At 36.0% G+C, this 72,089-nt stretch overlaps 1 protein-coding gene, 1 long non-coding RNA gene and 1 pseudogene across 5 annotated transcripts; 1 reads left to right on the forward strand and 2 right to left on the reverse strand.

The window, feature by feature from the left end:
* Positions 1 to 15,257: 15,257 nt before the first annotated feature.
* LOC142607172 (uncharacterized) lies at positions 15,258 to 23,095 on the reverse strand. Of its 4 annotated transcripts, XR_012839250.1 has the most exons (12): positions 22,739 to 23,095; positions 22,230 to 22,352; positions 21,595 to 21,738; positions 20,704 to 20,965; positions 20,471 to 20,605; positions 20,084 to 20,136; positions 19,869 to 19,982; positions 18,592 to 18,647; positions 17,832 to 17,872; positions 17,088 to 17,141; positions 15,785 to 15,934; positions 15,258 to 15,463 (listed from the first exon to the last, which is right to left on the reverse strand). It is a non-coding gene; the product is annotated as an uncharacterized LOC142607172 (long non-coding RNA). The 4 variants fall into 4 exon arrangements; XR_012839252.1 differs by having other exon boundaries at positions 15,876 to 15,934; positions 17,832 to 18,647; XR_012839249.1 differs by having other exon boundaries at positions 17,832 to 18,647.
* Positions 23,096 to 55,879: 32,784 nt separating this feature from the next.
* On the forward strand, positions 55,880 to 63,976 carry LOC142605985 (putative receptor-like protein kinase At3g47110; annotated as a pseudogene).
* Positions 63,977 to 65,016: 1,040 nt separating this feature from the next.
* Positions 65,017 to 67,545, reverse strand: LOC142607048 (pentatricopeptide repeat-containing protein At2g29760, chloroplastic). The gene has a single exon (XM_075778457.1). The coding sequence runs from the start codon at positions 67,543 to 67,545 to the stop codon at positions 65,305 to 65,307; it is 2,241 nt and encodes a 746-aa protein (XP_075634572.1). The 3' UTR covers positions 65,017 to 65,304.
* Positions 67,546 to 72,089: the final 4,544 nt, after the last annotated feature.

The following is a 72,089-nucleotide window of genomic DNA, read 5'->3' on the forward strand; positions in this document are numbered from 1 at the left end:
AGCAACTTTAGTTTTAGGAGGCTGTCTATTTATGATCGCTTATCGAAAATGGCCACTTAAGTTCCAGATTGTGGAAATGTTATAGATGGAAAAAAAAAAGGCTTATCAATATTTCCAACATCCTCCTATATATTTTGGGTTTTTCTATTTCATTTTGAATTGAAAATTTTCACCAAGATTGAAGCATGGAATTGTATATTGTATTGTTCATTTGTTCCCATGTAGCTTTCCCAACCGCTAAACTTTGTAAGAAAGCAAAACTAACTGTTTCTATCTAACAGTCGTTTTAAAGGCAGTTAGCATGCAGTAGTTTTAACAATTCAATGGTGACGGATAATAGATGATTAGTTAAGAAACCTCAACTTATGCTTTTCTTTCTCAAGCATAATGCAAACTGATGCAGAAGCTTATTTACGAAGAACAACAAAAACCGGATAAATTTGATATAAAAATAAAATTACATATGGGATTTGATTCTTGACTCAACCTGCAGGTTTATGGCACCACCTAACTCCTTATAAAGTACTCTCTCTCTCTCTCTCTCTCTCTCTCTCATAACACACATTAGCTGGTGATCCGGTAAGCTTATAACCTTTAATTTACTTGATTTATTTATAATTATCGAATAATTTGGGAAAATACTTCTCAATATTATTAGAAAGATCAGATTTACAGCTTATATACAATACAACGTAAGGAAAAACTAAGTAACTAACTGAACTATGCACGTGTGAACAATAAAATAACCAACCAGCTCACGTGTGGTAACTAATAGCATTAAGTAACTAATAGAATTAAATACAATGCTACATGTAGTTTCATTCCTAAAGCTATTAGCCGTTTACTCTGTTTTGTAATTTTGCAGCTTCACTTGGTCTTGCTTCTGTCAAGGCTTGACTTGATCCTTGCTTCTCATGCTTCTCACACTTCTGTTCCATATTTTGATACTCCCCCTCAAGGGAAACTGCAGAATGTATATTTACCATTCCCATTTTTCAAACCAAATTATAGAATTGATTAAATCTTGATGCCTTAGTGAGTAAATCAGCTAGCTGACAATGTGTTCTCACATGAATTAACTTGATAACTCTCTCAAGCATCTTGTCCCTCACTACATGGTAATCTATCTCAATATGCTTTGTCATTTTATGAAAAACTGGATTCGAGCCAATATGCAATGCAGCCTGACTGCCATAGAATAGTAAAGCCTCCCTTTCGTGTTCAATCCCAATATCTCTAAGAAAATACAACACCCAAACAATCTCACAAGTAGCTACAGCCATAGCTCGATATTCTGCTTTTGTAGAAGATCTGGACACTGTGCATTGTTTCTTAGACTTCCATGATAATAGTGAATCCCCAATAAACATACTAAAACCAATCACAAATCTCCTTGTATCAGGGCATGAAGGCCAATCTGAATCAGCAAAAGCTTTAACATGAAGCTCTGATTTTGATGAGAATAATATCCATTTTCCTGGTTCATTCTTCAAGTATTGCAAAACTCTATACACAGCATCTAGGTGAGGTTTCCTTGACTTGGCCATGTATTGACTTAACCTATGAACTTGGTTAGTTATCAGATAATTTGGGAAAATACTTCTCAATACTATTAGAAAGATCATATTTATAGCTTATATACAATACAGAGTAAGGAAAAACTAAGTAACTAATTGAACTATACTAACTGAACTATGCATGTGTGAATAGTAAAATAACTAACCAGCTCATGTGTGGTAACTAACAGCATTAAGTAACTAACAGTATTAAATACAATGCTACATGTAGTTTCAGTCCTAGAGTTACTAGCCGTTTACTCTGTTTTGTAATTATGCAGCTTCACTTGGTCTTGCTTCTGTCACGACTTGACTTGATCCTTGCTTCTCATGCTTTTCACAATTCTGTTCCATATTCTGATAATAATCATGAGCCTTTTTCTAATGAGTTAAATTAACTTATTAGTAAAATTTCTTTTAATCGAATAAGAGATTTGGAATAAAATCCTATTCACTAAAAACAATATCTATTAATATTTTGAACTAATTATATAGATCAATAATTATGAAGTGGATGCAAATCCTATGATAACTATCAAATAAATTTTTAATTCTTTACATTAGTGATTACGTTGTTAATCAACAGTCTTATAATTTTAACTGTATGATAATATCTTTCAAATAGTTTGATCGAATTGTATTATTAATTTCTTACTTAGTTGACACATAAACCCTTGCCATCTTTCCAAACAATGATTATTGAAATGGAAGTACAAAACTTTGACAAACTGTGCACAATGACAAACTCCATTAATGGAGGTTTATCATGTTGTGCGACATACGATGCACCTTTTTTTTTGGCACTTCTTTCTTTTGGCAACCGTTTTGACATGACCATAGTTAAAACTTACAATGTAGGAATAGGCATATATAGTTGGACTTCAACACTTGCTCAACACCCTCCGCTCCTCTTCTTCCTCCCAAAACTCCTCATCTTTCCTCTCTTATAGCTAACTTTTCATAAATTTTCTATCCTATAAACTCTCTCTTCTTGAAAGGATATTTAGACATTTGGACATTGAAATATGTATTATGTGTAGGGAAATTACCACGAAATTCCCAACTTGTGAGAAACAAAATATAGAAAAAAACACACACCAAAGAAAAATAATCACGCACAAGACAATATTTACGTGGTTCGGCAATTTGCGTACATCCACGAAGTTGCAGGAATTTCACTATTATCAGGGAAAAAATACAAAGTGCGGCTACAACCTTTTTTTCTCTCAAAAAACGACAACAACCAACTCTAATCACAAAAACAATGTTTTCTATATCCTGCGCACATGATTCATAATGGGCTACAAAACGGGCCAAAATTTTTTCCCGGGGCCAAGCCTCCGCTCTATGGATTAAGCCTCAGAAAATCTTCCACCAAAAACCACGCAACATTATTCGGGTCGGGTCGGGTCGTCAACCGAATCAAACACAACTAGGTTCCACAAAACCTAACATTATGTAGTGTGTCTTGAATTTAATAATGAGAAAAGTTAACAAACGTCTTAAGAACATTGATTTAGAAAATATTTTTTGAAACTTTTTATGAGAAAAGGAAAAAGTAACTAATTATTTGATAACATTTTATATTTCTAATAAAAGTATTATCAAAATTTTTCTTAAAATAGTCTATTAAAAAATACTATGAGGGCATCTATTAATCGGACCCTTTAACAATTAAGTCCCAAATAACCAAGTTATTTAATCAATAACATTGTTATTAACTACCACATAATAGAAGCACCATATCATAAAGCAATAAATAGATAAAGCATAAGACAAGCGATATGGTGAAAGTGGAAACTGATGGAGAACATTCCAAAGGAAATTTAAACCACTATGAGGAAAACCTTCTCATACAAGACAATCTAATATTGAGAGAAACTTTTTAATATATTATAAAATCTTTATACCTTGACTTTACCCTGTAGATAAATTTACAATAAAAACCTCTATTGCCCCAGAACATCTAAACTCTTCAAATATTTGGACGTCTTCATGGATGACATACTCGTGTTTCACAACAAAAAACACTCCAAAGGAAAATCTATTACAAGGGAAACCTTCCCATAGAAAATTTACTATATTAAGAGCTCTTGAATATTTTAACTTCGCACCAACACTAGGATGGTGACTCTGTGGCTCCTTCATTTTATCTCGCCAATGATAAACAACTAGAAGGATATTCTTTTGAACTCATGGTACATAGAATGAAGGTTAGGATTTTCTCTTTGAATACCTTAGGGTTTTTGCCTCACTCTCCTCTTCGAAATTTATGCATATAAGAGTCTTTATAGAGTAGGCTTCGCAGGTTTATTGAAATAAGATAACTAACTAAATTAAAACATGTCAAATTTCAAATTCCTTGATTCACAATTGATCATGAGAGGGGTGTAAGGTTTGTTGAGGGGTGTTGAGAGGCGGGTCGAGATCACAGAAAGTCCCCTTTGCTTGAGCTCAACTAGGTCTTCATCTTAGACTAGAATAAAATTAATAGAGCAAATCGAGACTTATAATTTGTCATGATTTGCCAACACTAAACTAAAAATTCCCAGACTTCCACACCCTAAAACTGTTATTCATCATTGTCACCTCACTTCTCGAATTCCCCATGATGTAAAATCGACCGCTGTGACCTTTCTGGACTCTCACGTGTGCCTGAAATCACTTGTAAGGCAAAAAGGCACAAGTAAAAATCATTGGCCTTAGAGTTAGAATCACATGAAATTTGGCAAGTTGAAGTGAAACAGCCTCTTGAGCAATAGTCATCGCTTTGCTAGGAGGTTTCCCTTGAAATTGGCGAATTCCTCCGTTTAGCCCCTAAGAACTGTGATTTTGCCATTTATAGTAATTTTTGTTTCTTTAATAACTTTTTGCTCAAAAGTCAGAATAAAGTTTTGCTTATTTTGGGACGACCCTTAAAATCAATAGTTTATGATTTTGCATTTAACTCAATTTTTTCACTTTTGGTAAATTTCGATATTTTGTCGTATAATTGCGTAATTAGTGTGAATTAGGGTTTCAGATGTTCCTTAATTGTCCTAGGGTTTTACTTTCTCAGCATTTATATGTTTTGTAGCCGTCAGAGGCCAAGCAGACTATTATTAATAAAATACAGACTTTTTGTTGAATTCTTTCTCTAGTGGATTCCGGTTTAACACCTTGTAGATTCAAGGAACTCCTTGTGGATTCAAGGAACCCCTTGTGGATTCGAGCTTTACTAACCAAAAACTATCAGTTTAGTTTTTGTCCATCAAAGAGAGCATTGTGTGTGCTTTTTTTAGACTTCCGCAACATCACCCCACTAGCATTTAATTTTGTTATCTGATTTGAAGATGGAGTGATAGTTGAATGTTGAAATTTCCCTTTGTAGATTTTGAATGATTGAAATTGCACTTTGCAAATTATGCTTTGGAATTGGTGATCTAGAAATAAAAAGATACATTTATTGATGCTGATTTCGTTGGAGATACAGATGACAGAAATTCTACTAGCGGTTATATCTTTTTATTCAGTAGAATAATAGTTTAAGAAACAAAGTTTTGTTAAGAAGTATACAATGGAAGATGAGTACATTGCCTGCAGCAAGATAGTAAGCAATATGGTCTAGATTAGCATTTTTTGTATAGTGATGGTCGAAAAATTAGGTATACTCGACAAATCAATTAATTTTTTTTGTTATAATAACTTTGTTATCTCATGAATACAAAGAGAAATAAATAGCTCCAAGTGCAAAAACATTGGTGATCTAGAGATGAAAGATACATTGGCGTAGATTCTGTTGAAGATATAGAAGATAGAAAAGTAAGAAACAAAATTGTGTTGTGAAGTATACAATGGAAATTGAGTACATATCCTACATCACAATAGTAAGAAACCGTGTCTAGATTGAACGTTGAATCTTGACAACGTTTAAGTGCAAACAATCAATGTGTATACTCGAAAAATCAATCGATGTGTTTTGTAGTAATAAGTTGCTATGTCAGTAATAAAAAGTGGAGCAAATAGCTATAAGTGAAAACACATTGATTATTAAGATATATTTAAGATATAATATTGGAAAGTCTTGGGATTAATAAAGTAGGACTTGTCTTTATTTATTTATTTATTTTAGGAAACAGTAATATTTATTAGAATATACAAACACGAAAATAATATATAAAGTTTTTTAAACAGGCTTATAATACATTACATAACTATAAAAGGGCGTAATTTTTGTAGTAGTAGCCTGAGGTTATATGACTTGTCTTTTATATAGCTGATGTGAGCATTATTTATTAAAGATTTTATTAGTGAAATGTTGACATGACATAATTTAGACCTTTACATTATTAAGATTAAAAAAATTCTATGTGATAGAGTACATTAAGAATTCTTGAAGATCTTAATCTGTGGGGTAGAAGTCCATTTTTTCCTCTCTATCGTTTGAGATGGTGGTCCATCCTATAATTAAGGGCTTGACTTTGAATCAATCCAGGCACATCTAGTAGGAATAGGACCTAGAAACACCGTGGTCATAAGGACCCAAGGATGGCTCGATGAGCAATATTTCGCAACTCTTACCTAGAGAATACAATTGGTCAATTAAAGGAAGAGGGACACTAACAAAGACCATAAGTCACAATCCATATGAATGTAAAGTGCATTGATATGTGCATGTTGAAACTATGTGATATCTAAACTTGGTTGGTGAAAGGGATTGAGATCAGTTGCATTGCACATGAAGCAATTGTAATGAATAGTTAAGATTGAGAGTTGGAAAAAATAACTTTTAATCTTAACTATTAATTAAAAAAATATAAAAAAGGAAAAAGTTAAAGTTAAAAAGTTAAGAATGTAATTTTTTTGTTTGGTGAAGGAAGTGAGTTTAATTACATGGTGCAATTGCATATTGCAATTACACCAGATCTCAATCCCAGTGAAAGAAACAAATAAGAAAATTACTGAGGAAAACCTTCACGAAGTATTCATGATAATTTTGACGCAATTTGACACATGGTCTATGTGCGTGGCTAAAGTTATCAATGGTGGTATTGGTATTTGTATTTGGTATGGACTATATTCGCAGTCATGGAGATTGATGCTGCTCACTAACAAACTTTTTAAGAGAGTAATATGTAATGCATTATCATTTTCCAAAAGTACCATTCATAATTTAAACTTTAGTGTATGTTTGGTTGGAATGATTTTAAGAGAGATGAAAAAAGAGGAGGAAAAAATAGGGGTGTAAATAGTTGGGAGGGGTGTTTAGTTGGAAAGGGAGAAGGGAAGAGAAAATGGGGGGGGGGGGGGGGGCAAGGTTATTTTCTCTTTGGACCCACCAAAACATGATCTTTGCAAATTGGGAAGAAAATGCAAGAGAAAACAAGTAATTTTGCTGCGGGATGCTCTTTTTTGTCTATCTCTTCTTTTATGTTTTTATGCCTATTTCTTCTATTCTCATTTGGTTTTTTTTTTTTGGATCATTTGGCTTGTGTTTTAAAAAAAGAGTGTCCTTGCACAAATTTTTAATAAAAAAAGTTACATTTTGTTTTATGTAATAGGGATATAATTTTAAATTTATATAAACTATATTTTCCATTCTCTCAATTTTTTTTTCCAATCAAATTAGAGTTTTCTATCCATCTACTTTTCTATCCCCCAAATCACACACCATAAGGGAAAATTAATTAATTTTTTTATCTTCCCACTTTTTCATCTCATCTCTATTTTTTATCATCTCACTTTAACATCCTCAAATCAAACGGACCCTTAGTAAAAGAGAGTAGAGAAGTATTGACTTTTTTAAATAAATTAAAGAATATATTAGAAATTTTTTATATTAACTTTTCAAAAATAACTTTCTTTTATATATCTCAAAGTAGAATAGAGATCTAATAATTTGAGATGGAATGAGTAGTATTTGTAATTCTCTTGCCTAAAATAATTGTAGGCAGATTTGTACATGTGATTAACATGGCTAATGAATCACCACCAAAATCAATAGTAAGATTATGGTGTAGAGACTAAAGAGAATCTTGTGATCCACAAGTGAATTTCTTCTTTTATGACTTATTAGCGTATTTTGCTTAAGTCTATTTTGCAGTATTTGTTACTTAGTTCGCAGGTGATTTCGGTGTAAAGAGATCGAAAGGTAACACCGTCCCATACTACAACGTCAAGATAAACAACATCATCAAGACAAAATTAATATAAAGAGAGAAAAAAGTGAGAAAGAGAGAATCTGATAGAACAAAATATTTATTTGATATTATATGATAATCTGCGCTATTTTTATTTTTTTTTTTTTTTTAAAAACACATATGCCCACATTCATAATTATTAACAATCATGGACTATTTTGAGTCTTTCTGACCACTATCACCACCCTTTTCCGGACTACGTCCTGCCAATCAAAGCTTACGTGGTTTCACCTAATTTGTTAGGTTCTATGACTTAAGGAACTAATGTATTAGAACTTTAAATTGTATATGTTGCCAAACCATGATCAAAACATTTAGTCTAGGTTTAGACTTGCTCAAAGTTTAGTTTAATGTAAGTTTGAAATCGAGTAATTGCAGGAAATTACTGTTCTATTTCTGCAAGGCTTGATTGATCGAAGAATAGACTCGATCGATCGAAAATCGTGGATCAGAAATTTTTTACAGAATTTCCAAACCAGCCTAAGCCCATATGACGTGTAGGGTTAAGTGTTTCACTCCAAGTATAAAAGGAAAAACCCTAGCTATGTTTTAGAAGTCTTTGTTGAGTTGTGTGTTGAATTTTTTATGAGATTTGAGAGATGTTTACCTTCATACACACACATGTGCCTCAAGCACAGGATCCTATGGTACTTATTGGTGAATTGGTAAAAGTTTTAAACCTTTATACCAATGTTGGAGTTGCTTATCATTTTAATTTGAATAATAACTCCAAAGCCAAAGTTGCATCTAAGAAGTTTTGGATGAAAAAGGCTTAATCTAATTGAGTCTTTATTCTGACATGGTCATTGTGCTTCATCTCAAAATCTTTTATGACCATTTTTTTTTTGTGTTTTCTTGTTTTCTTTTGTTTCTAGGATTTGCATTGCATTACATTCATGCATTTCATTTTAGGTTTTTTTTAATAAAAAAAAATAAAAAAGGAAAATAAAAAAAGGAAAGTGGAAGGATGTGTTTTGTATTGCATATCATGGATGTGTAGTTAAGGTTGGCCATTTATCTTTGCATAACATGCTCGTGTACCTTGGTTAGCCTGGATGAGCTTATTTTTCTGCACTTTGCTAGTATTAGCTATGTAGTGCATGTTGTGTGTGAGTTGTTTATAGTTTTTGATCACATGATCTTGATTTTGAACTCACATGTCTTTGTTTGTAAGGACTAAAAAATCCTAAGAGAAATGCATAAATAACCATCTCACCACTGTTTACTAGCCAATCATGAACACCTTAATGCATCTAAAAAGTTTTTGTACTCGAGAAAGTGTAGCACTTGCACATAAAAAAAATCATAAGGTGTTGCCTTTAAAAGAAATGAAAAAGTTGAAAAAGAAAATATGCTTAAAAAAAAAAAACAAAATATGATAAGGCAAAAAAAAAAAAAAAAAACAATGCATGGTTGCAGACTTGTTTTCTAGGAGACGTGGAGTTATATGATGTAACTCTTTAGGTGATATTCACTTTCAAATTTATGTGATGAATAATGTAGAAATTGCCATTGATTACTATCTACATATCATCTCATATGTATCTCATACTGTTACTAGTTGCACACATTTCACAAGTTATTCTTTGCTAAACTTAGTACATGAAATTGTGTGTGAATTTGGTTTGGCCATCCAAGATTATATATTCTATGATTTTGATGCAAAATATGTTCAAAGGTTGAAAATTTGGGCTAAAAAGGATTGAAAATCTTGTTTTGAAGTTCTGGTGTGAAAAACTCATGTTTTTGAAAAACTTTTAAATTCATTCTCATGCATTTCGTTCATGAAATAACTTGGTTTGAGTGGTTTCTACAAAATCTTTTTCTGTTTTTCAAAAAATCATGTTTTCCAAAATTTCCATTGATCGAATGTGTTTTTCGATTGATCGAAAATCCTTCGATTTTTAAAGCTTGCTCTTTGCCTGGTTCGATTGGTACTCGATCGATCGAGTTTCGAAAGGAAACAAAAATGAAAGGGTTTTCTTAGCACGTGTTCTTCACTTTTTCAAAAACTCTTTTCTTGTCGTCCTTTTTCTCTCTCGACCTATCCAATCCAAGAGCTTTTTCAAGTTTTCCTCCTCAAATCTTCAGTGGTTTTTGTCCTCAAGTGTAGGTAAGACCTAAATACCCCTTCTTTTTCAATTTATTTACATTTTTCATGCATTTTCTTCATGATTTTCGAACTATAATTTTTGGGGTTTTTTATTTTTTGTTTTTTTTTGTTCAAGTTTGATCAATGGGTTTTTGTTCTTAGAAGATATATACATGATTCCCATGCATTAATTTGATCAATTTTGAGATTTGAGAAGAATTGGAAATTCTAGGGCTTGAAAATTTCCAAAATTTGGGGTTTTTGTTCAATTTAGCTTAAATTGATGAAATTGACTGGTGAAATTGATGGATTAAGTTATTATATGATGGTTTCTAAGTAGTATAATGGTTAATTAATCAATTTGATTTGGTTTTGAAATGTGGGTTTCTCAAAATTTGGGGTTTTTGGTTAAAACTCTTTGTTCAAGTCAATTGTTGGTAAATTTTGAAAAATTGAACAAGTTTTTGTGCAATAGAGCATGCATCATATATGCATTCATTATATGCATCATATAGTTTATCATTTGTTGATGCACTTTGTGCTCTAACCATTTCTGATGCAGTCTGCCCTTGGTTTTTGTGTTTTCTTTTTGTTTTGTTTTCCTCCCTACTCTTAGAGTCATGGTTAGGAAAACTAGGGCTAAGAAAAACACTGCCCCCTCCTCCTCTTTTGACTTTGAAAGGTCTAGATTTTAGTTTAAGTCTAATCAAGAAACCTATGAGAAGGTGAACATTTTTAGGTCTGTTTGGGCTGAAAGGAAAGTTATCCTAAATGAGGTTAATCCTGAGATTCATAGGAACTTTGAGAGTTGAAGTTGGTTTCCTCTTCTGGATGTTGAGTATCCTCCTCCGGCTGCTTTGATTAAAGAGTTTTATTCAAACTTCTCTATTCACCCTGATGATTCCAACATTCACTACGTGAAGACTTGGATAAAGAGTGAAGAGTTTGTCATTACTCGTGAGGTGGTGGCTTCAGCTCTTGATGTACCTTTGGTATAGTAGCTTGTATATCCTTACATAGAGTTTCCTCCCCTTGATGACATTATGTCTTTTCTTACTGGTACTACTATTAGTTGGGGTACTAATCCTATGATTACCACACATGAGCTTATTGAGCTCAATTATTTGTTCTTTAGGATTTCTTGTTATAGCATTTGGCCTTTTTCTCACATACATACCATTCCCATTGAGAGATGTGCATTTTTGTACGCTTTCATCACTGATGCTCTTATATGTTTTCCTACTCTTTTCATTCGTTCTCTTGTAGAGGTTCATAGGAGTTGTGCTAAATCTCATGGTTTGTTTTTCTCGATTTTTATACATAGGATTCTGTTAGATTTAGGTTTAGAGGACTTCCTCGCTTCAGAGCTTGTTCATGTCATTGCTCCTATAGGTGCCACCTTTTTTAGGCAAAGGGCTGCTCAGTTAAAAGCTAGTTCTAAATGCCCTAGAGTCGAGTCGTCTATAGGTGATGCATCTAGAGACTCTCCTATTGGTGATCCTTTAGCTAAGGAGTTTTTTGATCCCATTGCTATCGTGGATCCTCCACCGTCTACATCATCGTATTTTTCTATACGTACTATGCTGGAGATGTGTCTCACCGTTTAGGCGGCACATGGACATCTTTTTTTGGATTTGCTCAACGAGGTTGCGGCCTTACAAGCAGATTTAGTTGATGCTAAAGGTGATTCTTCACCGGCTCCACCCTTGGATTAGTTTTGATTTCCCTTTGGCAATATGTCACAAAAAGGGGGAGTACATAGATAGGGGGAGATGAGATATTTTGATGTAGATTGTATTTAGGGGCATATGATGTGATTGTATATGTTAGGGGGAGACATTGTTTTTTATGTTCTTGTGTTATTTATGTTTATCTTCTTGTTTCACAAACTATGATACATTGGTTATGATTTATATTATGAGGTTATTCATGGTATTTGTCTTCTATTTTATGTTTTGTGAAAATAAGAAATTTATTTTGATTTACTTGTATTTTCCGCACATGCGTTTATGGTTTGTTTAGTGTTTCAGAAACTTACAAGTTAATTTATTCAAAGTTGCTATCTACTTTTGCAACTGATAGATAGGAGTTAGGTTGAATTGTAATTTGGGAAATAATGTGTAATTAGGTTGTTTTTACTTTGAGCTTTTTGTTTCATGTTATGTATTTTGTCACAGATTACCAACCCCTGCACTATCAGGAACTTCAACTAGAAAGTGGAGCATGACCACTCTCCACATACAGTATAATGGTGTCTCTTGGCCTTCCCTTATTAAGCTTACACATGGACATCACATCTTTATCATCTTCTATGAGCCTCAAGTCTTGTTCCAAGTTGCCCTCAGGACCTAAATAATGAACCCTAAACGGTTCATCAATCCTCAATTCTTCACATATATACCTTCTATTTCAAAATAACTAAGCCTATCAGGATCCTTGTACACTATTTCAACTTTCCCATTAAAGTATTCTACACTTGGGTTCCACAGAAAAGTACCCCCCATAATGAGCCTCGAATTTCTCTTCCTCAGCATCCATCTGCAATAACAAATTACCATTTGACATGTACATAATTAACAATAAAAGAATTGTAAACAATAGACACATAAACAGTAAACCCTTGCATGTTTCTATTTTGCTTTTGGGATGCAACACACACATCAGAGGGACCACATTTTCTGCTTTGCTTTTGTTTCTATTTTACTAATAAGCACATGCAAATACTAAAATTTAAATCCAACAGAAACTTGGGTCCACTGTGAGACACAATGACCATGACAGACAAAATGCCTATATCCGAACAACAAGTGGTCACATTTTTCATAAACATCACAAACACAACCAATATTCTCATTCCGTTACATGTAACATTGACCATTGATTGATTACTCAAAAAACTATAAAACAACCATAAGCCCAAACAATGACTGATTTCTTACTAGGATTTTAGTCCCTCGAACAACCCGTTGCTCTTTTAGGTGTATACTTGCAGCACAATTTCAATATCAGATGCAGAATGGGGTTTTCATGTTTCTAGGGCTTGTGAGGAAACGATTCAATGGATCATGTTTTTGATCCGTGTTATGTTCTAATTTTTAATAAAAGGGTGTTTTTCTAATGTTTGAGGGTAAGGTGGGTAACGGAGAGAAAATGGATTGAAGTTCAGGTGGGCAAAGTGTTAAGTTTTAAACCATGGGTAGGTAATGTGAAAACAGGCCAAACCACAGGTGAGTTTACTGCAAGTTTCCCAACTATTTAATAATTAATAATTTAGGACACATGGTGCAAAATTGGAACTCTAATTTAGAATTTTAATTTGAGTTTTTCTCAGCTTCACCTATTATTATATATATAGATTAAAAAAACTTTATGTGATAGAGTACACTAGAAATTCTTGAAGATTTTAATCCTTGGGGTAGAAGTCCACATTTTCCTCTCTATCGTTTGAGATGGTGGTCCATCCTATAATTAAAGGATTGACTTTGAATCAATTTAGGCGCATCCAGTAGGAATAGAACTTAGAAACATTGTGGTGTAACTACATAATTTGGAACATGGTCAAAAGGACCCAAGGATGGCTCGATGGGCGATAATTTGCAGCTCTTACCCAGAGGATATAATTGGTCAATTAAAGGAAGAGGGACACTAATAAATAACATAAGTCGCAATCCATAGTAAAGTACATTAATATGTGCATGTTGAAACTACGTGATATCTAAACTTGGTTAGTGAAAGAGATTGAGGTCAGGTGCAATGCACTTGATGCAATTGTAATGGATGGTTAAGATTGAGAGTTGGAAAAACAAATTTTAATCTCAACTATTAAATAAAAAATATAAAAAATAAGTAAAAAGTTAAAGTTAATAAGTAAAGAATGTCAAAAATTTTGTGAAGGAAGTGAGGTTAATTATATGGTGCAATTGCATATTGCAATTACACCAGATCTCAATCTTAGTGAAGGAAACAAATAAGAAAATTATTGAGGAAAACCTTCACAAAGTATCCATGTTAATTTCGACGCAATTTGACACATGGTCTATGTGTGTGGCTAGAGTTATCAATGGCAGTATGGTATTTGTATTTGGTGTGGACTATATTTCCAGTCATGGAGATTGATGCTGCTCACTAGCAAACTTTTTAAGAGAGTAATATTTAAAGCATTATCATTTTCCAAAAGTACCATTCATAATTTAAACTTTAGAGGTATGATTTTTAAGAGAGATGAAAAAAGAGGAGGAAAAAATAGGGGAGAAAATGGTTGGGAGGGGTGTTTGGTTGAAAAGGGAGAAGGGAAGAGAAAATTGCAGGGCATAGTTATTCTCTCTTTGGATCCACCAAAACATGATCTTCGCAAATTAGGAAGAAAATGCAAGAGAAAGCAAGTAATGTTGCTGTGGAATCCTTTGGACGACATTGTCCTTCCCAAAAAATTTCCCTTTTTTGTCTTACTTTACTTTTGCGTTTCTATGTCTATTTCTTCTATTCTTGTTCAGGTTTTTTTTTTTTTTTTTTTTTTTTTTTTTTTTTTTTTTGTGTTTATTTGTTTTGGATCATTTGGCTTGTGTTTAACAAAAAAAAAAAAAAAAAATCCATGCACGATTTTTTAATAAAAACATGTTACATTTTGTTTTATGTAAAGGGAACATAATTTTAAATTTATATAAACTTTATTTTCCGCTCTCTCAATTTTTTTCTCAACCAAATTAGAGTTTTCTATCCGCCCACTTTTCATCCCCTAAACCAAACACCATAAGGGAAAATTAATTTTTTATTTTTTATCTTTCCACTTTTGCATCTCATCTCTATTTTCTATCATCTCACTTAAATATTCTCATGCTAAATGGACCCTTAGTGAAAGACAGTAGAGGGGGGTATTGAATTTTTAAATAAACTAGTCGCTAACCCGTGCGATGCACGGGAAAGTTCTTAGAAATGCTAAATATTTTTTTTAATCAAATTAAATGCATTTTTTATCAGGTTGAGAGAAATTTAGTCAACTTAAATGAACCTTTTTGCTTTGGATTTTAAGGAATAACTCACACAAAAAGGAATATACAAATTTCATTAGGATTTGAGCTGGTCAACCAAGGTAGGAGTGTGTGTGTGTGTGTTATATATATATACCTTGTCAAATATTTCTTAATCTGCCAATAAAGCAAATTATTGCTCATTTGAAGCAATTTACAATGTTCATTCTAGGTAGAAGCTTACATACATTTTGTTGTTGTGATTTACAATTTGAGTAGATGAAAAATAATATGATGTTCTATCACTGGTTATTGCGCCTTCACAACAAAAAGGGTAAAATTTCAAATCAAAAGATTACATATCACATTTAAAAGAAACACTAACAAAAAGTAAAATATATGACATGCACTAATAACTAATGATCATAATATTCAAAGAGTTTTGTAAATCAACAACAAAATCTTATTAAATTGTTGGGGACAGCTTCACTAACTATATTTTATCAATAAAAATATCCTTCTTCATATAACTTAAATATGAGAAAATAGGTGCAAGCATATTGTTGTTGACTCTACACTGTAATACAAAGAGTCTCTCTTGGATTGCTTCATTCTTCTCTCTACTCTACAACTAAAGCTCCCCCATCATAAGCTTCCTGCCTTGCAAAACTGTGCAGACAAAAGCAGAATTTCAGAATTTTCATTTCCTACTTTTGCAGCCCTCAACAAAAGTTTAGATTCATTATTTTATCAAAATCTTCCATGCCTTTATTATTAAAATTCTCAATATATAAACCATTAGCATAGATACAAATTGATTCAAAAGCAGCCTTGTTTTAAAAACATCATAATGCAGAAATATCGCCAACAAATAATCATAATATTTGAAGAGAGATGAATGAAGCAAAATAAAAATAATTAAAATTCACAAAATGAAGAACCAAATATCAAGAACATAGAGGGAGATTGTTGGAAGCAAAATTTACAGACCTAGCATAAATTTTTAAGATTTTAGAATCGATTGGAAAGGAAGTAACTCTAAAAGTTTTAGCTCGCCAAGCTTTCTTGCGTTGTTTTATACCTCCTGGAGCAAGGATATCAAGGGAGTTACAGGATGAGCAGATAACAGACCAAACAAATCTGCACGTATATCAACCATCAATAACACACCCAAAATTATAAAAATCTAAATAGATTAAAATGTTAGATTGAGAAAGAACTTAACTGTTTATTTATGACTACCAAAAATGTTTAAGGATTTCCAAAACTACTAAAATTTGTCAGGGTTAACAAATTTTATACACCTATGGGAATCTAATTCTTTTCAATCCAGTCAAAGAATTAGATAAACAAACAAAAAGACTAGAAAGATATAATACTTGTTTTTAAAGTTTTCAAGGGCTTTAACTAATTCCTCATACTTATATTCCTTTATCTCCACCTCTAACTCTACTTTCTCCACCACTCCTGCACCTTTTAAAATGCCAAAATAACCCAACGACGTCGTTTAATGCAATATCTTTTAAATTAAAGCATGGACATGATAAAAATGAGTGAAAAAGATCATAAATTTATGTAAACATTCAAAAATTTGGGAATTTAGATCCAGATTCCGTAATAAGAACAAAACAGTCGGGTATATTATCTTAAAGGTGCTATCTAACACAGAACAGATTGGGTTGTCGAGCTGTTTGGTTTTTCCTTTATAGATGATGTACGGTAGCTGTTTTTCCTTTCTTTCCCACTAACAAAAGTAGTATTCTTTATGAGAAAAGTTTGAGTTGAAGCCAAGAGAAGAATTTTTATAGATACAAAATATTCAAGGGCAGGTTGTATGATTGAAAACAAATATTTTACCTTCCAACCATTTAAAGGAAATATTTTACCTTCTCACAATGAATTATTGGAAAAACAACTAAAAAAAATTATAATGAGTATTATAATTTGCAATAAACAATATGTTCCAACCGTTTAAAAGAAATATTTCTTTTATTTTGTATAACAACTCAGCTGAGTTAAATATACTTTTTAAAAAAAATTTAAAATGAAAATAGTCTAAAAACAAAAGAGTCATTTTTTTTCTCTTTTTTCTTTTATTTAGCAAGTAAACAGAATAATGAACAAATATAGATTCTATAAACAAAACTATCTACATCAGACAAATAGTGCAATACATGTATTAGTAGCAAAGCAGTAAATGCTCTGATTAATGGTTTTATATTGACTATTTATATATAACTTTTATGCAACAGGAACTTTTTTTAAATTTTTTTTACAGAAATTGTTAACAAACCTTGAGTCGATGCAGTTAAGTATGTAGCTCTTTATCCAAAAATGAAAGTAGAACCTGCAAAATAAGTATTTCTTTTTAGTTTTTTCAATTAAAATAATTTGTAAAAAATAGAATAATGAAGATCAATAATAGTGCAGTAAATGACCACCTAAATCAAACTCACAAAAACAACAGTGAGAGAATTAACTCCTACATCCTTTGCAACTCCAAGCACGCAGAAAAGAAAGTAACATAATATATATTTCTAAACCTAGACATGGATCAATGTATGTCTGTCAAAACTATAGCTGCTTCTGGATCCTTCTCAACTAACTGTAAATTAAACCCAAAAGTTTTAGTAAATCATTTAGATTAGAGATTAGTTTTGTACTATCATATATATATAGGAAGAGTTTTAACTAAAAAAGAGCTTTTAACATTTCGAAAAAGCATTTGACAAACTACGGTGAATTTTTTTTTTCTTCAGGTGCATTATGATTATAGAGGTACAGAACTACAGAGATTGCAATATTTAGAAGGCAGCAAAAAAATGTGCAAGATCTGGAATACAGCATCAGAAACCGGTCATTCTAAGCTTTAGTAGTTAGAAACAGATTCACATGCTCAATAGCTAATGTGATATTAAAACTAAAATCAAAAGTCATATTAAGCATAATTTAACATGAAATAAAAATTGCAAAGTGGAAACAACATTAGAAATTAAGAAACCATAAACAAAAATGTAATAAAAAGAAATCATAATACCATCACTTAACTGGGAAGAAGCCCAAGTTTGAAACACCCCACTATAGTATTCGATTTGTACCACAATAAGACATAGAAACAATAAATATATTAGTAAGTATATGAAAACTTGATAATCACAATCAAATTAAAAAATCAAATGGAAAGACATGTCAATCTCACTGTCCATAGGACTGTTTTTGTAAAGAGAAATGCATGTTTTAATTTACTGTGTAGTTCTAGAGAAAAAAAAGAAAAAGAAAAAAAAATAGTTCTTGACAATATCTAAGGACCTTAAACAATCATATATTATGAATATTCTCTATTAATAAAAAGAATTTTTCTTTCAAAAAATCACATGCCCAAACATAAGCCTATATTAAAACAAATTTGGATAAAAAACGATATTAAAAACTCCAGCAACCCGAAACTGAAATAAACCATAACCATCTGCAACACACAGCCCATACATATCACTAAAAATTCTGAAACCACAATCTACATCAATATGAATTATCTTAGGCCTTTCAAAAACACAAAAAAAAACCCCCATTAAATTGATACTATCTCCACTATGAAACCCATCGATATTTACAATATTTTCTTATAGAACCTGTAGAATTTGAAATCCCTAAATCGATAGAAAACCTAATTGAAGAAATATAATTAAAACATAACTTTGAGGCTCTGTTCCATTTAAACAAATTTCAATCTGAATTTTAACCCATATCAATCAAATAAAATTGAAACTTGAAGAAGATCAGATTGGAATTCTTCATACTTGAAAAATCGTCCAACATCAGAAACGGAAAAGGATCCAAATTCTTCAAGTCAATCCTGAAAATCAAATGCCCAGAAAAGGGGCCAAAAAATAATCAATGCCCAGATGATAAAAAATCAAGAACAAAATAACCGTGAATCAAAATTGACATCAACCAGAGGAGTTGTGGCTGAGAAAAGGAGGGAGCTGCATTGAATGAGAGAGTTAAAGAAGAAGAAGGAGATGGGAGTGAGTTTGAAATAGAGAGAATTTGATTGAAGGTTTTGTTAGGGCTGATTTTGCCTTTGAGAGATAGGTTTGCGATGGTTGCGGCAGATTTCTGCGTTTAGGCTCCTTTTTTTTTTTTTTTTTTTTTTTTTTTTTTCTTTTCGAGGAGAGACTCCGTTTGTAGTTGGGTTTCAATAAGAATCGGGTTCTACCTTCTTCAGTCAAAAAAGAAAAAAAGAAAAAAAGAATCGGGTTTGTAATTTGTATTTGGTGGAAAAAAAAAGATTTATTATTATTTATATAAGTATTGATGACATGGAAAATTGTGGAGCAAGCAGAGCTTCGGTTTTATATATATAACTAGTCGTTAACCCGTGCGATGCACGGGCTAGTTAAATAAAAAGATAATTAAGAAACCAAATGGTAAAAAAAAAAAAAAACCAATAAGAGGCTAATTTGTTCATCAAGTAATCAACCTAAGTGGCATCATAGCTCATGTACAAAACTATTAATCTATTGTCAAAGGGTCAAATGACAATGTGGAAAACATTTCATAAATAACTTTTTGATAACAGATATAGAGAAGGGACTTTTGTAAATCATCAATGGAATTGGAGTCAACATCTCATTGCAAATGGAATATAGCTCTATATTAAAACTAATAGTAAAGTTTCAATCATACTCTTTCTATAAAACATTATTGAAACTATATGTAGTTTACCTCAGTTTCAAATAGAAATTACTTGAAGAAACAACTATTTTGAATCATTATTTGAAAAAGGAGCGACATAAAAAAGTAAAATAAGATGAAATTCCTCAAACATATTTCAGCATCAAAGTCCAAGTTGAGCTTTATGTATAGCAACCAATTAGTCACTCCAATTGAAAGCACAATGTTTGAAAGAATCTTCCAAGTATCTTACTCACTCACAATTTTCATCAACCTCCCTAGATCACTAAACTATACATCTAACTACCTTAACTTCAATATTGAATACAAAGACAGAGCCAAAATGTCTCATAAGAAAACGCATACAATAAAGAGCCTTGTAGCCAATAATGTCTATAACCTTGAGATTTTGGAACCTGACAAAGCCAAGTCTTTTAGCAGCTCGTAGCCCAATCCATTAGCCCCTACTTCTAACACTTCTGCATATTTTGCAAGATCTTCACTCAAGTCTCAACTACCAGCAATTAAAACAAAAACGTTAAAAGTTTTAACATATTTGAATAAGGATTAAACCCAAGAAGATTGAAGCTGAAAATTGATAAGAAAGCGTAGTACCATGTGGGGGTACATTGTCTGCTGATTAAGTCCATGAAATACAAGAAAAAGAACTGCACTCATAAAAGTTGAATGTAAAGTAAAGACCCAAATATTATAAACTGAAGAAAATAAAAATTACTTTAAGAAAGTGAGTGAATTTGAAGGAAATAGTAAAAGCAACATTGCCTTCACATAACAAAGTATATGCTTTGAAGAGCATCCCAAAAAATAAAAACTTATACCTGAAAGGCCAGAGACAACCTTCACGGCCTTCTACTTTGATCTATCATCACGTAATCTTAAAATTTACAAAGTCTATTTAAGACTTAAAGATTCCATTTGTGGCACTATGAGATGATAGCCTACCCTAATAAATAAAAATAGAATTGGTAAAGCAAATAATACCTTCATAGATTTCATCCCATCTAGTGTAGTAATGATGTCCATTTTTCTTTTCAAATCCAAGGTTTTTGTTCTCTAAAGATTTCATTGCATCTTCCATCTCTCCAACTTCTCTTTTATGGTTATTGTCTCTGCTGCCTAATGAATTAAAAGAATATAATCAAAATATTTAGTCAAAAACCATGTTATATGTACAAAAGATTGCAAGAATTTTATTTGTATTTATTTTATTTTACCTCATCCTCTTCACGCAGGTTCAAAATTTCTGGTAGCACCAGACTCAACGATATAGTTGATATTTTATGGGTCAATCTTGATGGTAAGCTCAGCAAAGCATCGGTACATTTGCAATAGAATCAGAACCTTCGAATACCTAAATAATTATCACCAATAACATCTACTTATGGGAAGCATCATGTGTGCTTGACCCCTCAAGCCTCTGGGTTGAAGACAGGTGAATAGTATTTGCTTAGCACCTTCCTCTCTCCCATCCTTCAACTATTAAAACCAAGAAAATTTTCAAAATCCAACACCTAATTGTAATGTGTAAGACACAAATAAACACAAAATCATAAGAAACAATTTGTCAACAATCTCCATCATTTAATCAAACAAAACACACCCACTCAGCTTATTTTTACCAGTCAGCATTTAATACCAAATACCCCCTTCTTTTTATAAAGAAAAGAGTTCAATAGTGATACACATTGTGATTTCTTAGAATGCGCCAACACTTATGAACAATGGCATGATAACAAAGTCAATGTTTGGTACATGTTTAGTCACATAATATACAAACAAATAAAAGAATTGAAAGTCAAAGATTTCAAGTTTTGCGTATCTCCTCTTAGATTCATTGTGACTGTTTTGGTTCTCATTAAAATTATAAAATATGTAGATTGTAGTGGTTTTTCATTCTTCTTCTCATAGTCATGCTCCAAGTCCTCCCAACACATAGACACCTAATAATTAGATAAATCATATATAAAAAATATGCTAAAGTTCCAAAGATTGGTCATTTGGTTGCATTCAGATAAAATAATAATAATAATAATAATGGAAGAGAGAACAAACAATCTGTACAAGAGTATAAAACTAAAAGAGAAGAAAAATAATCTGTCCAATACCAGAACAATCTCATATACATAATATTCGACTCCATGCTTCATCTGGTTGTGTCAACAATTAATACAATAATCTCTTCATCAGTATTAGAGGGGACTGGTTTGACAGTAGCGAAGGGTCTCCCAAAGATCTCTCTCCAACTCTCTCTGCACAACACATATTCATTACCAAAAAAAAAAATTGAAATTAAATCACTGAAAACTATAACAGAACAAAAGGGCCTAAAACAAAATTGGAACAGAAAATTAATAATTCCATTGAAATTGCAATTCCAAAAACATACTTTCAAGAAGCTAAACTGCATAAAACACACAACCAACATAATATATGTTCAAATGAAAATCCCAAACTAACATAAAACACAATCTTCTAGTCATTTGATTTAGATTTAGAAAGCAAGTATTCTATTGCAATGATCATTATAACTTATTCAATAGATTTTAACACCTTTAAATTTAAAGCAACAAAATTAAACAACAATTAATTTGCATTTGTCAAATGACTACACTACAACATTCAAGCTTTAACAACAGATTTTAACAGTGATCAAGGATAAACCATCTAAACCTAAGAAACAAAGCCAAAAACCATTAAATAAAAAAAAAAAAAAACAAAACACATAAGTTTGTCAGCATACCCAAACCCAAATTCCTCTGCCAATACCAATACGAAAAAACCCTTTTAATTATTTCTCCGCCTTTTTTGCTTCTTGGTGTTGTAGATGTCTTCTATCATGCTCTGCTTTTTCTCATCATTCAACCTTAATTAAAACCAACAACCCAAATAGTATTAATAATAGATGAAAGTTTTTAAATAATAATAACTTCTATAAATCAAAAGTCCTAAATTACAAAAATTTTAAAATAAGAATATAGTTCCTGTAATCTAGATTCAGTATGTGAATACTCAACAAAGCAACCATAATATGCATAACCATAGAAAAGAAAACTCAGTTCTCACACGACACAACAACAATAGCCAATAATAATAACAATAACAAAAATTTCAATAATACAAAGCCAAGAATAGCCAACAAAACTATTTCTAAATTTAAGCGTGATTGGAATACAAAACCTGATGGGGCTACGAAAACAATTAGAATTCAAGTGGGTTGTGCTTGGAAACATAAATTTTAAAAAACATTACCAAAAAATTTGCCTCCACTGATTTGGTTGGAGGGGCAGTGACGATCTTTAGAGAAAATTGCAAATTGGTGTGTTCAAAGTTGAGGTTTTGGTTGATTTTGGAACTTGATAAAGGAAGAGGCTGAGAAAAGGAGGGCGTGGGATCTGATATGGTCTGATTATGGTGGTTTGTGTGTTGCGGTTGTTGTGGGTGGTGGAGGTGCTGCTGCCAACTAAGTTGTGGTGGTTGTGGGTGAAACGGGAAAGGAGAAGGGGAGCGGGAGAAATAGGGTATGAGGAAGGAGATCTCGTTGGTTTGTGGGTATGGTGGGTTTTGATTGAGAAAGGAGAAGGCAGAGATTGGGTTTTGTGTTTATCGGATTTTCAAAGTTTTATGTTGCGTTAAACTCTTTTTTTTTAGTTTATGTTTTTTTTTTATAAATATTGTGCTAACATGGAAAATTGTGGGAGCTTCAGAGCTTCGATTTTATATATATATATATATATATATATATATATATATATATATATATATATATAATAATATTTATAGATTAAAGGATATATTGGAAAATTTATTTATGGACTTTCAAAAAGGACTTCCTGTTAAATATCTCAAAATAGAATAGAGGTCTAATAATTTGGGATGGAATGAGTAGTATTTTGTAATACTCTTACCCAAAATAATTGCAGGCATAATTGTACATGTGATTAACATGGCTAATGAATCACCACCAAAATCAACAGTAAGATTATGGTGTAGAGACTAGGGAGAATCTTGTGATCCACAAGTGAATTTCTTCTTTTATGACTTATTAGTGTATTTTGCTTAAGTTTATTTTGCAGTATTTGTTACTTAGTTCGCAGGTGATTTCAGTGTAAAGAGATCGAAAGTTAACACCGTCCCATACTACAACGTCAAGATAAACTACATCATCAAGATAAAATTAATATAAAGAGAGAAAAGGGAGAGAAAGAAAGAATCTGATAGAACAAAATATTTATTTGATATTATATGATAATTTGAGCTTTTTTTAAACACATATGCCCACATTCATTATGTATTAACAATCATGGACTATCTGAGTCTTTCTGACCACTATCACCACCCTTTTCCGGACTATGGCCCGCCAATTCATTATCTGCATATAGCACCCGTTAGATTTTATGTAAAATATATAAAAAATGGTGAAGAGAGAGTAGAGATAATTCAAAAATTACGTGGTTTCACCTAATTAATAAAGAATTGACAAGCTATATTTTTATTATAATCTAAATTTTGCAATTAAAATGAACTTGAGGTATCTAATATTTATAATAGATTAAACACTAAACTAACCACATAATATACCATGGTTAATTGAATTGTGTTACAAATAGTATTTTTAGTTTGCACACTTAGCATTGGACTTAAACCTTGACTATGATTGGGTTCTACAGCTCTAACAACAAATTTATGGGGTTAATCAACACATCTTATTACTATGATTCAAGACTATTTGACTACTAAATAATTAACAACACATTAACAAAGGTGTATTATGTCTTGCAATATTTTCTTAAGAATAGCAAATATGCCAAGAGTCTTATATGTCAATGAAATAATTAACTTTATTAAGAATACTAGGCCCAAAATTGCATATTGTGCGGGAATATGTTATTATTTTGTAATGAAACATAATATATAATTTATTGTCTAAAATGTTCTATAACAAAGTGTTTTTCTCATAGGAGAATTTTATTTCAGATGTATTAAATTACTAATTAATAAATGTTCTTTTTATATAATCCTTTACCAAACCAAGAAAGGGCAATGATTGTTTTTCTTAAAATAAACAATGTCATATTGCTTTCTTTTTAAACAATGGAATTTTGTGTTCTCTATTAATAAAAAATTATATGTTCTCTATGAATAAAATATTATATATATATATATTTACTTTCTTCTTATATTAAAATTTTTGTATACTCATATTATGGGCCAATTCACTAGTGATAAACTATAGTGTGATTAAGTTTTTCATGATAATTATAAAGGAATGGAAAAAAATTTATTTTTTCCACAATTAAAAAAACTTCAAATTATTGTTGATCATCTATTGAGATTATTTTCTCTGCAGAAACTGCAAATTTGTCCATCCAAAAAGATTATCAAATAAACAATTATTAGCAAAACCTCAAGTTTCTATAATAATAATAATAATAATTGCAAGATCTAAAATATGTCATTTTAATCCAATTATTGAAACAAAATTTTGTCTGAATAAGTGGCACAATAGAGTACTTCTAATACAACCATTAAGAGTATATCTCTACAAAAACTACAAATTTGTCCACCCAAAAGGATTAAAAAAAAAAAAAACAAAACTTAGTAAAGTCTCATAGTTTAACATTTAAAAAAAAAAAAATCTAACTTGCAAAAGGTTTAAATGTTAGGTTTTAGATCTTAAAACCTAACATAAAAATTATATTTATATATCTAAAAGTTAGGTTTTAATTTTTAATCTCAAAGTTAGATTTTCTTTTCTCTTGATTTTTTTGTTTTTTCATTATTTTTTTTTATAAATGTTTTGAGAGGAGAGATATATAAAAAGAAGACAACAATTCAAATTTACTCATATTTTTAACTAATGTGGGTAATAGGAGATAAACGAAACTTACCTAAAATATAATTTTCCCAAAATAAAAATGGTAGAACACCTGATTTTCTAATTTGTATGTGTTAGTATGAGGACATTGAATTCCCTTTAGCCCCACTCGAGTATACTAAACCGAGAAATATCTATAATGAGTGCATCATCTTTTTTTTTTTAGGAACGAGGACATCTAGATTCTTGAATATGACAAGAATTGCAAGTATGAGAAGGAACTATGTACAAAGGAATTTTTCATTGCTTCGTAAAGTAACTTAACAATCGTTTCGTCTTCTCAACATAAACTAATTTCGAGTTCCATGTGCAAGTTCAACTATCGTTTTCAAAATTCAAATAAATTATTATCACTATAACTTAATTCCATAATTGTTTCAATCCATGCCTTTATCTTTCCAATAAATTTCTTCTTCTTCTTCTTCATCAAAGAAAAACATTCCAATAAGTTTAGGAACACAATTTTATTTATTTATTTATAATTGTTGATGTAATTTATTGTAATTGGAGCATTATAAAAATGATGTCAATTTAAAGTTATGTAAAAGCGATGTTAACTCAACCTGTAAGTCTCTAATGGTTAGTGCCAATTCAAAACACCTGTTGCCAAGTTAAGCTTTTGGATTCTTTTTACCATAAGACATTGAAAACTCATACAAGAAAGAGTATATGTATATGTAGAACAAGAGGATGATCAAACATACTTTTGAGTGAAATATACACTTCAATGAAAGGTGGAGGATGAGGAGTATGACGTGGGTTGGGCCCTGGAGGAGGGTAGTCATTAGTTTCCAAGGTTGTTACATTGTCTGTGAAGGAAAACCAATCAAAAGTTCATTACACATGCTTTTGCAAATTTGTTAAATCATCAAAATGGAATTCAAATCAACTTTTTGTCTCAAAGTCGTTCTTCTACAACCACACATTTAGTCACAGTTTTTACCATAATTTAGTGGCATATGCAATTATGATTAATGATCTATCGTCACTTTTACATGTGTCGGACCGTGAGTTGTGCCATTCCACCTTAAAACCAATTGGTGACAAGGAAGACACACTCAAATCTTTTATGGTATTCAACATTACACCACACGGGCTTGTTTTTAGAGTGGTTGTAGGGAGTCAAATTTTGGTCCTCCAACAACATGGATCCATTAGTTTTTCTCCACTTTGCATATATTAAAATTGTGACAAACATTGTGACGTAGAACTTGTGTCATGGGGTTTGTGACATTTACCATGATTGACTTACGAAAATTGAAATCTCAAACCGTTAGGGGAAATTGGGTGTCTATGAGGATTATTTTATTTTTATTTGTGAAACAGATTAAGGTTTTAATTAAAGAATTTTTATTGGTATAAAAATTTGAAGGGGTTCTTAGGGTTGGGAAGAGAGCACACATTTCATAAAACTAAGCTAGGTATTTTATGTAAGAACAAATGGTATGGGAGGGGGGAGGGGGTTGGGAATTATATAATGTCATATACAACTTACCGTCATAACAAATCATGGAAAAATGTTTTCAAAATAGTGTTTTTTAGCATTACTTTCCATAATTGTTTAAATTATGGTTTCTAAAATTCAAAATAGATTGTTCTTAGTTTCAATCCATGCCTTTATCTTTTCAATAAGTTTAGGAACACAATTTTTTATATTATAATTATTTATATAATTGATTGTGATTGGAATATAAAATAATGATGATAATTTAAATTTATGTAAAAATTACGTTACTCCAATCATAACACTTTAACAAGCGAAAAAAATATTGGAGAAAAAAAAGTTGTAAAAAAATGAATAAAGTTGTATCTCTATCATATCTTTCTAGGATATGGTAATTTTTATGTTTCGGGGGAATTTCGGTCAAATTTTAGGTTTCGGGGGTGCTTCGGTTATTTTTTAGGTTTAAGAGGTATTTTGGTAATTTTATAGTTTCGGGGGGGTATTTTGGACATTTTTTAGGGTTTGTGGGTACTTTGGTTAATTTTTTAGGTTTTGGGAGTATTTGGTCATTTTTTAGGTTTAGGGAGTATTTTGGTATTTAGTAGTTCTTTTAGTATATTTGGTGATTTCGGGGTATTTTGGTCATTTTCGAGATTTCATGGATATTTTGCTCATGTTAGAGATTTTGGGATATTTTGGTCGTTTTTGAGCATAATTAGTGATTTTAGAGATATTAAGGGTATTTTGGTCAATTTAGAGGTTTTATGGATATTTTGCTCATTTGAGAGATTTTGATGATATTTTGGTCATTTTAGTAGTTTTTGAGCATATTTGGTGAATTTATAGAAATCGAGTTTGGGTAGAGTATTGATATTCATGGATAAACAAATCGGGTAATAATTGGTATAGGTACTAATTTGGTAAGGTAATCGGATATTCATAGATAAATTTAATTGGGTCGGGTATGGGTATACCCTACCCATGACCATCTCTCAAAACATTAAAATAAGAATATATATATATATATATATATATATATATATGTATATTTCAATTGATCTTTAAGACTCTAGACAGAGAAATTAAGGTCTATTCAACAATATTGTATTTTAAGGAGTATACCTGAAGGGACTTTGCGAGCCAAGCACATTACGGCAAAGGTAAAGAAGAAGACGAAGAAGCACAATGGAGCTTGAAAACCCATTCGTCTATTTCACTGCCTTACTCTCTTGCTGAAACTAATACTATTACCATGTGAAAATCTGCTCATGACCATCCATTATTATTTATACAGCAAAAATTGGTATCTGCTATGACAAGTGGCAACCGAATCACCAGATGGACTAACCATCTGCAATTATAATGCCGTGCCTTCCCAAAAAATGCCACGTTTAGAACATTCACAATATTTTTTCTTGGCGAGTGCGTGGAGTAAACTGTCATTTTTGTAACGGCTCCTTCCTAGAAAAGTTAATGGATGTGCTAATGCATTGATTTAGCAAATGCTCTAAAATTACCTGTTAACAGATTATATTATTAATTTTTTATTTTAAAAATTACTTTTATAATAATAATATGGAAAAAGTTAATAAATGTCATAAGAACATTGGTTTAGCAAATATTTTAAGAGCGCCTGTTAATTGGACCATATTTTTGAAAGAAAAATGTAGAGGATGAGTCTCTACTCTCCAACCTCTAACTTATCTATACCATTACTTAAAGGATTTCTTCTGTTTGGATTCTTTATTTTTTTGTTTAAAAATGCTCCTACACTCCTATATTTAAGTAGAGACAAAACTAAAGGATAATTCGGTAAAAATACAACTTTAACTCCCACTAAAACATTACCTAAAAAATAGGGCCACTCAACTGTTGATTTTAAAATTACTTTATTTACTTAAAAATTAAAATTATATATATAAAATAAAAACACAGGTTTTTTTTTAATAAAAAAAAAAACTTCATTGCATGTGAAACTGTTGATTTTCAAATTATTTTATCCACTTATAAATTAAATTCTCAAAATAAAAGATTATATATATAAAATAAAAACAAAGGTTTTTTTTTAATTAAAAAAAAAAGCATCATCACACACGCTTAACGTGTGTGATGAGGCTAGTTCATTATAAGAATTTAGGAAAATTATACCATTTATTAAAATGTTTTAGATAATATCTAAATTATAGGGTTTAAAATGTAACTTTATTTATAATCTATATCGATATTATTATTTTTTTCTAACACACACACACACACACACACACACATACGCACTATTATTTAAGTGGCTTCCCCTGTTTAGAATAAACTTTTCATAGTTCAAAAATACTCCTGAACCCTAAAGTTAAGTAGAGACAACTTGAGAATAACACAATAAAAATACATCTTTAACTCCCACCTAAAACAACTCATTTTGAAAATCATAAATTTTAGCCTCTTTATATCTCTTCAATTTTTGATATTGAAATTTACATTTATTTTTATTTTTAATTTCCAAAACAAAATGGCCAATAGTTTTTCACACTAAAAGTTTCTAATTGAACATTTTTTTTTTTCAAATTTTATAAACAATTAGAAAAAAAAAAAATGTGAAACTGCTAATAACTACATTTGACACATCTTTTTCCTAAAAAATTAGCACACACTATCTCTATTTAGATATATCTCACACAAGTATATTTTTCTTAAAAATTAACACACACTATCCATCTCATATGTTGGTTTCTAGGGCTTTTGGATTGCCTCGACTTTTTTCTCTCTTCATAACCATCTCCAATTTTAGAAAGGTGTGTTTCATTTTATCAAAAAAATAGAAGAGCCTCTGAGTTATGAAGCAGTAATATATTAAAGTGGAATGTACTACAGCATGGAACTTCGTATGTGAGAGCATGAGTTATAATGTTGTGATACTTTCGTAAAGGACTCTTTCATTTAGCCTTTGGCCTTATCATCATTTAATCAAAGCATTAAATGAATGTACATCCATCTTGCTTGTTTTATTTAGACCCTTGTACACTCAGATTGTTTAATCTAATTAATTAACTATGTTGACACTTAGGTTTATTATTCAGATTTAGGTTCAACACATACAATCATATCACATAGTGCAAAAAAGTAAAAGAGACAAGTGATATGATTACCCAAGAAAACCAATGAAACCAACGGTTTCAAAGTAAAAAATCTAGGGAGGATTTAACCTAATATATTCTCAAGGAAACAAATTCACTATGATAGAATGGAAGTTTTACAATTGATTTGAACCCTAAATCTAATGCTACCTCTTGTAGTACTTACTCATACAATCACGTGCAGCTTTGAATCCAAGGACTCTTCTCTCTGAATTTGTTGCACACAAACACCCACATTTATGACTTTGAGATCCTACTCAAAATTTTAACTCATTAGCTATGCATGATCTTGTATGTAGCAACTTAATCCACCAGTTCTTGAAAGTGGATCTTCTTTCCGGTAGATGCTTGTTGAGTTAGAAGGAACCTCACAAATATTAAAGGAGTAACTCACAAGACTTCCAAGAACCAGTGAAACGTATCTAGGGTTTTTCTTTTATACCTAGTAGTGTTGGACACAAACCCTAAACGTTTTCACGGGCTTTGGGCCTGATTAAAATTCTGTAGAACGCGATCTTCGATCGGTTGAGCCTTGCAAATCCTGACTTCTTTTTCCTGTAGCTTGACTATTCTTGAATCTTGACTTGAATCATTATGAGCAATGTCTAACACTTAAATTAAACATATATTTGTTCTTGGTTTGCCAACTTACATAAAATTAGAACCTAAACATTTATTGCTAAATATTTAGAATCTAACACATTTAGCCTTCTAACTAAGCAAAGATTTTAATTTTTACTATTCATTTATGGGTCATGTTAACAGGGTGCCCTTAGAGCAATAGTTAATAAACCACTTTTATGGGAAATATAAAAAACTGTTAAAATAATTAATTGCTTTTTTTCTTTTCCCATAAAAGTTTTCTAAAAATATTTCATAAATTAATACCCTTAGGGCACCTGTTAACATTTCTCTTCATTTATATTCAATAATAGATACGAGAAATCTTTCATTTAATTTTCCACACCTCACAATAAATAAGAGAACTCTTTCATTTAATTTTCCACTTCATCATCTTTTGATTACCATTATGTCACTTTTAGCTTTCCACCTAAGCAAACCTTTAAATTCAATTTCTACACTATGTATAATAATGGAAGCACTGCATTTAGTTTTGCAAAGTTCCTATTGTGCCATATCATCAACCAATTCACTCATTTTCTATTAACAATTTTTCATTTTTTATAATATTAAATATAAAGAGATAATAATATCTATACAATATATTGGCCTTTTTTGTCCCCATCATTCTTCCAACATTTCTTCTCCCTTTCTTAAATGTTCAGCTTCCCCATAATTCCTTACCTTACCATTACTCTTACTCCAACTCTTCATCTCCATTTTTTTCTCTTCATCTCCCCATCTTCTTTACTCCCATTCATTCCATGTGCTTCGTACAATAAACAAAAGTGATTATTCTATCTCTCTAATCGATTTTTCTTTCCTCTTTTGGTTTATTTATTATTGTTTTTGTAAGTGCACAATTGCACCTGGACCCAAGAACAGTTATGGGCTCAGGCCCAATGAGCCTTAAACAATGAAAACTTGTAGAGAGTGGGCTTGAAACCCAGGTTAGAAGTGAGTGAAGATTAAATGACAAACTAAAGATTGCCAGTATTAGGAAACAGCAAAGAGTAACGTAAATAGGTCTCCTCGGACGTAAGCCGAGAGCTGTTCTTATATTATCTCTCTCTTTGTCTTTTTTTCTTTTTAGGTTACAAAAAGTTTCGTCCTCATTTCTGTTCCAGGTCCTTCTTAAATACTCTTCTTCTTAATACTTTATACACGTGTTGCCCCCAACTCCTCCCTTAGTATAGATATTTCTTTTCTTAGTACCTTTGAACAGTAACTAGAAGTTTCCCTTCCCTTTGTTTAAGTGTCACCTCCCCATTAATGCGGCCGAAGGTGGTAGGTGCGGGGTCTTTAATGTGGAGGTAGCAGCCTTTGTCTTTGACATTTCTTCAACACCTGCTCCTTGGGCATTCAAGGGTTCACCCACTTTTAACCATTGGTCTTGACCGTGTCATTCCCTGAACTCTGTACCATGAAGTCCGGGTTCTGCGGGTGTCGATCCGAGGGTAAGTTCACCCTCGGGCGGGTCCTCGGACCCTCGGCGCATGGGCCGACCCATAGTATTAACAATTTCCAAACCCGGGGTTAGGTCGGCCTTCCTTAACACGGCCTAAAAGGCCCATGTTCCCATCGGGATCTTTTTACCCCAATAGCCCCTCAAAACTCTAATTTTCAACGTCCGAGGAGAAAAATAGGGTTTTGATCCGACGAAGCTGCTACACTTTATAAGTGATGGCACGTGTGGAAGTCGTTTTGCGTCCCGAGAAGATGACACTTGGCGGTTTTATTTTCGAAAACGCGCGCATTTATTACGTAAGTTACTCCTTATCTCCACGTTCAACGGTGAGATGGGCATCCAACGGTTCTCATTACTCCATGAAATTTTAGGCGGGACGGACATAATTTCGAGGCCGCCTTTCGCACGTCGTGACGCTTCGGGAACCCGCGCCTTCATTTAATTCCTCGGGGGTAATCCCATCAAGACATCAGCCATCATACCTTACTCTGCGAAGAAAACCGTGGAGATTTGCACATCTTGAACCTTGTAAAGTTCTTGCTCCTATTCTAAACCTTTTCTCCTCGATATTTGTCCTCGGCTACCAATACAAACACTCTCCCTTTTAAAGTTTAGTCTATCGTCTCTCGTAATGGGAAAATTCAAGTGTCTAGTTGATACCGCATTTGGGATGGAAGGCTTTAGAGCCAAATACCATATTCCCGGCGACGTAGGGTTAGAATACCGCCGGCAACGGCCGTGGCCGGTTCTAGGAAAGAGGGAGAGGTTATCATCCCTATGATAGCCTTCATAGAGGGTGGGATGACCCTTCCAATGAAACCCGTAATGAGGGAGTACCTTCGCAACCACAGGTTGTGTCCCGACCAATGCCTTCCAAACGTTTTTAGAGTTCTAGGTAGTGTAGATGCTCTAAACGAGCAGATGGGTTTAAACCTTACATGGCACGATGTCGTGTTCCTATATGAGTCCCACAAACTTTCTAAAGTAGGTTATTATATGAAATCTCGGTCTAGCACCGATAGGCTAATCTCCTGTCTGCCCAAATCAAACAAAGGAAATAAGGACGACTACTTGAACGTGTCCTGGAACTGGCACGATGGATTTCACTGCCCAGTTCAGTGGGGGGATCCAGGTGCGACGCCGTAGGATTAATCTCCCCACAGCACAACTTCTCCTAACACACACACAAAAATGCGTATTTGTATTTACTTAGACTTGTTAAATATTTGTGTGAATCTAACCAGGTTTGTTTGTTTTGACGTCTTTTTTGCGAGATAAGCAACACGTGCGTCCTCGCACAGTCGAGTCACCGTAACGTTGCCGATTTAAACCGGGTACTTCGCTCCGAGGTGTTCGTTAGCGAAGACTTACAACTCCGGGCGGCTCACCTCATTCTCGGATACACTCCCCTTTCCAAAGACTTCCAAGAGATAGAGGACGCCATTATTGCGAGCGACCGAAGACGGAAGAGGATCAACGTAGCTCGGCGCCATTTTTGGACGACCGTGACCTCCCGGACGCTCCTAACACCGTTCTGTACAACCGGGCGATAAGCGACGGTCCCCCTTGCCGTGCATGCACAAACAGCCGTCATTCCGGAGAAGACGGTGTCTTCTTCACACACCCTTGACGACGAGACAGATCAATTCCATCTCGAAGACACCGAGAGACCTCGCGGGAACCAGTTTGTAGTGCTTTCCGACGAGGAAGAAGAAGCCACCGAGGCCTGCGAATTGCAGGGTTTGTAGTTGCCCTTCCCGAGGACGAATCCGCAGAAGACATGGGACGAATGGAGGGTCTTCTCTCACTAATAGGGCTGCCAAAGTTGCGGAGAAGAAGAAAAAGGGGACGTCCCAAGTTCTCCCGTTTACCTCCTCCTCCTCCTCCCAGAGCCCAAGCGCTGGCGAGGATCCCAAGAAGAAGAGGAAGGGGGATGATGAGGGGACGACTAATAAAGAGCCGAAGAAGCCACGTCAACAACTCCCCCCGGCCCATCAGCAGAAGCTGGATAAGGGCAAGGGTAGATCCCGTTCAGTTGAACTCGGGAAAATCAGGGATGAGGCTGTAGTGCACCGAGCACCGGCCACCTGGTCCCCCGATCTAAGGCCCGGACGGCGCTCCTGTCTCTGCCAGTCCGGTATAAGGGCGAGTTCAACAAGGCCACGCCCACCACACGGCCGAGGCCCTAGAACGCCCTCTTCTGCTGCCCAAGGACATGGAGACCTTGGAAAAGATGGGCCAACCACAACTATTCCTCTCTCTAAAAAGAGACTTAGCGCTGGTAAGTGTTTCTCCCTTCAACAATATTTATAATTAAATTGGTTTTTGTTATTCCTAACTCCATCATGCTTTTTTTTACAGGCTATTCAGGAGGTCTTTGTAGCTGAAAAGTTTATTGAAGACGCTCGGAAAGTAGCCAGTGAAAGCTCGAAGTTAGGGTGGAGGCGAGAAGACCTTAGGTACAGCCCTTGCCGAGAACGAGAAGCTGACCTCGGAGGTAGCGAGCTGAGGAGAAGAATGGGGTCGAGTCAAACTTGAAGACCATGGAGACCCGGATAGAAGGACGAGGGCGCAAACTCCTTAAGGAAAGAAATGAAGAGCTCTCCCAAGCTCGAAGGGAGTGCTCGGATACGAAGAAACAACTGCTCTGATGAAGGAAGAAGCCGGCTCCTTCCAACTCTCTCTTCGAGGGCGCAAGCGGACAAGTTTTGACGAAGGGGTAGCGACCACCGAGGAACAGTGACAGAGGAATTCGCGGCTTTATGCCGCGAATGTCAAAGTATGGGGGAAGCTTTAAACGTAGCGGGAGTTCCCCGATCTTGGATTTGAGGAAGTGCGAGAACGTTTGGCTTCCCCTAGAAATACGAGGAGATTGAAGAAGCTCCTGGCTTGCTACTCCTACCTTTGAGACAACTCTTCCTGTTCTACCTCCGATGGTCCCACAGATTCTGATCCTACGAGAACCTTTTGGTTCCAATAAAGAAAAGGAAGGAGGAGTAGATGCGAGGAGAAGGACTTGAACCGGATAGTGGAACCCAACGTCCTTCCAACAAAGACGGCGAATAAAGGAAAGCGAGGTTATGACTCCTTTTAGTGGAGTTGAAAGACCGAGGGCACTAGTACCTCTCGGCAAGATCCCCCTCAACGGCTTAGGACTTAGCTTAGGGCTTCTCTTTTTCCATTCTTTTTTGTTTTTGAATTATATATTGTAATGTATATTTAACTTGATTAATGAAAGACAATTTCGTTTGCTTTTCACTTGGATTGTGTACGCTTTTTCTTTATTCTTTATGTACTTATTACAAAAGTTTTCCCATTAAGTCATATCAAAAGTTTCTCGGAAGTATAAAAATCTAACTCCAAGGATTGCACAATCGTAACTTCCACATAATCATGCGTATATTACTAAAGATTTAATACGAGGTGACATAGTTAACACGTTTGAACAATGCCTTGATAAAAAAGGAAAGAGGACTTCATATAACGATTAATCCCTTATAATGCATAACACTGTTTCTAGTAGGATGTAAGATCCGAGGACCATTCCTTACACAAATTCACTCAATACTTAAAGATATAAAACTTAAGATCCGAGTTAATAAACAGTAAGGTATTAACATCCGGACACAATCGAAGTTAACTTTAAGCAAAGTCATCTTCCGAAGACAAATCTTAAGCAATCTTTCGTTTAACCTTGCAAATGTTAGTTTTCCCCCAAAGTAGGAGGTCCGAGGACCCGGCATAACTAAGGTTCCGTTTGATTCTTTAAAACAATAACTTCAAATGTTAATTTTCCCAAAGTAGGAGGTCCGAAGACCCGGCATAACTAAGGTTCTGTTTAACAAATGATAAGACATCAATTTCCACAAGGTTTGTGGTCCGAGGACTACACTTAACCAAGTTTCTGTTTGATTCTTTAAAACAATAACTTCAAATGTTAATTTTCCCAAAGTAGGAGGTCCGAAGACCCGGCATAACTAAGGTTCTGTTTAACAAATGATAAGACATCAATTTCCACAAGGTTTGTGGTCCGAGGACTACACTTAACCAAGTTTCTGTTTGATTCTTTAGAACAGTAACTTCAAATGTTAATTTTCCCAAAGTAGGAGGTCCAAAGACCCGGCATAACTAAGGTTCTATTTAACAAATGATAAGACATCAATTTCCACAAGGTTTGTGGTCCGAGGACTACACTTAACCAAGTTTCTGTTTGATTCTTTAGAACAGTAACTTCAAATGTTAATTTTCCCAAAGTAGGAGGTCCGAAGACCCGGCATAACTAAGGTTCTGTTTAACAAATGATAAGACATCAATTTCCACAAGGTTTGTGGTCCGAGGACTACACTTAACCAAGTTTCTGTTTGATTCTTTAGAACAGTAACTTCAAATGTTAATTTTTCCAAAGTAGGAGGTCCGAAGACCCGGCATAACTAAGGTTCTGTTTAACAAATGATAAGACATCAATTTCCACAAGGTTTGTGGTCCGAGGACTACACTTAACCAAGTTTCTGTTTGATTCTTTAGAACAGTAACTTCAAATGTGAGAGCCAGCTATAACTTTGAAACATTAATTGACAAAAGCTTATTTGATTAATAATAATACCTTCTAAGATTATTTACATTCCATGGACGTGGTACAACTCGTTTATCCAGGTCAACTAACCTATACGACCCTACGCCTGCTATTGAAACAATGCGGTAGGGGCCTTCCCAGTTAGGTCCTAGCTTACCCCATGCTGGGTTCTTAGAAGTGCCTACAACTTTCCTTAATACAAGATCACCGGCGCAAGTGGCCTTGGTTTCACGTGGGCATCATGTCCTTGTTTTAGCTTCTGGCCGATAATAAGCCATTTGGACCATAGCGCCTCACGCCGTTCTTCAAGTAAATCAAGATCTCTCTCTAGAAGTTCCTTGTTATTCTCTGGACTAAAAGAACTTGTCTTTAGAGTAGGAAATCCGGACTCCAATGGTATCACCGCCTCGGCTCCATAAGCCATAGAGAATGGCGTTTCTCCGGTGGACCTGCGCGGGTGGTCCGATACGTCCACGGGACATGAGGGAGCTCTTCTACCCATCGCCTTTCGCATCATCCAACCTCTTCTTGAGCCCGTTGACTATGACCTTGTTAACGGCCTCGGCACCTCCATTTCCTCGAGGATAAGCTTTGGGGTAGAGTATACTGTTTGTGATGCCCATGTCACTACGATCTTGCCTAAAGGCGTTCTTTGTCAAATTGAACGCCATTGTCCGAGATAAGAGTATGTGGTATACCAAATCTAGTAACAATATTCTTCCAAATAAACCTCTTGGAATCAACATCTCGGATATTGGCTAAGGGCTCGGCTTCTACCCATTTAGTGAAGTAGTCCGTCCCTACAAGCAGCCATCTTTTGTTTCCGCAGCTCTCGGGAATGGCCCTACAATGTCCAAGCCTTGTGCGAAAGGCCAAGGGCTAGACGGAGGATTAAGAACCCCTCCCGGTTGGTGGATATTAGGGGCGAACCTCGACACGATCACACTTCTACGGCATAATCCGAGCCTCCTACGCATATTAGGCCACCAATAACCCGAGTCGGGCTCTATGGGCTAAGGACCTTCCCCCGAGTATGACTCCCACAAATTCCTTCATGCAATTCCTCCGGTAATGATTACTGTTGATTCGGGGTGTACACACAACAAATACGGTCCCGAAAAGGATCGTTTGTATAGCTTACGGTCCTCGGACAACCGAGAAACGCGGCGCCTTTCGACGTACCTTTTCTGCTTCAACTTTGTCTTCGGGAAGGATGTCATTTTTGAGAAAAGATATGATTGAATCCATCCAACTAGGACCGGGCCTTATTAAATGGATGCGAGGTGCGTTAGCGACTATAAGAGAAGGTTCTATCAAATCCTCAACGAGAATCACCCTAGGTAGACCTTGAGCCGAGGATGTGGCCAATGTAGCCAAAGAATCTGCATGAGTGTTTCCACTCCTGAGACATGAGCTAAGGCAAATGAGTCGAATTCGGCCTTCAGACGTTTAACCCGGGCCAAATATTCTTGCATTCTGGGGTCTCTGGCCTCCATGGTCCCCATGACTTGGCCGACCACTAATTGAGAGTCCGAGAACACATGGATTTCTTTGCCACCCATTTTATGTACCATTTGCATGCCTACCAAGACTCGCTTCATACTCGGCCTCATTATTAGTAGCCGAGAAGGCCAATCTCAAAGATTTTTCAAAGACAATCCCTTCAGGGACACTAGAACAAGCCCAACACCGAGACCCTCTTTGATTAGCAGCCCCATCCACGTGAACTCTCCAAACCGAGGGTGATACATACGTGATCACACCAATCGATTTTCCACCCATGTGTGCTTCTTTTGAAGTTTCTTCTATCAATGGTTCAATGCAAACTGCCACCAAATGCGAGGACCTGTCCCTTCACCGATGTGCGAGGCACTGTACTTAACATCAAAGGCTCCCAAAATGGTTCCCCATTTTGCCACCTTGCAGAATAATCAGCACTACGCAACACGGCCTTGAGAGGCGGCGGGTCAAAACAACCACAGTATGAGATTGAAAATAATGAGGGAGTTTGCGCGTGGCGTGGACTACGAGCCAGAAGTGCTTTTTCCAAAGGCAGATAGCGCATCTCGGCCTCATTCAAGGACTTACTAACGTAGTAGATCGGTCTCGTAATCCATTTTCATTCCTTATGAGGACTAGGCTCACCGCGTGAATGGCTGCGGCCGGATAAGCGAATAAAACCTCGTCCACCTCGGGCGAGATAAAATGGGTGGCCGAGAAAGATATTGCTTAAGCTGTTGGAAAGCTACCTCGCAATCCTCGGTCCATTGAAACCCTTTCCACTTGTTCAACAAGCGAAAGAAAGGACGGCACCGTCGGTGACCGAGAAATAAATCTATTCGACGCAGCAATCATTCCGGTCAATTTTTGAATATCTTTTGGGTTAAAGGCGGTAATTTCCTGCGAATAGCCTTAACCTGCCTTGGGTTCACCTCTATGCCCCTATGAGTGATCATATACCCTAGGAACTTTCCGGATCCCACGCCAAAAGAACACTTGGAGGCATTAAGGCGCAACTTATACTTCCTCGGCATTTTGAAGGTGTCGGCCAAATCTGTCATGTGCGAAGGTACCGTTGTACTCTTCACCACCATATCATCCACGTATACTTCTATGGTTTTCCCCGATTCTTGTTCAAACATTCGGGTCATCATTCTTTGATAAGTAGCCCGGCATTTTTTAACCCAAATGGCATGACCTTATAATGATAGTTCCCCGTTGGAGTAATGAAAGCCGGTTTTCTCCGATCCTCTAACGCCAAGGGAATTTGGTGGTAACCTGAAGGCGTCCAAGAAACTCATCCGAGGATGTCCAACAGTAGCATCTACCGGGTTGATCAATCCGTGGCATTGGGAACGAATCTTTAGGACGGGCCTTGTTCGGATCGGTAAAATCTACACACACTTTCTCCCTGCCGTTCTTCTTCTTAACGACAACGGTATGAGCCAACCATTCGGGTAGAAAACTTCTTTGATCGCCCCCGCCCTTTTGAGTTTAAGAACCTCTTCCTTCACGGCCTCGGAATGTTCTCGGGAAGATCGCCGAAGGTGGCTGCCTCCTCTGAACAATGGCCGGATTGACGTTTAAACGATGACAAATAAAGCTCGGATCCACGCACGGAGCCTCGTGGGGTCCCACGCAAAGACATCTATATTGTCCTTTAGGAATTCCAACAACTCCATCTTCTCTTGGTATGGCGAGTATATGCCAACTTGGAAGAATCTCTCTGGATCATCTGCTATTACAAACTTCTCTAACTCCTCGCAAAACGGCCTCATCTTCGTCATCGCTCCGGGTGCCTCCGGGCTGTTAATTGCTATGACTCTGGATGGGCAAGGTTGATAACTCGACTTCCGACGAAGTATTGCCGCCGATATGCATTGCACGGCCACTACACAGGCTAGGGGATCTCCTCAGACGTGTTCCCCGAGGGGAATTTAACCTTAACGTGCAAGGTGAGGAGACGGCTCCCGGAGCGTGCGGCCATGGCACTGGCGAGGATGGCTGTATATGAGAGTACGCGTCGACCACAATGAAATCTACTTCAACCGTTTCGTGCCGGATTGAACGGGTAAACGGATCATCCTTTTAGCAACGGCTCTCCCTTCAAGTCAGATAGAGGTGAGTCATAAGGAGTTAAATCTTCCAACTCCAACCTTAACCCCTTAAATAGATCGGGGTACATGATATACGCACCGCTGCCCGATCTATCATCACCCTCTTCACGTCATAATTCCCTATTCGAGGGTAACCACAAAGAGCATCGTCATGGGGCTGGATAGTCCCTATTTTATCCTCCTCGGAGAAACCCAAGATAGGTAAGGTGCTCTTTAATCTCTTCGGCCTACCACCCACATCCTCGGCACTGCGGACGGGAAACCACCATGACCCGAGTGGGACACGAGGCCGGTCTGTGCCAGGTGCGGCGAAGATAACATTAATGGTTCCAAATCTTGGCCGAGATGAAGCATTCCTCTAGTTGTTTGAACCAACTTGACCGACTGCCCGCTGTGAGCACAAATGCTGCTTCAACTTTCCCTCACCGACGAGCACTCTAGATGGTTCCACGAGGGTCCGACCGGTTCTCGGTAGTGTGGCCCACATCTTGATGGTACCGACGAGAAAAGGTTTTGATTTCTTCTCGCGGGGTCCCCTGCCATCTTGCCGGGCCATCGAAGAAGGGCTCCTTGCGAACTTTTTCTAATAAGCGATGCCTTTAGTTCTCGGAACACGTATTTTACAGCTCAGGGTGCTGCCAAGCCGGTTTGTCCAATGTAATCCCTCCTCGGCTTGTTGTTGTGATATCTGTCCCGACACGAAATCCCTTCTCCTCTGGCGGGATAACCTTCTCCTTCCCTTTTCCCTAACTGCTTTGGTCTTCCTCTGCCCTTTTATATTCATCAATACGATCCATAAGACGGCGTACGGCTGCGGACGGGCTTTTTCGTCAAAGATTTTCGTAGGTCGTGATCGGTAGGGAGGCCCACCTTAAAGGTATTAAGCGCCACCTCATCAAAGTCGCCGTCTATTTCATTAAACATCTCCCGGTATACGTCGGAGTATGCTTTCGGTGTCTCCCCTTCCTTCATAACCATGGATAGCAACGAGTCCAATGGCCGAGGGACTCGCTACACGTGATGAACCGCGAAGCAAATGCTCTAGTTAGTTCCCCAAACGAGCCTACAGACCCCGATTTGAGACCGTTGAACCATCTCATAGCCACGAGTCCCAAGGCTGGAGGGGAATACTTTACACATCAAAGTCTCGTTATGAGAGTGCACGCCATCCTTTGGTTGAAGTGACTCACATGTTCCACCGGATGATCCCGGCCATTGTAGATGGTAAAGGTGGGGCCGGTGAACCTCACAGGAAGCCTTCCCCTCTCAATCCTCCGCGAAAACGGAGATTTAGAGAGTTGGTGCAACGCTCTACTCATGGTATCGTTGCCTAAGCCCCTAGAAACGAAGCTTCTTACGTACGCGAGTTGATTGGTCGTCCTCCTCGCCGGAGGATGTTGCGCTAGTGGGGGAATATGACCTTGAACCGTAGCCAACTCCCCTATCTTTCTCGAGGAAGAACTAGATGAGGACGGAGAAACCTTACGTTTAGCGGCGTAACTTCCTCTTCAAACGATTAATTTCCTTGCATGGATTTAGAGCCCTCGTGGGTAGTGCTACCCCCCCTTTCTTGAGTATGGCTATCCCCCGGGTATTCGTATGGACGCTTCCCTCACGATCCTATGACGTTCAAGACGTTCGAAATGATCTTCCGGTTGTGATCCTTGTGACTCGCATGGTGAGAGCCTAAGCCTGCCATAATATCTCTACTACTTCCGAGACTAGATTTCCCACGGACGGCGCCAATTGTAAGTGCACAATTGCACCTGGACCCAAACGATTATGGGCTCGGGCCAATGAGCCTTAAACAATGAAAACTTGTAGAGAGTGGGCTTGAAACCCAGGTTAGAAGTGAGTGAAGATTAAATGACAAACTAAAGATTTCCAGTATTAGGAAACAACAAAGAGTAACGGAAATAGGTCTCGTCGGACGTAAGCGAGTGTTCTTATATTATCTCTCTCTTTGTCTTTTTTCTTTTTAGGTTACAAAAAGTTTCGTCCTCATTCTGTTCAGTCTTTCTTAAATACTCTTCTTCTTAATACTTTATACACGTGTTGCCCCCAACTCCTCCCTTAGTATAGATATTTCTTTTCTTAGTACCTTTGAACAGTAACTAGAAGTTTCCCTTCCACTGTTTAAGTGTCACCTCCCCATTAATGCGGCCAGGGTGGTAGGTGCAGGGTCTTTAATGTGGAGGTAGCAGCCTTTGTCTTTGACATTTCTTCAACACTGGTGCTTCTGGGGCATTCAAGGGTTCACCCCTTTTAACCATTGGTCTTGACCGTGTCATTCCCTAACCTGTACCATGAAGTCCCGGGTTCTCTGGTGTCAATCCGAGGGTAAGTTCACCCTCGGCTGGGTCCTCGGACCCTCGGCGCATGGGCCGACCCATAGTATTAACAATTTCCAAACCCAGGGTCAGGTCGGCCTTCCTTAACACGGCCCAAAAGGCCCATGTTCCCATCAGGATCTTTTTACCCCCCACAGTTTTTGCTACATTTCTTGTGAATTTCTTATTCTTTCATGCAACTTTCTACTGGTTGATATGTTTTGGTGTTTTGATTCCCCAACATAGACCTTCTCCCTTATGAATTTGGTTTGAATTTAGTTTGGGTTTGTATATATGGGTTAAGTTTAAATTACATTAGGTGTAACTCTAAATTATGTTACACTACCTAATAAATTTTTATTGGATTAATATAATCTCAACTTTGGATTACATGTTTCCTATATTCTTAACATACATATCAAGTTTCGTGCAAATCAAATATTATTTACTATTCGATCTAGAAACCCATCTTTTATGCATAATTTTTAATGCAAAAATTTAAATTTAAATATTTGATCGATGGCATAGTTATTAATCTCAAGTCATCTTAAAATTTTGCAAGCATGTAAAGTATAAGAATAAAATCTAATTCATTAGTGGATTTGTTAAAATTCACATAAATAAAATTAATGGTGTAATATATCTTAGAGTTACACCAAGAGTAACTTGAACCTCTCTCTCTCTCTCTCTCTCTCTCTCTCTCTCTCTCTCTCTCTCTCTCTCTCTCTCTATATATATATATATATATATATATATATTTGACTTGGCTATGTATTTAAATGTGACAAGGTTTCCATTGGATGTGAATTTCCAAAATCTAACAGTTAGATTATTTGTTCTATCCTCCATGCTTGCAAAGTTTCATGAAGATAAAAAATTAATAGTTATGTCATCAATCAAATGTTTAAATTTCAAGTTTTCATGATCTAAAATTATGCATAAAAAATAAGTTTGTTGATCGATTAGTAAATAACATCCAATTTCGACGAAATTTGACATGCATGTTAAGAACATAAATAACATGCAATCTAACCATTAGATTTTCAAAATTCACATTCAATAAAAAGATATAGGAAGAGTTTAAACAATTTCTTTTCAAACTAGTTTGGAGAGAAACCTTAACCTTTGAGTAATTGATTATTATGGCTTTAATATATTTTTAATTGATTTTATTAATTTGTTATAGATTTTTTAGGAACCTTCTTTCTCTATTTTGAATATTAGACAAAGATTTTGGATTTTGATTTTTTTTTCCTTAAATTTTCAATCATGTTTTTGTTGATATTTGGGTCCTAAAATTGCTTTATTCATTTTTGTTAGGTTATAGATCCCTGTAAACTAGATTGCTTAATCTAATTAATTAAACAAGTGAATAATTAGGTTTATTATTCAGATCTAGGTTAAAAAAAATAAAGTCATATCATGTAAAGCAGCGGAAAATAAAGAACACAAAGATCTGATGACCCAGGAAAACCTAACTGGTAAAAAACTTGAAGATGATTTAACCTAGCTATCCTCAAGGTAAAAACAAATCCACTATGAAAGAATTGAAGTTTTTACAATAGAACTTAGACCACTAACACCCTATTGCTACCTCATGTAGAAAACTTACTACCACGACCACGTGATAACTCAGAGTTCACAAACTACTTCATTCTTTGATCTGTAGCAACCACAAGTTCTCCTACTTGTGACTTTGAGACACCTCTCTAATGGAAAAATGCATGTGCGCAGCGGAAAAATAACAGATCTACTTCATTCATAAAAGTTAACATGTACTATATAAGTTTCAGAATTTGAGAACAAGAGAGTGTACCTTGAAGCGGTGAATTTCAAAACTGAAGATCAGAAGCGCTTGGGAACACTTTCAATCTTCACTCCAATTCCACTAACGCCCAAGATGTGTGGTCTCTCAATCAGTTCCAAAGGGAGAAATGTCAATTTTTCTAATACTTCTTACACCACTTCGCAATAGTGTTCTTACAAAATTCTCTACAGAAAATTCTGTATGTTTCTTCCTTTGTGTCTAACCGATTATCTAATTGGGCTGGCCTTTTGGGCCTTTCCAATTAGGCTTAAGTGTGTGACTTGGAGTGGGACCAAAAGGGACCAATAAGACACTAGCTCCAATAGGCCTTGGGCTTTTCTGTCAACTCTTGACAAGTCCAAAGTTGCCATTAACTATATTTAATATCACTATATAAATATAGTTGCACTCTAGGCCTTATCTATAAATTATATCCCAAGACTTTATTGTACATACAACCGCTTTATAAAATATTCGTAGTAACACAAAGTCATGAATGTAGACTGCCACTTTGTAAATTACTACATCTTATCCTTGAGTACCCGGTTTAATCTTTTAAATTATTTATCATATATTTATGAAATCCAATTTCATTAATATATACTCTAGTAACTATTTACTAAAGTAGTTAGGCCTAACATTCTGAATAACAAACCCATTAAACTTATCTCAAGGGAATATTTTGTATCTCCAGGGAATATTTTGTATCTCCATTAAGAGACTATAAATTCTATCTTGAGAATATATGTTCCATCAACACTAAATGTGATTGCCCAACATATTGAGGTTTTTACCGTTACTCTAGATCTCACTCCTAGTATATCAAAACAACCTACAGCTCATGATCAAGTTCATTATTCTCTCAGGATTAAGAGTTCATGCAAATATAAGTCGTGAGTTTATTATTCATTTGACAGTCGTTAGGAGAATAATAAATCTTACATCGGTCCAGTTCAATATGTTTTAACTCTTAAAACATATCAATATATCAACATATCAACTAGAAATCTCCATTTTCATGATCAAGACAAATCATCTTAATTGATATGTTATAGTCTTTGCAGATGAAATGCCCAATTTCATCACCAACTACGAACTAAAATTCTGAGTTTACAAAGAAATTGTGATTTATATATTCTGTGACTTTGCACATAAATCACATACTATGTATCTCATGGACTATATGATAATGTCTAAATATTCATGTTACAATTATTTTTAGATAATAACAAAACATTTTTATTAAACACAACATTAAGTTATACATAATAAAATACATAACGTCATACAATAGGATTTAAGGGCACACATCCTAACACTCTCAAAGGTTTTGGATCTTCCTAAAAGTTCTTTATGCAGCAACTGAATTCACCATCAAGTTCTTGATGTGAATCTCTATTCTTGATAGCTCTATGTGTATGTATAAAGGTAAACACCTCTAGATCTCACAAAAGATTCAACATACAACTCATCGAAAACTCTAGAGAGCTTTTGGGTACAAAACCTTAGATCTACAAAAGAGGCACACTATTCTCTCTCTAAAAATCCTTTTAAAAACGTGCTTAAGATTTCCTTTATATACTAGAAGAAGTAGATCTGAAACTCTAATCCTTAATGGGCTTGAACTGCTGCTTGGGCCAACTTAAAATTCTGTAGATACATGTTTCGATCGGTCGAGCCTGTCTTTCGATCGGTCAAGCCTATCTTTCGATCGGTCGAACCAGGCAGATTACGAAATCTTCTTTTTGCAGCTTGTATGTTCCTAAATCTTGACTTGTATTAACTTGAGCATTGTCAAATAATTCCTATAGACTCTAGAATCTATATCTAGATAAGTTTGTGTTCACAATTTGTCAATTGTTCTAAACTTTTAGAATCTAACAATTTCCCCTTTTGGCAATTCGTGACAAAACTTACATACAAAATAAAATGCTCAAATACAAGAACAACCCAATGTGATAAAAATGCCCAAATACAATTCAACAAAACTCCTATCTATCAGTTGCAAAAGTAGATAGTAGCTTTGAATGAATTAACCTGTAAATTCCAGAAATACGAAGCAAACCATAAACGTATGTGTGGAAAATACAAGTAAATAAAAAATAAACAAACCAAAGCAAATAAAAAATATACAAACTAACTCTCCCCCTAAGTTTGATACATCAAAAAAAATTTCTCCCTCTTTCAAAAACAATTTTAATTCCCCATAAACAAACAAACAGGATTCCCACATTTCATCTATTTCTCCCCCTTTTTGTCACGTATTGACAAAATGTTAGGAACCTCTATAAGCATGTGGATAATAATTGTTGTATTGAGATTTACTTAGTTAGTTAGTTACAATTCCAAGCATGTTAATTACATTTAGCACATGTTGGAATTATTAATGCACGTGTTAATCACATTTAACACATACTGAAATTATTAATGAACATGGGGAATAATAGTTACAATAGGATAAGGCCATGTGAGCCAATGAGATTAGAGCTAGTCTCCTATAAATACATGATTGTAATCTAATATGAGATATGAATGAAGAATAAACCAACTTCTTAGTGCATTAGTGCATCTCTCTCTCTTAATCTCTCTTTCTCTATGGAGGGTGACTACCTCGAATTAAGTCAATTTCCCTGCAATTCCCATAAATCCTCCTACAAATCATACTTATCCCTATTAGGAACCTCAAGGTTCATAACATTACATGTTGGAATTATTAATGCACGTGGGGAATAATAGTTACAATAGAATATGGCCATGTGGGCCAATGAGATTAGAGCTAGTCTCCTATAAATACATGATTGTAATCTAATATGAGATATGAATGAAGAATAAACCAATTTCTAAGTGCATTAGTGCATCTCCCACTCTCTCTCTCTCTCTCTCTCTTAATCTCTCTCTTTCTCTATGGAGGGCGACTACCTTGAATTAAGTCAATTTTCCTACAATTCCCATCAATCCCCCTACAATTCATACCCATCCCCATTAGGAACCTCTCTCTAGGTTCCTAACATTTGGTATCAGAGCCGTCGATCTCGAGATTGGTGAATATGACTGACAAGAAATCTTGAAGGACTTACAACAAATGGTGAATGAAATTTCAGAGAAGGTCAAGGTCTTGGTTGAATCTAACATGGCCATGAAGGAAGAACTTTCAAGAGTGCAAGTGGATCTTGAGAACATATCCAAAGAAGAGTTACAATCTCTTGATTCAATGAAACTCGAAGAACAAATCAAGTTCCAAGAATCTACTACTGTTATTGCAAGCCAGGATGTTGATTTCTGTATCAAAGTGGATGATGATATACACGTACATGCTGCCCTTGAAGTTCAGTCAAAAGAACCAACAAAGAAGGTGATGATGATCTTCCAAGAACCAATTCTTGATACACCAATGGAGGCTTCTGTTCAAGAGTCTATGATTCAAGAATTGGAAATCCAAGTGTCGGTAATCCAAGAATCCAAGATACAAGCGCCAAGAATTTTAATAGTTCTAGAATCAAATGAGGTCTTGGGGATACAAGAATATTTCAAGGTTCAAAGAACCAATGAGACCTTGAAAATTGAAGAGCCATTAAAGGCTCAAGAATTCGAGTAAAGTTTGAAGATCTACAAAGAAGAAACCTTCAGGTGCACGGGACCGCTTGTTAAAGAGAAATGCATGAATATGGTGCATGAATATGGTGATCAAAACGTCACTAAGGTATTGGTCTGTTGGAAGATCTCCTTTAATGAAGATGCTATTTCACAACACCTCGTGGGCAAGGTGTTTTCAAGGGGAGAGAAATGTTAGGAACCTCTATAAGCATGTGGATAATAATTGTTGTATTGAGATTTAGTTAGTTAGTTAGTTACAATTCCAAGCATATTAATCACATTTACACAAAATCATATTTATCTCAAAATAATTATGCACTTAGTTGAGTAATACATACTATTCAAGTTTCACCACAATGTCAAGCATGTTTTAAATCAAGAGAGAGATATCATAATTTATGTAATTCTCAAGAAAAATAAAACTAGACACAAAATAAAATATTTTTGTCTTTTTGAAATCTTTCAATGTTTTTGGTTTTTTTTTTTTTTTTAATAAAAAACAACCTAAAAAACAGAAATAAAACATGTCCACAAACAATTGAAAGAATTAAATCAGGGATAAGTAAACAACACTCACCTTAGCAAGTCTTTTCTCACCCATATAGCACGAGTCTTTGGCTTTGTAGGTGAAAATTCATGAGAAGTAGAATGTATTTGAGGAATTACACCAATCTTCTAAGAAAGACTGAAATCTTGCAAATTCCTTTCACAAGCCAACAAGCTGAAATCTTTCAAAAGAATATGAAACAATTTATATGGACTTATGGTAGGAGAAATATTATCACATATCCTAGATTGAAATACAGAGTGTTTAAATTACAATTTATCACAATTAGGACAAATGTGACCGGAGACACCACAAAAGTGACAAACAGGAACAAATTTAGGGACATCAGTATTCCTAACAGCAACTCTAGTCTCAAATTTTGGTTTTTGCCTCAATAAAAAACAATTTGGTCTAATATGACCAACATCACCACAAACGTGACAAGAAGGCACAAAAACAAATTTCTTTTGTACACTAGTAGTAGGTTTAGACATAGGTTTAGAAATTTTAATGTCTACATCAGAACTTTTACCTTTGTCTAACCTAGCAAAATAAGCATTTTCTTTATTATTTCTCTTGAAAGGAGGGATATAACCTTTTTCAGCTTCAGGCTTAAGGAAAACATAAATAATTCTGTTATCAACACTAGGCTTGGCACTAGTCAGATTTTCAAGTTTAGCTTTAGACTCAACTAACTCTTGTTCCAAGCTTTTCATCTTGAGAGAAAATTTGATTTCTCAAAAATTCATTCTTTTTATTAGATTCATCTAATCTCAGAATCAATTCCTCTTTTTCAAGATTAGCAAATTTTAACTCTTCTTTAAATTTCTTAGCAATTTTTCAAAGATTTTGATAATTCCTTACAAAGAGTCTCACAAGCATCAAAAAGATCAAGAAAAACAATAGTGTCATTTTTATTCAAATCATCACAAACATGAGTAGGAAGACATTTCAAATTATCCATAATAACATGGATCAAGGATCAACTCTAGGTATAATAACCTAAATCAAGAGCTAACCCACTCTGATACCACTTGTTAGGTCTTAGATCCCTCTAAACTAGATTGCTTAACCTAATTAATTAACCAAGTAAATACTTAAGTTTATTATTCAGATTTAGGTTAAAATAATAAAGTCATATCATGTAAAGCGGTGGAAAATAAAGAACACAAAAATCTGATGACTCAGGAAAACCTAACCGGTAAAAAACCTGGGGAGGATTTAATCTAACTATTCTCAAGGTAAAACAGATCCACTATGAAAAAATTGAAGTTTTTACAATAGAACTTAGACCCCTAACATCCTATTGCTACCTCGTATAGGAAACTTACTACCACAACCACATGACAGCTCCGAGTCCACGCACTACTTCTTTCTTTGATCTGTAACAACCATAAGTTCTCCTACTTGTGACTTTGAGACACCTCTCAAAGGTTTTGGATATTATTGAAAGTTCTTTATACAGCAACTGAATTCACCATCAAGTTCTTGATGTGAATCTTAATTCTTGATAGTTCTGATTCAACACACAACTCATCAAAAACTCTAGAGAGCTTTGGGGTACAAAACCCTAGATCTACAAAAGAGGCACACTCTTCTCTCTCTAAAAATCCTTTTAAGGTTTCCTTTATATACTAGAAGAAGTAGATCTGAAGCCCTAATCCTTAATGGGCTTGAACTGCTATTTGGGATGACTTAAAATTCTGTAGATACGTATTTCGATTAGTCAAGCCTGTCTTTCGATCAGTTGAACCAGGCAGATTACGAAATCTTCTTTCTACAGCTTGTATGTTCTTGAATCTTGACTTGTATCAACTTGAGCATTGTCTAATAATTCCTATAGACTCTAGGATCTATATGTAGACAAGTTTGTGTTCACGATTTGCAAATTGCTCTAAACTTTTAGAACCTAACAATTTTTTTTCCTTGATTTATAAATTTTTAGATAGGTTGCATGTTTTTTAGATATAGGGTGAGAAAGTCTATACTTTATGAAAGTTACTTTTAGAACCTTGTCGATTTCTAATGTAATTTGATGATGCAAAAAATTTTGTAAGTAAATGTTGTTTAAGAATGAATACTTTTTCTACTTCTTTTTCCTTTTCAATTTTGAGAAAGTTTTTTTTGCCTTCCATCATGATGTTGGAGGGCTCAAGTACATAGGGTAGACTAGGCTTTGAAAATTTTTTGTTATTCGTGTATTCCAACTTATTCTCTAGTAGATCAATTTACCGCTTGGAGGGCGGCGAAGAGGTTTTCGTAGAGTTCTGAGGTTTCCTCTTTGATAACATGTTTCGGTGTTATCTTGTGCTTGCATCTTTCTTCCCTACTCTTTTAACTTTCATTTTATTGTTAATATATGATAAATATGGCTTAGAGTAGGTTTATTGTTTGTTTGCTCGCATTTACTCTATTCCGCACTTAGTTAAGTTAGAGTAAAATCAACTGAGCCGTAATTTTTTAATTTAAGGGTCTAAATAGCTCTTGTGTTTTCACACATATTTGAGCTTTCAGTATTTATTTGTATATATATGAGTACAATCCTCTGTATGACTCTTTACAATGAAAGAATATAATAAAACTTCTCTGATTTGATCTCCGAGTAACTTTACGTTCGAAGGGCTATGAAGCTTGATCTTGAATCGTACTTTGATGTCTCCAAGTTGGTTGAGTGATTGGATGTACTTGAGTTTTGATTTGAAGTTGAGGGCCATTGGCTTGATCTCGAACTTAATTGAAGGAAAACCTCTACTTTGATTTGAAGATGTAGAAATAAGCCTTGATTTTGAGGGAGCAAGGGTGCTCTTTTGGACTTAGAGATGACTCTATATTTTGGTAGAGTGTTAGTAGGTTTTTTCTCTAAGTTTCTTTTTCTTCTCATATGAGAAGCCTCTATTTATAGGCAACTCAATGGTCTTTAATTTGGATTTTTTTTTCTCATAGTATTTATTGAGAGTTAATTACAAATTTTGAATTTAAATACAAATTTGACTTTAATTTTGGTTGTGCATTTAATGAGAACATTCTTTTTTTTTTTTTTTTTTTTTCTGAAGTTGCCACTTGGCCTTCATCATTTGATGTTGCCACATGGCTTGAATTCATCTGCTATTGTCCACATCATCAATTATAACTTAATTTTATAAAAAAATACACGATCATGATCAATTGAACGTCTATGAATGCATCATAAATTTTGATGTTTACACACACAATTGACATTTGATTGTTTCATTCCTTCTTGGATTCTTAACTCCTAATTTCCTTGGTTTTGCAAGCATTATCCTTATATTATTTGTATTTGAAAGAATGGCAATGTTGATGAGCGCTGTAAGGTACCAGTAAAAAAATATCTTTATGTCAAAATTGTTTGCTTTATGTCAGATTTTTAATTAGATTTATAGGGAGTGGAGCTAATGAAGCTAATTTTTTTAGTTCCACTTGTCACTTTAATAGTATTTTTAGTCCCTTCATCAATTCATATCAATTTTTTATTTCTTGGACCTTACAGTAACTCATCCTTAACGAGCACCTTACTGTGCTTGTTAACATTTTCCTTGAAATAATGACCATTCTCAACTAACCAGAACTCAGTTTTTGTGTGTGTGTGTGTGAAACCCTTAACCTTAGTCTCATTAAATATTTTGACTAGAACTCAATTTTTTACTCTTTGCATGACTATTCTATCTCCATACATCTTCATCTTCAGTGGCGGCTCTAGGAATTTTTTTGTTCAAGGTGGTCGTTAAAAAACTTAATTTAAAAAATTAATGAAAAGAAAAATTGAACATATTAACATTACCACAAAACACACACACACACACACACACACACACACACACACACACACAAATACATAAAGTTTTAAAATTTCTTTTCACAAGTTTTCATATTTTAAAATCATCGTATGATATGATAGCTTCATTATCAATGTTATTAGCTGCATCTTTTTCAATGTATACAACCAAGCAATCATTAAACTATTAACATGAGCTACTTCAAAGTAAACTTCGACGAGACAATGTTCGACCACACAAATGAGGCCGGAATTAGAGTTGTCATTCGAAATTCCCATGGTGAAGTTACGCATCCCTATTCGAGAAAATTTAGAAACCTTCTTCAGTGGCTGCTCTGGAGCTCCTGGCCGCTAAACTTGCTATTCTATTTGGTAGAGAAATTGACCTCCACCAAATAGTCCTTGAAGGTGATTCGGAATTTGTTATAAGCTCCCTAAAATCTGGTACTAATCTTGGCTCCATGTATGGCCCCCTGATTAAGGATGTTGTGTCCTTTGTAAACTCTTTTCAGAGTCTCTTTCTCTCATTCTTATAGGCAATGTAATGCGGTTGCAGATGCCTTAATCAAGAGAGCTAGACTTTCTTTTCTACTTTTAGTTTGGATGGAGAGTGTTCCATCCAATGTTGTTCAATTTGTTTTAGCTGATTTCCAGCACAATGATTAATAAAACTTCATGGTATTCCTTCTAGTAAAAAAAAAACTACTGATCTCACATTCAATTACCAACATATCTCTCACTCAATTACCAACAAATTGCCTAATAAGTAACTGTAAGTGCACAATTGCACCTGGACCCAAAGACAATCACGGGCTCAGGCCCAATGAGCCTTAAACAATAAAATTTGTAGAGTGTGGGCTTGAAACCTAGGTTAGAAGTACTGGGAGCTTGATAACAGGCTTTTATGAACAAACACAAGTAAATAACGAACGATAATGACAAATAGATCTCCTCGGACTCGAGCCGAGGACTACTTCTTTATTATTTCTCTTTCTTCTTTCAAGATTAAAATTTCTTAATTTCTTTCTTCGTTTTTCGATCCCCCTTTTCTTTGGCCTTTACCCCCCTTTTATACTTCCTTCCCTACTACTTTTTGAACAGTGACTAGAAGTTTCCACCTCACTGTTCAGGGGTCACCTCCCCATTAATGCGGCCAGGGAGGTAGGTGCAGAGCCTTTAATGCGGAGGTGGCAGCCTTTACTCTTGATATTTTCTTTAATACTGGTACATCTAGAAGATTCAGGATGTCCCCTTTTAACCACTAGTCTTTCCAGAGTTGTGCCTTGACCTTTATAATGAAATCTTGAGTTCTCTTGGATCTGTCCGAGGTGAAACTCTCCCTCGGCTGTATCCTCGGACCCTCGGCGTATGGGCCAACTCATAGAGCTTAATCCTGGAGCAGGTCGGCCCTCCATGTTACAGCCCAAATGCCCATATGCCCACTTGGGTCCTTTTACCCCCCACAGTAACAATATTTCAAAATGCATTATCTTTTTGAAAAAAATGCATCACATAAATCCATCAAATTCGACTAAAGATTAAAGCAAGCATTGACAAATTAGCTATTTGAAAAGTGTGCATTATTTTAATAAAAAATAGCGATTTTAAAATATGCTATTTGAAAGCACAATTTAAAAAATCACAATTAAAAGTTTGATTTGAACTTTTAGGTTAATTTTTTGTTTCTCTTATATCTTATAACTTATTAAGACATTAATTGTAAAGTTTATATTAGTGGACAAAATTCTTAAATTATTAGAAAATTCACATCCCATGCGTAGCACTGGTGATTTGTGCCATGTATTTTTCTAATTGCACTTATGTACAAATGGTTGTGAATTGTCCAGTGCTTTTCGTTGTAGTCCTCATGCTAGTTCATCAATCTAATTTTCTAATTTGACCTTATTCACATCATAATCACTGACCTAATGATGTGAAGTAAACATGTCAGCGATAATATTTAGAAAGGGGCGAGTGATACTTTCTTACAAAGGTAATTGCTTCTACTTATTTATTACAAAGTCACAGTATTAAGGGAGTCTTAGCTTAGTTGGTCAACTGCTGGGTTGATCATCAATTATGCCCTGCTATGAATGGTTCAAAATGTACTATCTGCAAGATTAATTGTAAATGGTAAAAGATTTTGACGAGCTTTTAATTGAAAATCTTCTTCAAAGACTTCACCTAATCCTCAAAAGCTGATTCATTTCTATCAAAATCTCGGAGGTCATGATAATGCAACTTAAATAAATCAATAACATTAGAAGAGTTATCTGAAGAGGCTGTCACCTTCTCCGTGGATGTGCTTGGTTCCAGCTTCTTAATCTTAAGAATTCAGAATACAAAATAAACTACCAATGTTTTTACTTGGTCTAGAGCAGATGTATGAGGCACGCTATGATTACTATATGGTAAATTGTGTGAAATAGGAAAAAGCAAGGATTGAAATGAATTTCTTTATACACAAGAACTATTAATTATTTCCTTAACAGGTACTACATTGTTTATACAATAGACTCTACATTCTCACACACACAAAAGAAGCCCATAAAATGTAACAAAATCAAATACTCTTTCAAAATCAAATAAGTAACTAAGTCCAAATACGTTTAGGCAATTTCTAACTTCAAAAGAAATTTGTGAACACTGAAATAACTGCCTTGAAAAAAAAAGGTGGCATTAATCAAGTTGCTGTGTGCCTTTTGACCGAAATTTTAGATCACTTGTGGCAAATCTTGCATTACTTCCATCAGATCATAGATGATAGATATCAGCAGGCTCCAAAGCCTGAAGCACTAAAATGGTTACACAATTTCAGCAATAGGCATTTTGTCTACATGAAGTCCAAGCAAAAGTCGCTTTTTCCTTCAAGGTGTTGTATCATATTTTCCTACTGGCATGGTGGTCTTAAGATCATGATTCCCTGGGCATAACTAATTTCCATATTGATCTTCTCATTTTTTTTTTAATGTAGTGTATGAGTGTATCCTACTTCTGTTTAAATTTCCCCCTCCCCAACTTTTTTCTAAGGGTATATTTGGAACAGAGGGCGAGGAGAGGAAATGACAGGAAAAGGTGGCTGGGATTTACTTGATTTTAATTAATATTTTCCAGCAATCTTTCCCGCTACTCTCATTTCCTATCCCTCCATTTAAACATAGAGAAATACCTACTTCTTTTTCTTATGTCTCATGCTTTTCAATTTTGCCACATTATTCTAGAAACTTCAACTAGGACAGTAGATGAAAGATCTGGTGTGGGGTGGAACAAAGCAAGGTAATTCTGAGTTGAAACTCAAAAAAATAAATGATAGCAGACAACTTACGTAGAAAATTTTCAATTATGTATTATAAACTGAAAATCAGAGTAAGCTCAGCAATTCAAAATGAAAAAAAATAAAAATACAAATAAAAAGAAGACAAATTGAAAATGTACTGCACTGCTGAGAGGGACCTCCATATTTCATTGAGCACTCCCCTCAACAATGATCCAGTAAATTAATTTCTATTATCAAATCAGCTGCACATAAATACAAAGAGATAGATACGTACTACGTAATAAAAATTTGTATTACAATCTTTGATTTGACCTACTGGACTTGGTCAAAGATTGAAGATGGGTAATCTGATTAATTAATACGAGCAGTACCCATTTAAAAGGTTGTTGAGTTTGTTCTCTATATATACGTGTGAGAGTTCCCTGCCAATCTCAGCATCTCTCTCTCTCTCTCTGAAGAAGTTACTTTCTTCCTCTCAGATGGCCATCTTTCTTCTGTTCCTCTCCTTACCGGTCTCAAAATTTTCCTTGGCTACCACACTTTCAAATGAGACTGATAAACTTGCACTTCTCGAATTCAAGTACCAAATAATAGATAGCCCTCTCAGTGTCCTGGCTTCTTGGAACGAGTCTTTCCGTTTCTGCTAGTGGGTTGGGGTCACCTGTGGCAACAAACACCAAAGAGTCATCGGTTTGGATTTACAAAACAAAAAAGTTGGTTGGCAACATATCACCTTATATTGGAAATCTTTCTTTCCTTCTTCAATCCCTCGATCTTTCAAGTAACTCTTTCCACAGTGAAATTCCCTTGGAAGCTGGTTACTTGACCAGAATTCAAAATTTGAACCTGAGTTATAATCTATTATTGGGAGGGGAAATTCCAGTCAATCTGTCTCACTGTTCCAACCTCCGGAATCTTGACCTCCAGAAGAACTAGCTAGTGCAAGGTGTTAGTAATCGTGACCGTGATGATTCTAATTCAGAGAAGTTAAAGAGGTTAAAGAATTGATTTACACACACAGCCGTGAGGTTGAAGATGACTACATTTGGGGATGACCGTTGGTTTTAATAGAGGCGCAACGCACCGTTTCACTAAAGCTGAACCACACCGTTTTATGTATATGGTATTTAAGCTACAGAGGACAGAACGATGCCGTTTTCATTATACAGAGTCTTCCCTCAGTTCTGGCGCGAAGAACAGTTAGTTGGGTAGTTAGTTTCCCTTCCTAATTTCACGGTATTGATCCGTATAATTTGGGTTAATTAGTTATGAAGCCTCTGTGTCAGTTTTGGGCTATATATATGATTGTACTCATAGATTTTTCATTAAGAAAGAAAGTCTAATTTTTCTTTAGTAAATTTCTCTCTCTCTCTCTCTCTCTCTCTCTCTCTCTTTCTATGTTACTCTCTCTTTCTTGTTCTCTAAATTTTCTCTTCACACAAACAGTTTATCACAAAGATTGTACTACACAATCCTTTAAGAAAATCTACATGGTATCAGAGCCTGAGATTCCTGTACAGAATTCATCAATGGCTACCACAAATTCAACATCAGCCTCGTCTTCTTCCACAAGTGCAAGCTCATCAACATTTGCTAATTCTTCAATAAATATGATGAATCAACCACTTCTTCTTTCGAATATGTCAAATATCATGACAGTCAAACTAGACAATTCCAACTATATTGTTTGGAAACATCAGATTTCTATGATTCTAGACACTTATTCTCTGTATGAATTGCTTGAAGAACCACAGTTGGTTCCAGAGAAGTTTCTCAAGGATCTCAATGGAGTTTACACTGCAGTTGTGAATCCAGAATATACACTCTGGAGATCTAAGGAGAAGGCTCTACTAACCTTCATAAGTTCCACTCTCTCACCATCAATTCTGTCACTCACAGTTGGATGTACCTCTGCCTTAGAAGTATGGAAAGTCTTGGAAAACAGGTTCTCTTCAGTCTCTAGGTCTCATGTGATGAACCTAAAAGGAGAGCTTCATAACCTGAAGAAAGGTGCTGATTCTGTGGATGCTTATCTACAGAAAATCAAAGTTGTGAGAGATAAGCTTCTTGCTGTTGGAGTGATTTTAGATGATGAGGAGTTACTCCATATTACACTCAAAGGATTGCCAAAGGAATAAAATGCTTTTAGGTCAGCTATAAGAACCAGAAGCACACCATTAAGCTTTGATGAACTATCCACTATGCTCAATGGTGAAGAAGAATCTTTGAATGAAGGACTTGAGCCTAAAGACTCAATTTTTGCACCGGATGCCACCTCTACCCCTAGGCCAGGAGGTAACTTCAGTCATAATTTCAACCAGAGAGGAAGAGGGAGAGGAAACTATAATCATAAAGGTGGAAGAGGAGTCAGGGGTGCAGGTAATCACTCACCTCAGTACAATCCCTTCACTCCCTTCCAGTCATAGCAATCAAATACAAGTTCATCTGCTCCAAGAACAGACAGACCTGTGTGTCAAATCTGCAACAAACTTGGCCACACAGCAATAGACTGTTACCACAGGATGGATTATGCCTACCAAGGCAAACATCCACCTACCAAACTTGCTGCTATGGCTACTGCTTCCAATGCTTGCCTTGCACAAGAACAGCCTTGGCTGGCAGATAGTGCAGCTACTAACCATGTGACTGCTAATCTCAATCAACTCATCTTTTTTCAGCCCTATGGAGGTCAAGATCACCTTATAGTGGGAAATGGCCAAAATCTACCTATCACTCACATAGGTAATTCTCTTATTCCTTCCACTTCTTCTACTTTTCAGTTACATAATGTCCTTAGAGTTCCTTCAATTTCCTCCAATCTAGCCTCTGTCCGCAAAATCTGTCAAGATAACAATTGTTGGTGTTATTTTGATAAAAACATTCTATCCATTCAGGCATTGGCCACGGGGAAGGTTCTATACCAAGGCAAGAGTGAAGATGGAGTATACCCCATCTATCCTCATAGAGCTTCATAGCTTCATTTGTCTTCCAAACACTATACTCATGTTTCTAAAGTCTGTAATACTGTTTCTAGGTCTATTGATGTTAATAAGACTTTGTGGCACATGAGACTTGGTCATCCACATGATCAAGTTCTCAAACATGTGTTTCCTAATGATAGGTCTGTCATTAATAAGTGTACAAATCTTGTTCAATCATGTACTCATTGTTTGTTTGGCAAAATGCACAGCTTACCTTTTCCCAAATCTCAATTTGTTGCATCTTCTCCTTTTGAACTTGTGCATTCTGATGTATGGGGTCCTGCTCCTGTTACATCTATCACTGGTTTTAGATATTATGTTCTATTTGTTGATCATTTTACAAGGTTCACTTGGGTATATCTCCTTAAGTCCAAATCTGAAGTGTTTTCCAAGTTTCTTATGTTTAAGGCCATGGTTGAAACTCAGTTCTCAGCCAAGATAAAAACACTAAGATCTGATGGAGGAGGAGAATATACTTCTTCTGTTTTTGAGTCATTTCTATCACAAAATGGAATTGTCCATCAGATTTCTTGCCCATATACTCCTCAACAAAATGGCCTTGTTGAAAGGAAACACAGGCATCTTGTTGAAACTACAATTACCCTTTTGTCTCAAGCTTCTATGTCCACTGCCTTTTGGTCTTATGCTCTTCTTAATGCAGTTTTCTTGGTCAACCTCCTTCCCACTTCAGTTCTTAGTTTTGTTTCTCCCTGGTCCGAATTATATTCTGCCTCTCCTGACCTGTCCCAGCTCAAAGTCTTTGGTTGTGCATGCTTTCCCTTTCTTAGACCTTACTCCCTTCATAAACTTGATCACAGAACCAAGGAGTGTATTTTCCTAGGCTACTCTCCTCATTCTAAAGGATACCTGTGCCTTGATCCTTCTTCTCATCACATCTATACATCTAGACATGTCCTGTTTAATGAGTCAAAGTTTCCTTCCTCAAAATCTGTTTCCTCTATCAATCAGTCTTCTTCCCCAGTCACTACTCCTTCCAATGCTCTCTGGTTGTCTAATCTCCTTTACCTTCATACTTCTAATCAACCTTCTATATTAGGCCCTTACACTTCTCATACTTCTCCTCTACCACATGTCCCTGATACTTCTACTACTACTGATCTTCTTCTTACACAAGGAATCCCTTCAGAACTTGACTTTTTGTCAAAACTTGAGATACTACTTCTTGACAACAATAATCTAAGTGGAAGGTTCCCACCTTCTCTAGGGAACTTGTCCTCTCTTCAAAACCTTTCGTTTGCATATAACAATTTGGAGGGAGAAATCCCAAATACAGTAGCCCAAATGAAAAGCTTGAAATATTTTGATGTAGACACGAATAATCTTTCTGGTGTCTTTCCACCTTCCCTATAAAATTTATCATCGCTCACATATATTGCCTTGACTAATAACAGCTTCTCTGGTAGCCTCAAGCCTGAATTAGGCATTGCTTTTCAAAATATCCAGAAACTTTGGATAGGACTAAACCTATTTACAGGAACCATTCCAATTTCATTGTCCAATGTCTCATACTTTCAACAGCTTGATATCCTTGGTGATAATTTCACAGGAACCATACCTACAAGTTTTGGTAATTTACAAAATCTTCAATTGCTTCGTGTTGGTTCAAATCTTCTCGGAAATTATTCAGTTGATGATTTGAGGTTTTTGAGTTCTTTGACCAATTGCAGCCAGTTAGAGACGCTTGATGTCAACTACAACCAACTTGGAGGTGAGCTGCCTAACTCCATAACAAACCTTTCAATCCAATTAACGTCGCTATGGCTAGGAGGGAATTTCATTAGTGGGAGCATACCTACGCACATTTCAAATCTTGTCAATTTATCTGATCTTCGTCTGGAATAGAACTTATTGACAGGAAATCTTCCACCTTCAACTGGGAAGCTATCAAACTTGAATGCTCTGTCCTTCGGTGAAAACAAATTGACAAGGGAGATCCCATCTTCCTTTGGCAACTTAACTCATTTGCTGCTCCTCCATTTGTACGATAACAGCTTAGAAGGGAACATACCCTTGAGTCTTGGAAATTGTAGCTACCTCCAAGATGTACGCCTTTGCCATAATAAATTAAATGGCACCATACCCCCAGAACTTATTGGTCTTCCATCTCTTTCTATAGTCCTTAATGTGACTCATAACTCTTTGACAGGTTCTTTACCATCAGAAGTTGGAAACTTGAAACTTCTTGTTGCACTAGACGTTTCATACAACAAATTTTCCAATGAGATTCCAGCCCAGCTAGGGGGCTGTTGGGCCTTAGAAACACTTTATATGCAAGGCAACTCCTTTGAAGGAACCATTCCCCGACCTAAGCAACTTAAAAGGCATTCAATATCTTGATCTTTCCAACAACAAGTTGTCCGGCCAAATCCCAAGCTATAAGGTTAATTTTTCCGTGTTGCAAAATTTAAACCTGTCAATCAACAATCTTGAGGGAGAGGTACCTGTAGAAGGGGTCTTCAGAAATGCTAGCACAATTGAAATCGATGGCAGCAGTGCTTTTTGTGGGGGCATCCAAGAGCTGCATATGCAAGCATGCCCCAATCAAGGATCCAAGAAACATAGAAAGCATGTTGCTTTTAAGTTTATCCTGGCAATAAGCATTGCAGCTGCTTTCTGCTTGACATCAATTTCTTTATTTACTCTTTCTTGGTTGATAAAGTCGAAGAAGAAATGCCTTTCCATTTCCTCCTTTGGACGCACCTACCAAAAGATTTCTTATGAAGAATTACTCAATGCAACTGATGGATTCTCTTTGAGGAATTTGATTGGTTCAGGTAATTTTGGTAGTGTCTATAAACGAAAACTTGGTCCAAGTGAAACAATTGTTGCAGTCAAGGTACTCAACCTTCAAAAGCAAGGAGCTTCCAAGACCTTTGTTGCTGAAAATGAAGCCTTGAGGAACATCCGGCATCGAAATCTTGTTAAGATTGTGACCGCTTGTTCGAGTATTGATTTTGGGGGCAAAGATTTTAAAGCCTTAGTGGATGAGTTCATGCCAAATGGGAGCTTGAAGATGTGGTTAGATCTTGAAGATGAGCTCAAGCAACTGAGAAATTTAAACATTCTCCAAAGAATGAACATTGCAATAGATGTGGCTTCGGCTTTGCTTTATCTTCATCACCATTGTGAAACCCCTATTATTCACTATGATCTTAAGCCAAGCAATATTCTTCTCGATGATGATTTGATTGCTCATGTAAGTGATTTTGGTTTGACAAGACTCCTTTCAAAATCTGGAAAGGAAGCTTTTCTTAATCAATTAAGTTTGGCTGGAATTAAGGGAACCGTCGAATATGTTGCTCTAGGTAATGAGTCACGATTTCACTCATTTTTAAAAGCATTCACTGATAAGGAAAAAAATGAGGAATTGGAGAGAAAATTTTGGCAATTAATTCCTTCTATAATTACTAAAAGAATGTATCAATAATCAAAGCAAGGAAGCCTATTATAGAATATGTACATATACCCTAACCAAATAGTAGTATCATAGGATTGAGTAAGAATTGTTCTTAGTGTATGAGAGTGCTTTGACTTTTTGCAAAGTACGGAATGGGTTGTCGGCTTTCAACTAATGGGGATGTATACAGCTTTAGGATTTTCTTGTTGGAAATGTTCACTACAAGACGACCCACCGACGAACTATTCAAAGATGACTTAAACATTCACAACTTTGTCAAGTTGGCATTGCTGGGACGAGCGATGGAGATTGTGGACCAAGCAGTTTTCAACAAAGCAAGAGAAAATAAGAATATAGTTACATGTTGGAGTGACTGGACGTGCGAACAGACTGAATGCTTGATATTGGTCTTTCAAATTGGACTTGCATGTTCAGCAGAATCTCCAAGAGACAGAACAGACATGAGAAGAGTTGCCCTGGATTTGCTTTCAATTAAAGGTAAATTCCTTTCGACTGAAACTCATGAAATGAAAATCTGAAGCTCCGTCAACAAGTAAAAATTCTGAAAAGCATCAATGATTGGAATTTTACTGAAACTCATTTCCAAGTTATATTTATGAGTAAAGACATGTATACATGTTCGCCTTTTCTTATCCTTTCTACTTTAGTTCCCCATCCCCCCCCCCCCTCCCCCCCTTTCCTTTTCTCTTTTTTTTTTCTTTTTTCAAGATTTAGTTTCTGACGTAGGACAACCACAATATAATAATAGGGCAGAAAAATGATAGGACAAACCCTAGGAGTCAGCACCTAAGGGACTGGAGTCGGCACCAGTGTAAAAAGAAAGCAAACGTTTTTTTATATTTCTCAAAAGCTCTGTTACAATAATCAAAAAAGTGTTTAAATAGCTACAACACAAAACCCTAACAACACAAAACCCTAATTATTAAATGTTCGGACTTGCTTAATCTCAAGCCCAATAACTAATAGGCTCCATCCATAAGGCCACAGGTTGGGCCGTCTTCTTTTTGTTCTTCCTCCCATATGTGTGTATAATTGGGGGCCTATATCTCGTGTCTGCACCAACTCCCCCCGGGTGAGAGGAACTCGACCCCGTCGAGTGGAAAGCTGAAGAGCTCTGATAGTACTCCAGTAAGTCAGGATCCAGTCGCTGTAGCTCATCTCTAGTAATCCATGTGCAGTCGGAATCTGGTCGTCCGCACCACCGAACTAGGAAACGGTGAACTCCTCCATCCTTGGTAGAAACAATTTGCTCATCTAAAATAGCATCAATAGATTCTTTATGTGCATAGGGCAAATTTAAGGGTAAAGGGGTAGGCATAGGGGCATCAATAGGATTAAGTAAAGGCTCATCAAAAGGAGTATCGGGGAATAGGTTTGTAGGGCTTTTATAAGCAACTAGATCCTCAATATTAAAGGAGGAGCTAATACCATAATCATGAGGGAGGTCAATGACATATGCATTTGGGCCCATTCGTTTCAATACCTTGAACGGACCGGCACTACGAGCCTGCAATTTCTTAACGGTCCCAGAGGGAAACCGTTCAGGTCGGATCCGAATCATGACATAATCTCCTACCTGAAACTCTGCATGACGCCGATGAGTATCAGCATGAATTTTATATTGAGAATTACTTACCTGAATTTTTTTTTTTTTTTTTATGGGTGAAATACAGTAAAATACTACAGCTTAAAACAAAATCTACTAACCCAACTCCCAGAACATAACATTGAACTAACGAAGCTAGTAGAAACAAAAGAAACTAAAAGAGGAAGAGAGAAACGGTGGAGTCATCGGCTGGAGCGTCGACGGAGGCAGCAGCTGCAGTCGCTGGAGTCATCGGCGGAGCAGGGAGCTGTTCGTCGCGGCCTTGGCATCGGCGGTGGTCGAAGTCTTCAACAGCGGCGACGGTTGGGCTTCGCGGCGGTTGGTGAAGCGCTGGGTTTCGCGGCGGTTGGTGAAGCGCTGGGTTTCGCGGTGGCTGGCGGCTGGTGACGGTTGGTCTTCGCGGCGGCTGGCGGCTGGTGGCTGGTGACGGTTGGGCTTCGCGGCGGTTGGTGGCTGCGGTGACTAGGTCCGTGGGTCTCTGCTTCTTCGTTTCTCCTTTTTTTTTTTTTTTTTTTTTTTTGATTTCGTGGGTGTTGGTGGCTGGGTCTTTCGTGGATTCCTTTTTTTTTTTTTTTTTTTGTGGGCTGTGGGTTTTGAGATTAGAGGCGGGCACGGATGGTGGTCACCGACTTGGGAGGTGCCGCTGGCTTCTCTGTTGGTTTGGGGGTGAGGAACTCATGTGGGGCTTGGGGGAATACACGGATTGCAGGGACTGGTTTGGGCTTGTTTAAAATCTCATGGGGTAAAAACTTGAAAGGTACTGTCATTCTCTTTTGTTTTTTTGATGGCTTTGCTTTGATGTGGTTGGCTACGGTGGTGTTGAATGGATCGGAGTACGCTTACGATACCAAACCGACGTAGGACAACCACAATATAATAATAGGGCGAGGAAAAATGATAGGACAAACCCTAGGAGTCATTTCTAAAGGGGAGTCGGCACCAATGTAAAAAGAAAGCAAACGTTTTTTTATATTTCTCAAAAGCTCTGTTACAATAATCAAAAAAGTGTTTAAATAGCTACAACACAAAACCCTAACAACACAAAACCCTAATTATTAAATGTTCGGGCTTGCTTAATCTCAAGCCCAATAACTAATAGGCTCCATCCATAAGGCCACAGGTTGGGCCGTCTTCTTTTTGTTCTTCCTCCCATATGTGTGTATAATTGGGGGCCTATATCTCGTGTCCGCACCAGTTTCCCAAGTATCTTGCTCTATTAAGTGTACCTCATATATGGATATGATTGTGCATTTTTTATCCTCCGTAAAATTCCTCTTGCTTCACAATTTCTGTCCAGTGTCCACATGTAAATGTCTGGCAATGCTCCTTAATTTGACATCTTTTATACTAGATATTTGTCTTTAATGCTCTAGTAATTCGAGAGTCTATCGTATTCAAAAATCTCTACATTAATAACATAAAATGAGTAAAAAAACTAAACTTTTTTGTGCAAGATCTGAATATTCCAAATAAGCTCTCAAAAGGCAACTCAACCTCTACAGAAATGCCCCCAATTGACAATTCATCACTGGTTTCCTTTCTTGTGTGTGAGTACAATTTGTCATTACTCTCTAGATCTATGCTGTAGTCCACATGGGGCCATTAGCTTAATCCCTAGTTTGACTGAATTCTTGCTGGTTCAACAATTATTTAGGCAGCGAAAGTATCATTCTAGATGGATGATGTGAGATTTTCACAGCCAATGCTGTTCACATTCACCAATAATCCATACATGAGCAATTTCCTCCTCTAAAATGATGGAAGCGATAACGGTCTCTTAGAAGTATCTCTCTATCATAAAGCCCAGATATGAGCTTAGCAACTGAGTGACAGTCCCCACAAACACGAAGATTCTTCACAACTCGAATCGGTTGAGATGGGCCCATACTAATAAGTCCATAGGCAATTGCTAACTTCTCACTGTGAAGGTTTAGGGCCTGCTCTTTCATGTCTTCTTCTTCAACAAGTTGCAGGAGATGGGACTTGTTTGGCACATAACCGACTGACTTTAATTTTGCTGTAATCTCATCCAATTTTGAGTAGATTTCCTTAGATAGCTTGTGAGAATTATCACCAACTAGAAACTCATGAACAATTCCATTGACCTCAATTGAACTACAACCTGGCTCTTTCTTTAGTCCAAAATCTCTCATAATCTTCCTTAACCCTGAAACTCTATCCCATTTCCCTGTTTTAGCATATATGTTCGACAAAAGCACATAGGCTCCATGATTTCTAGGGTCCAACTCAAGCAAATGGCTACAAGCCTGCTCAGCAAGCTCAATATTCCCATGAAGTCTACAGGCCCCAAGCAGAGCCCCCCATACAGAAGCAGTAGGAAGTATGGGCATTTTCTCTATCAATTTGACAGCTTCTTGCAGATGGCCTGAACGACCAAGAATATCAACCATGCAAGCATAATGCTTCTCTCCAGGAAGAACCCCATAAACTGGCTCCATTTGATAGAATAACCTTTGTCCCTCGTTTACTAATCCTGTGTGGCTACAGGCGCATAATACATTGGTGAAAGTCACAGCATTGGGCTTGACCTTAGCTTCTAACATCTTTGAGAACAAATCTAATGCAGCCCTCCCATGGCCATGCATTGCCAGACCAGCAATGGTGGCACTCCAAACAAACACATCTTTTCTTTCAGCCGAATAAAATACCTCAAGTGCTTTCTCTAGATCCCCACACTTAGCATACATGTCAATAAGAGAGGTCGTGAGATGACAATTTAACTTAATCCCATGCTTCTTTATGTACACATCGATCCACCTGCCCAAATCCATTGCTCCTAACTGAGCAGAAGCTGATAGAGCACAAACAAGAGTGACCTCATCTGGTTTTGCATCCTTACTGAGCTGCAATTCACGAAAAACAGCCAAAGCCTCCTTTGGCTTGCCATCCTGTTCAAAAGCGGAAATCAGTGCATTCCATGCAGCTATATCTTTACTAGGCATTGCATCAAAAACATGTCGAGCCTCATCATATTCCCCTAACTTAGCATATCCATCAAGCATAGTTGTCCAAGAGAAAATATCCTTCTCTTGCATCTTATCAAACAATCTTTTTGCATCTTCAAAGCTCCCACATTTCATATACATATCCAGCATTGCATTACTTAGAGTCAAGTTCACATTAATCTCATTCCTTTCAATATAGGAACACACCCACCTCCCAAACTCCAAATCCAACTTCTTCGTGCAAGCCGAAAGAACACCCACCATTGTCACATCATTCGGCTTCACATTCTCCTTCTCCATTCCCCTGAATAACTCTAATGCCTCTTCAGGACAACCCCCTTGTGCAAGAGCTGTGATCATAGAATTCCAAGAAACCACATCTTTTTGCGGAGTTTTCACAAACACTGCATACGCCAAATCCAAATCCCCACACGAACCATAAAAATGCACGAGTGAATTCAGAATATAGACATCCGAACTAAGCAACGCTTTAATCGCCATCCCATGAAACGCTCTCCCAACCCGGAAAGCTTTGAGTTCTGAAGCCGCTTTGATCACGAAAGGAAAAGTGAATTTGTCAGGAAAATGTTCACAGTGATGAAGCAGTTGTAGAAAGACTAGAAGGCTCTGAATGGGGTCAGGGCTGGACGCATAAGCACGAATGAGAGTGTTCCAAGTAAAAAGATTTGGTTGAGGAATTTGATCGAACACCTGGCGGGCGTAGTCGAGGCTGGAGAAGGATGAGAGAGCAGAGGCAGTGATGAGCTTGCCGGCTGAAAAAGAGTCGAAGAAGAGACCTGTACGGAGCATTTGGGCATGGACTTGCTTTAGCTGCTTCGTACTGTTGCATTGGTTGATCAGTGATAGTAGTGGATACCGGTCGTTATTGACAGTTGGGGAGAGCGGGTACGGGTTTGGGTTGATGGACTTGGAGTGACGTGGTAGAGAGACAGGTGGGGTGCTTTGAGTTGCCATCAGTTTTTGGCTCATTTGACAACCAATTCCATTTTATTGGCCGATTTTTTCTTCAATTTATAAATATTATAAGTAGATATCTTATAAAAAGTATGCTTAAGAAGAAAAAAAATATATTATTATTATTATTATTATTATTATTATTATTATTATTATTATTGTGGCTGGCTGAAATTGGCTGAGTTAAATTTCAACCACATACAATTAATTTATAGAGATGGGATGTCAATTAATCTTGGTTTCTTTTCTTTTTTTTAACAAGTTAATAGAGTGATATTGAAATGTGTGCTTAGTATATATGTAAGTTAGGAAAAGCAGAACAATATATGTCTGGGATTAATTTAACAATGTTCCTTGGTTTTAGGCCGAGGTGAAGGTTAACATTTGTTCTTGCACGATAATATTCTCACTCTCTAATTTACTTTATTTCTCTTCTTTACAATTCTCGACCCCCTTCTGCGTAGGGATCTCTTTCCTTTATATAATCATCCAAGTTGTATCCTGGTCTTCCACTTGGAAGGCCAAGGCTTATTTCCTCAAATACTTGTCTCATCAGGGCCTTATTAGAAGGTTTCTCTGTTAGGTTTGTGAGTTGTGATGACACTGTTTAGGGGTCATTTCACCATTTATAAGACTAGCTAAGTAGGTGCAGAGTATTGAATGTGGAGGTGATGGATGCTTTATCTGTACTCTTCCTTCATTTGCTTAATGACAAACCTTCCTTCCTTTCCTCAGTTGCATGTGTGGTGGTCTTTGGAACTAGACCTTGGCCCTTCCAAGGATGTATCTGTATCCTTGGGATCCTCGGGCACTCCAATCTTCTCGGGTTTGTGGTTGTGTTATCATATATGCTCCGAGGACTCCTTGACAGAACTTCCCATGGTGTACCCCTTGGTCTTGACCACTTCTTGCTCATTCCTGTCCTCGGTTTCTCGTCCTCCCACAATAGCCCCCAAAACCTCACTTCCCGTTCCTTCTAGGGCAGGATGGTTTTGGTAGTCGTGGGGAGTTACTTGGCACGTTGCAGATGTGTTCCCATATAGGGATGTCTTTTCAACTAACTGAGACACGCTCTTGACGCTTCGAAATCCACAATGCAGCAGTAAATGCTGTAGACAGCTCCCTATCTCCCACGTTCTACGATGATATTAAGATCCAACGATCCTAATCCTTCGAATTAAAGAAGTAGGAAAATTGCGGCTCCTTTTTCACCTCTATATAAAGAGGAGGGGGAGTGATTTTTGTTCACTTTTATTTTGAGCGAAAATTAGTCTCACTCTAGAAAACTCGTCCGAGGAGCCCCTTTCTCTTTTATTTCCTTGTAACTATCTCGACATTCTTCTTTTTATTAGGATCAAGACATTCCTTCTTTCTTCCACTTCTTAGAATGAGTTGGTTCTTTAGATTAGTCGATACCCCGAGCAAAGGGAAGAATTTATAAAACAATACAAAGTCCCAAGTGATGTCACCATAGAACATTGTAACTTAGGAGAGTGGCATGAGAAAAGGCCTTCCGGGGCTATAGCAATCCCTACAATTGCTTTTATAGAAAGGGGGATAAGGATTCCTATGGGTAAAGTAACCAAAGATTTTTTGTTCCTTTTCAGGCTTTGTCCTACTCAGTGCGCCCCTAATATATTTAGAATATTAGGTAGTGTGGACGCACTGAACAATAAGATGGGTGTAAGCCTAACTCACCACGATATCAATTGGATATATAGTTGTCAAAATAATAAAGAGATGAGATATTACCTTAAAACTAGGGTCCCCTCCATTAGATTAAATTCTTGCCTTCTCGAGACCAATAAAGGCATGGATGAGGACTTCCTCATCGTTTTGAGAGAGTGGCATGATGGGCTGCACTGTTCGACCAAGGATGGTACACTAGGTGGTGTGGCTTAGGAATACCCGTAAAGTTGAACCTCATCTGCTAGGAAAAAATCTTTTTTATTTTTTTATTTTTATTTTTTTCATATCTCTGATCTTTTCTATCTTACTTTTTTTTATTATGTATTTTTTAGATAAAAAGGCCACTGCAAAGAGACGGAGCTTGGTGAATTTCACGGATCTCAACAAAATTTTAATATCCGAGATCTTCTTCCATAATGATGGCCAACTCCGAGCTGTACACTTCATCCTTGGATTCAAGCCAATATCCTCCCATTTTCAGAGTCCAAAGCACGTAAGCAAGGCTAAGGACGCTCGTCTTGTAAGGATCGACATGCCTGTTGTAGGGTTCATCCAAAAACCCCCTCCCGTTGGAACTCATTATGTAAAGCTCTTTGCACATCAGGTGGCCCAACTTATCACTGAGTGTGAGGAACCTATATCCTCTGAGGATGAAGTCGAGGTCCAATTTGAAGGGGCCGAGGAAGAAGATTTCAAAGGCGTTGTCCATGAGAAGGACTTTGAGGTTTTTTATCATTTTGACATGACCGAGGACACGACAACAACCTCTACTTCATTTGTCGCTGTAGTTAGGCCCAACCAAGAGGCTATTCAAGTTCCTGAAGGCATGGTGATTGAGAAAAGAGTGCCCGACGTACTGTCCTTGCTAGAATCTCATGTCGGTGAGGCTACCCCTGAGATTTCAGTGGTACCAAGGCCTCCTACTCCTACTCCTGCTCCTTCTCCTCAAATTGATCCCGTTGACAATAAGAGAAAGAGGGACAACAAAGCTAGAAATGGGGTTATTAAAGAGGGGGATATCCAAGAAGAAACCCCTCAAAGCAAATTAGGGGTTCAAAGGCCAGTTGAGCATAGCAGAGGAGGTTGGGGAGATTACTAAGACCATCCCTGAACGTTAGTCTCGGGTTCCATTCTGGAATCCTCCTTTGGTTTTGGATGGGGCTCCTCTTCCCTCATATTCCTCTATCCGAAATTTTGATTATGGAAGGTCGGGTTTCATGGCCAATGTCGTGGAACAAGTGCTTCTGTTGCCCCGGGATATGGTAATGCTTCGAAATCTAAAGAAGCATGAAATGTTTCTATCCTTAAAAAGGGTTTTAGCCTTGGTATACCCACACCCATTATTTCTTGTACACACACACACACACACACACACACACACACACACACACATGTTTGAGCGAAAAGAGGAGGAGGCCAAGCGTTATGCCGCCTATAAGGCCGAGGCCCAGTCCGAGTAAAAGCTGAAAAAGACTCTTGCCAAACTGGCCGAGTGCGAAAAAGCTCAGAAAAGTGCCGAGGCATCCATAGAAAGCTCTGAGAGGCAAGCCCAAGAGCAGCTTTGTCATTTGAAAGAAGCTAAAGGATAGCTTGTCCTTACTCAAAAAAAAATTGAGGAACTGACCATGGAGCTGAAGCAGAAGGATGAGGCCATTACTAGGGCCAAGCAAGTAGCCTATTGTTAGGATTAGTGCCCTTTATCCTATTGTATGATGCTATGTATAACATTATGTATGACTTAATGTTGTGATTAATAAAGTTGTTTTATTATTATCTAAGAATAATGGTAACATGAATATTGGGATATTGTCATATAATCCATGAGATGCATTGTATGTGATTTATATGAAAAGTCATAGAAGATATAAATCACAAGTTCTTTGTAAACTCAGAATTATAGTTCGTAGTCGGTGATGAAATTGGGCATTTCATCTGTGAAGGCTATAATATATCAACTAAGATGATTTATGTTGATCATGGAAATGGAGATTTCTAGTTGGTATGTTAATATGTTTTAAGAGTTAAAACATATTGAACTGGGCCGCTGTGAGATTTATTATTCTCTTAATGACTGTCAAATGAATAATAAACTCACGACTTATATTTACATGAATTCTTAATCCTGAGAGAATAATGGACCTGATCATGAGATGTAGGTTGCTTTGATATATCAGGAGTGAGATCTATCCTAACGGTCAAAACCTCAGTATGTTGGGCAGCAACATTTAGTGTTGATGGAACATATATTCTCAAGATTGAATTCATAGTCTTTTAACAGAGATATAAGATATTCCATTGAGATAAGTTTAATGGGTTTAGTTATTCAGAGAGTTAGGCCTAACCACTTTAGTAAGGAGTTACTAAAGTATATATTTATGGAATTGGTTTTCATAAATATATAATGAATAACTTTAAAGGTTTAAATTGGGTACTCAAGGAATTAAGATGTAGTAATCTACAAAGTGGCAGTCTACATTAATGACTTTGTATTACTATGAATATTTTATGAAGGGGGTGCATGTACAATAGAGTCTTGGGATATAATTTATAAATAAGGCCTAGAGTGCAATTATATTTATATAGTGGTATTAAATATAATTAATGGTAACTTTGGACTTTTCAAGAGTTAACAGAAAAGTTCAAGGCCCATTGGAGCTAATGTCTTATTGGTTCCTCTTGGTCCCACTCCAAGTCATACACTTAAGCCCAATTGAAAAGACCCAAAATGTCAGCCTAATTAGATAATCAGTTAGATACAAATGGAGAAATATACATAATTTTCTGTAAAAAAAAATTAAAAAGAACATCATTGTGAAGTGGTTTACATGTAAGTGTTAGACACTTAGACATTATCCCTTTGTAAACTGATT

Source organism: Castanea sativa, chromosome 8 (genome assembly GCF_040712315.1).
Source record: "Castanea sativa cultivar Marrone di Chiusa Pesio chromosome 8, ASM4071231v1".
NCBI classification, from domain to species: Eukaryota; Viridiplantae; Streptophyta; class Magnoliopsida; order Fagales; family Fagaceae; genus Castanea; species Castanea sativa.

Bases quoted from the DNA above. Each gene is read 5' to 3' on its own strand.
- LOC142607048 (XM_075778457.1), bottom strand. From the start codon at position 67,545: ATGAGCCAAAAACTGATGGCAACTCAAAGCACCCCACCTGTCTCTCTA.